We start from the raw sequence: 72089 nt of genomic DNA, 5'->3' as shown, positions 1-72089 counted from the left end.
TCTCAAGCCACAAGTCTGGAGAGTTCCAGTGTGAGCTGTGCCTATGTCAAAATCACTTCGCACCCGCAGGAAGAATTTTTAATATGAATTGGGCTTTAAAAAACTTTACCTTGATTTAGTGAGAATATAAAGTGGGGCCATAGTCAATGTGTGGTTTGTATGCATCGCAATGAATACTGTAACCTGAAGGATATCTGCTACCAAGGCAACATTAAGTACTAACTCACATTTAAAAAGCTTCCAAAGAAGCTCTTTATTCAAGGCAGAGTTTTGAAAATGAGCAAAGCAACGTTATCTAGAAGCAGACATTCAAAATATATATATATATATATATACAAGCCCCTTAGATAAATGCCCTTCCAGGGAGTTTTTAGCTGCAAGTGATAAGTTACATCACTACAGCAGGGTCTACTGTATTTTATTGCTTTTCAGGACACACAAGTCAACAGCTAGCGCGAAACAGTTTAGGCTCAGAGTCAGCGCCAAGAGAAAGGCAGTAGGGACACCACTATTTGCAGTCATGCAGTTCAACATAAAATTGCAACACTGTTTGTTTATATTTGCTAAAGAAGTGGTTGAGCTGCTCCTGTAGTTTCAAATACATTAGCTTCCCTCGCACCATCACTTTAAGAAGGATGAAACAAGGGAAAAGGGAAACGAAAAAAAAAAAGGAAGAGAAAGGTAACCACAGATTTTACAGGCTGACAACTGATGGCTAAGCTACCTGTCTATTGGCTTTGAGTGCAGGATCCATTACAGATACCTAAGCTACATTTTACCCATAAACTGCATTTCAACAGCATTGTAGCTAGCAGACTCTGCAGAAGACAAAGGGAGTTGGTTCACCTCCAGGGAAGCTGGGGAAAGGTCTCCTGGAAAGCTGACTGTGGCATAACCTCTAGTGCATATTACCTTCTGGCATAACCAGGCTTTAAGCTCAGGGAAAGTTTGTCTCCTGATGCAATTGGGAAATCACATCAGAAAAGAGATTAAAGTGCAGGTTCTCAGCGTCTTTTCTCTCCTGCCATTTTGGCTGGAGCAATCTCTTTGGATGACTTGATGTCATATAATACACTCACCAACTGCCTGAAAAAAAAAAGTGGCTTTTGTGTACAATGGAACGTGTGTGTACAGACCTGCAAAACCACACAGATGGAAAAACAGCCAGCTATTCTTCAAACCTAAGTGAGTCCTTTCCTCACAAAATCTTCTTAAAGCCCTTTCCAAGTACTATTTAATTTTACTAAACTTTGCAACATAACCCTTTGCAATATCTCTATTTAGCAGCTGGAAAGACTGAGGAATGTGGAAATGAAATGTACCACCTAAAGGGGATAAGTATGGAAGAGGTCTGAGCTGCTGTCTTGACCCATGTGTCCTAGCTGAGATCTACAGGTAATCCTCCTCCCAGGCATTTTCAAAGTATGAAAACACAGTAAATAGGAACTACAAAGTGCTTGCAGTTTTCAAGGAAATGGTTGTAACTGTGACTCTCTCAGTGTGCCCAGTGGGAGATACACGAATATTTTTACCCATTTTAGCAGTTCACGAATTTTCCCACAGATCTTCTAGGGAATTTAGATGTCTTTCCAAAGCAATAAAACCTGAGATTTTTTAATACTGACATGTTTCTGTTTCTCTTAGAAAAATCTCCTTGGCCCTTTAACTCCCCTTGAAGGTTACCTTCAAGCAATGGACATTCATTCTACTGGCAAAAAGGCAGTCTCCCTTCAAAAGCAGCATTTTTGGAAAGACCATGTGCCCACCGCATTATCTCCCTTTGCTTGCGTCTGAGCTTTGATCTCATAGCTTTTCATCCTGGTGCTGGGACTGACCGCTCTTCGGTGCACCCTGACAACTGCGTCTGCCGGGAGCACATTGTTCCCTATCGAGCTGCTGCTGGGCCATCTCTCAGCAAGCATCCTTGATCCGTCGAAGGCAGGGGCTCACAGGAGCCAGTCTGCGAACAGAACCTGTTAACGATGTACTCCTGCCATACGACAGGACAGAGATGTTTCACATTCCAGCCTTTGATGCCTTTAGGACCTTAGCTGAAAGACATGGTATCTTAAGAAACAGTGTAGAAGGGACTTCACAGGCAAGGAAAAAGACTGAAAAAGCAATGTGGTGGTTTAACAAATTGAAGGAGGGGAAGTCTTATCCCAGACCATTTGGAAAGAGCTGGAAATGACAGTAATTCTTTTTAAATTTGTTCCCGTCTCTTTTGTTTCCCCTTTGCAAAAGCATTGTTAGCAAAGAGATGATTGTGATTGAAGGGACGAGCCAGACATTCACCAATACATTTCCTGCATATCACAAAGGATATTAAAGCCATTATCTACATTCAGGTACCTGCTTCATTAATAAACCTCTGCAATACACTGTTTTGAGATGTGATGGAATCTCTGTCATTAAAGATGAAAAACAATTAAGAAACCTATTGACTGGGTAATGTCTAACAGTTCTTTCAGCACTATTTTGTATTATCTTGCCATTTGCAAACACAACGCCTGTTTTAAAACCTTACAGACAGGAGACATCTGGTACTTTCAGGAAGCATTTGGGATTGCTACCTGTATATCTATTCACCCACATGAACGAGAAAACAAGACTTGTTTACTGTAACAAAAGAAACACCTTGAGAAATCTTCTGTCACTTGTTAAAACAAAAGAGCAAAATGAACAACTAATTAGTCTCCTAACAAATTATTTTCTACCCCCTCCCTACCTTATTTTAAATAAAAACTGATGATGCAAAGTATTCCTTGGCTTCTTGCTCTATAACCAACCGGCTCTCTGTGGAAAGAGCTTCTTTTTTTATGGTTACGTATTAAAAGTAAACCAGCCCATGCCAGGTTTGGATAAAAGGCTATTTATTTTCAACCAATTTGATAGCTGCAGTTTTCGGTAATTGAATTTTCTGTGGTCAGAGAAGCAGTAATCTTAGAAACCAAATAAATATTTTTTAATAAAATGGAACACTGAGAAACCCTATAATAATGTCAAATATGTAGCCACTTATGGATGGATAAATATTTTAAGAAATTTACATCTCACCCAATGCTTTAGGCATTAAGCTTCCCTACAAATTTCAAACAACGCTATTTTATTTTGGGGAGGGGACATGGGGGGAATGGAGTGTATTTAGAAAAAGAGCTAAATACTAATCCTTCAGGTTGCAGCAGGTTTTATTTTGAATATTTATGCTGCATTAGCTGGTTTAATCAAGAAAAGAAAAATCAAAAAAACACTTTTTTAAACCTTTTCAACAGCATGTTCCAACTCCTATGATGCAGGTTGTACTGCAGTCACTCATGCTTGCACAAAAATGACCAACTCAGCCAGAACCACCCTTCAAACCCTCTGCAGAGTTACAGACGTGTATTACTGCCCTGTCTCCACAACCGAAAATCATGATGAACCTTTAGGAGAGACACAGTTTTTGTTGAAGCTGCTTGTCTTCCAACAATCAGAAAATGGCATTTGAATGGGTACTCCCTCACACTGGTTTGTGCAAACTGGGGGGTTAGGGAGAGGTTTGACTCAGAAATCCTTCAGCAAGCTAAGGGTGAGAAAGGAAGAGAAATACAGCGAGATACTCACATCATGGATATTTAGGCAATAAATTACAGTCAGCGGTCAAGCTGCGTGTTTCCCTTAGCTTATGTGCAAATGCTGGTATCTGAAGAGGCTACTGCCTGCTAAGCACAGATGAAGGTACTTATAAACACATGCTTCAGTGCAGGAGACAGGCTGTGGAGGAAAGCTGCCTGTGCTCCCGGTTTGCTGGACCCTCAAGAAGCCTACATCCAGACCCAGGGCCCTGTGCCATTGCAAATCCTAACCCAGTTCCCTGCTGCCACCAGCCAGCAAGCAGTTCGTAAAGTCCCTGATAACTTCGCCACGCTCCTTTTCCAAACTTGGTGTGCTCTCCTTTGGTTGGAGGTCTCTTGCTTTCAGGACATATTTGTCTTCTAAAACAGTGAGAAGTCATTACGGAAGAGATGAGTTGCAATGGTATGCAAAGCAGAGAGCAGTGCAGAGGCGGAGATTGCATTTGGTGCAGGAGGCAGCTGAGCCTGCCAGGGCTCGGTGCTACTGTTCTCTGCTGCTGACACCTGCTGGCAAGCGCAGCCGCCTGTAACAACCTCTGGAAAAGGATCTATTCCGAAATTAATTGGGATTAGTGAGTACAGGTCAGGTTTTCTGTGAAATGATACATAGGAAAAGGGGAAAGAACTGGAGTTATTCAGCTAAAGTAAGACAAGACAGAAGGGATATACCTCAGGTCTTCAAACACATGAAATGCTACTACGAAAGGCAATAAATTTCTCTCCATGTCTATGGGATAAGACATAATCAAGGATCGATGCAGACACTATTGAAGGTAATGCTGTGAAATCTCCTTCAGAACTGGGCACATGGACCTCACAGGTTCCAGTTACACTTTATCTCCTTCCAGCTGATATGCTTGTTCAAACCTGATTGATCCATTACTTAATTAGATCAGTCCTACTTCAAATGTAACGACCACTTTTCAGTCTGTATCTTCTTTTTTTTTTTTTATTTTAAATGTCGATGAAAACTGAAACCAGGTGGTTTTCAGCATGACACTCTGTGGAAATCAGGTATGAAATTACCTGTTTATTAATGATGTGTCAGGAGAACGACACGCTAACAGCCAACCCCAGCACTGGCAGTGCTAATGTAGAAATAACAACCATGCATTATACACAATATGTATTCTACAGAACTGTAACTTTGCATCCCTAGAGACATAGCTGAAACCCATATGTTTTATCTCAACATTTCAATCCTAGAGAGCAATGGTTCCAAAATCGAAGTTAAACATATGCTTGGTCACTATTTTGCTGTATCACCTCCCTGGGATTCATGTGCGGGTGAACAACTGGCTTCAGACGTGCAAAGATTTAGAATGTCATCAGTCAGTGCTCCAGGCATGGAAGATCACTGATGGTGGGATGAGGTTTTGCAAGGACATATCACATTGCTTAACATTTCAGCAAGAATCACCATTAGCATCTGACCTGGCACAGACATGTAGAATTCCTGGTGTCACACATAAAGATCTTATTTCATGATTAAAAACTCTGACTTGTTTCCACAATACTGTCCACCACACTGAACAGAGTGGAAATAAACCGTAATTCACAGTAGATGTCAAAGTAAACACTGTTTGACTGCAAGATCCTTGAAAAGTCTTCAGTACATTTTCCAGTGAGTTTATCTCCCTTACAATAAGGTTCATATTGCTTCTTTTTTTCTGGAAAATTCTTGGGATAATACATTGGCCTGTCAGCATGGAACCAGAAGGACTAAGTTTGATGAAAACTTTTACTAATGATGTATAATGTAAATAGCCACTGTGGATTGCTCTGTTATTGCCAAAGAGGAGGTTCTTTTTCATGTTTGGAGAGTTTATCCTCCAAGTTTTAGTCTTCACAAGTGCCTTGTAACACACAATATCAAGCAGTTAGCAAGAGTTTTTCCAGGAGATGAGGTCTTTGTTATGGAGACTTCATTTTACAATATTCGCCTTGTTCAATAAGTAAAGATGTGTCTTTGAGCAGATCTGCTCGTGCAGCTCTAGGGCATCATGCAATATTTATATTCTGTTAATCTATAGCTTTAAATGAAAGATGGAGAAGACCAAATCCAACCTTCGTATAAATGCCATTGATTTTGGGTTCTAACAGCATTGGATTCAGGCCAGTATTTTCCCTTGCCTCACTCTTCGCCTTTCAGAATATTTGTGGAAATGAGTAACAGGGTCATTTTGTATTCAGCCCTGGATATGAATTATAATCTTGGTATAAGCTACATTGAAATTTAAAAGGCAAATTTTTCACCTCAGAAACACACTTTTCTTCAACCAGCCAGAAAAATCAGTGCCAGATTCAGTCCATGGCTTGCAGGAAAGCAAGGGAGTGCATACACATTTACACACACACTGAAGGTTTAGCAGGCCCGACTTCAAAACCAGAACAAAACGACAAAGCATTCCACGCTGAGTAAGGGGGACAGCTTGGAAACTGTTCAGAAACCTGAGGGGGTTCACAAGATTGGCATAATCAGGCACATAAATTTACATAATATGTGCATCAAAAATAGAAGCAGATCACCTTTATGTACTCCTGCACCGTGATTTAATAACGCAATTAAACAACTACATCCATTTAACATTTTTCCTCTGAGCCGTTTCCTGGAGTGAATGATTTCTGCCCCCTTCAGAGTTGTGAGTAGAATAAGGCAGCAGCGGAGTTAGGCAGGACCTACTTCACCCGTCCTCAGCAGGCAGTGTCCCTGGGAGGTTGCCCTATCCTGAAGGATATGTACTTACTGGGGAGATTGTGTAAGACCTCGAGCATTAAGGAACACGTTTCTGTTTCTTGGATTTGATGAATCAGACAAGACCTACAGAAATATTATACTCCTGATAGATTTAGTTCCCTTAAAATTGCTGGACATATTAAATCTCAGTCTGAATTGGTGCTTGACCCTGACCTCACCAGCTCCTATCCAGATGATAAAAGCCTGAACTAGAGTGACTTAGCCTGGGTTTTAGGGTCCCGAGATCAATGCTCAGAAGGGCAGGGACTGCCCATATTACACAGCTGGAGCAAGAGACTGAGGTTCATTGCTGAGTGAAAGTGTCCAAGCCATTGGAAATGGACCCCTATACCCCTGAATCCTTCGTCATGCTGTAGCTTTTCCTGTCTGAAACCCATTCCCTCCTCCAGCTACATACAGAGCATCTCAACACATCCAGTCTTATCTGTTAGGTTCCCTCTCCTCTCCTCAGCTCATTGCTCTACTTTCCCTTTATCTTAACTTCAGCTTACATCATTGCCAATCTAAAATATCAAAAAACGCCATGTATTGCCTTTACAGCTTTTTAATAATGAAAATTCAAATTTCCCTTCCTGAGCTAGAAGGAAAAGAGAGAATGTCAGATCTCTCTCTCAGCTCTGCTCTGAGGTCCTTCTCTATTCTTTAACTCCATGTGTCCATCAGCACAGGCACTTCCACGAACGGTCTATGAAATGCAGTCTTTCCTCCAAAGCATTCCTTCACCCTCTCATCTTGCATAACAAATAATTGCTTGAGTGTAGCAGAAACACAGCCTGAACATAGACTGGAGTTAATGCAGTGCTGGTATGCTCAGACACTAGTGTATTCTATCACCCTGTATTAAATTTGCAATTGATCCTACAAGCATGAGCTTCTTTCAGCCTGCACATGAGCTCAATGCCCAGACATGCATGATATAGGATTAGTAAGAGTTTTTCATTATGTTCTCTGAACAGAAACGGTCACGGTTTGTGGAGGTCCCCTTGAGGAAAACTTTTCTACCCAACTCCCCTCAAGTGTGCTCTCAATTCAATTCTATATAAACCAAACCATAATGCTCCTCGGAAGCACACAAAGCATGGATTTTGTGCCAATGTTCAGCTGGATGTATTGTAACCAGATAGAGATTCGTCCCCTCATAAGGACACACTACATGATCAAACCATTAGGCACAGGGATGCTGTATACCAATTTAATTTGCCTAATACTGTCCTGTGTGCAACTTCTCCTGTAAGGCCATAATTAGAGCAGAAGCATCTCCTGGCTGTATACAGAATTGTGCATAAATGACTATGTTTTTTGATAACAATTATTCTTGTTTTCCTCCATGGAAAAGAGGATGAATTGAAAGCTACTTAAATTTTTTTTTTTAAATTATGTGTGTATTATTTTGAAGTATCTGACTACAGAAGCTGCTGGGCCATGGATTAAACAGACCTCCAGTGAACTTCTACTACTTTCATTTGCTGAGCTATCTGGCCTCCTCTAAAATAACAATAGCATCTATTCCTCAGAGAGAGGAGGTGGATAAAAAGGGAAAAGCCATCACCCAACTAATTTTAGCAAGTACAAAAGGAGACTCCATGCCAGAGGAACATATGGCATTTTTAGTTCACCTTAAACTTTCCCCTTGGCATTTCAAGCCCTATTAATAAACAAAACAAACTTGTTTCAGAAAACAGATGAGTAAACATCTTTGATGGCTGTACTCTATTAATGATTCACCTTCCTTCCTTTCACCCACCACCCCAGGCCTCCACTCTTTGACTCTGAATATTTTTATCATTAAGGCAACAGTGCTGGGACATGTTGTGGTAAATATCCAAAAACAAAACATGTGGCAAGGTCAAACAGCATTTCCTCAGCAGCATGGGACCTCACCATTCACTCTCTCCTCGGAACAAACCCCCCTGTATCGTAATGCTGAGGAAAAGAGAGCAGGGGAGAGAGAGGGAGAGCCAGGCTGGCACCAGAAATATAATTTAGTGTGCAGGTATTTGATTTGATAAAAACCTACCTTAATTGAAAAAAAATACATATATGTATGTATATATGTATATATATAATACGTTCCTGACAAGGTTGTAATTCATTGAGAGGGGCCAGGCCTACAGTTTGGGTTTGACATGTCACTCCAACCTAAACCATGACTGGTTTTACGTGATCCCCTAAGAGGGTAGCATGTTGCAGCTGGCAAAAAAATAAACAAACCTGAGCTCTGTGCTAACAGACATTTTTTTTCTTTTTGATTTATGCCACGAGCAAAGGAAAAACAGCGACATACTTGTGAAGCTAGGTTTCATTTGGCCCCTCCATGCTTCCAGCAACAGTGTTGTGCTAAGGCGATGGGCAGTGTGAAACACAGAGCAGACAGGCCTAGAACGGGCAGGATGGGGAAGCAGACGAACGGTAGCTCTGAGGGGTTTTTATGCGACAGCTTCTCACATGTACACGCATAACCCCCTCTTTTTTTTTCCCCCTCTTTAATTCCCAGGGAAATCTGTGCCTCTGCTGATGTGCTGCTGAGGAGAACCTGGCATGATTCATGTGCAGCAGTCAAGCAGCACTTTTTGGTATTGCTCATTAAACTCAGGTCTTTATTTTAAAAATTCTCCGTTGTTCTGAAGAGTCAGAAAACCAAAGATATTCCTCTGTAAAACAGTATTTTCTGCTCTTGGGTGCTCTTCACTACCTGAGTGGTTTTTTTCCAAATACTGTCTTAAGAAACAAACATATTCTGACCTTCCTGTATCTTCACTTTCCACTGCCAGGATTGCATTAAGTGTACTGCTTCAGGTAAAAGCGGAGCCTAGGAAGCCTGGAAACTACTGAGTGAACTCAGGCAAGAGTTTAACCACCTGTATTTTCCTGTCCGACATATTTTGTGCCAGCATGACTGAACACACTGCAGAGAGGACAATAGCAATAGGGAGAAGACACTAAACCAAGTCCACTCCTTTGCTCCCAAGCAAAGCAAGCAGACTGCCCTTAGCTCACACATAACCCCAGTCCCAGTACTGGGGCTGTCCCTTTTACAACTGGTGCAAGGGAAATTACTTAATTCCCCACAGCAGACCCAGCCCTGTCTCTGCACAAATCCTAGAACTCCAGGCAAGGCTCTGTGGTTTCTCCTATTGTTTTCAGTTTGTTTTTCTTTCCAGCAGAAACATAAACCTACAGTGTTGGATCTGCAAGTATAGATGACAAACACAGAGCATCAGACCGGCATGTTGCTTTTCAGCTTGAACACGTTAAATGTTTTAGCTGGATGCCTAAAGAAACAAGGCTTATGTACTACTAGTGTGGTATGGATTTCTTCCTTCCTTTCTATCCCAAAAGTTTTAATCATTGACAAATTTCAAGTAAACCTATCAAAGGAGTAAAGACCTTAAAGATAAGTTTCTAACAGATTTCAGGGAGCAGGGAATTGGATAGGGGAGACAGCTCCAAATGCCAAGAGGAGCACCCACCCCTCCAGCATCAGAAAACACAGTGGAGGGAGGAAAAGAGAGGGAGAGATATTGAAAAGTGGCTTTCTTTAAACCCTCTGCACATTAAACTACTTGTTTATTACTATGAGAATTTTTACATCCATCTCTCGGCTTCCAAGATCCAGGAGCTGAGTCCTAGAAACACACGGGGATTTAGCTTTATATGCTCTGGTCCATAAAGTCAAACGCACACTTTGAAGACCTGAGTCTGAAACCTGGTATCACGCCGTATCCTTTCAGAAACAGAACCCAAAGTAACATTTCAGCCCAGTTAGTTTCCACGACAACATCTAAATACAAATATCTGTGGCACAGCAAAGAAAAAGTATGTCAGCGTTACTGTTTTCATGATGAAAGATAGAAATTAGGCAATATCCTTCAGAGCCTTAAATAGGAGGATTTTCTTTTTACAGTTTGTTGCCATACCAACGTGGTGCAATCCTCCACCTTTTTAAAAACAGCGTGCGCGTGCACACATAGCCAAACAGAGAAACAGATTTTTTTTTCCAGCACTTTTGTCCTTATTGCAGACATGAGCACTGAGTCGCAGAACAGCAGCAGCAGCGTGGGTTCATATGCCTAAGCTTTATATTCTATAAGTCTAATATAACAGTGTGTCAAATGTTTGCTTTGGCGATACTGATTCCTCAAATCCCCTTTTTATACTAATATTTAAAATGGGAAAAGGCTTTAAAAGAATGGGTGCAAATTACCGGTTCAAAGGTTTTATTAGGCTTCCAGCTGAGCATTGCTCATGCTAAGAATGGGGATTTGAAAAAAATAGTGTTTAGGTTGGTTTATTGGAGTTTATTTTCTGTAAGAAGCTGCTACTGCAACCCTGGAGGAGTGGAAGGAGCAGTAGCAGAGACAGGGAGCAACAATTATCTTTTTCTCTTGTAAATCTCAGTAACTGTGATTACTTACAGATCATAAAGACTGACCTCTAAACTATACCAATTACAAAAGCTAAGGAAAATTCAGCTCAGCAGAAATGAGATGGATTTCCCAACAGTAACAGCCACCACTAAAAATACTCCTTTTTTATTTTTGTAAAATATTTAGGAAATTCTGGGCAAACGTTTTGTTGAAAACTCACAGTTTATAAAATTTCACCCAGCTCAGTTGTTAAGCTCAGGGAGATGGGAGCAAGACATCTGTGCAGATGGCTGGCTGAAGAGGCAGAATTAGCCTGTCTGGGTCTTAAGGTATTTACACAAGGTGTTTATGGTGTTATTGTGAGATTTCCCTGAATTAAGCTACCTTATCACTTCAAAGGGTTTATCAGTTCAGGAACAGTCCCACGCTTGTGCAGCAACACTGGCTCGCCTTGAGCTGCCGTGGAGCACAGGCAGAGCATGATGCGCTTGTACCTGCCCCTGTAGGGTACGAGAAAGAACCCTTGGGCGGCTCCAGGCAGCAGCTTATTGGGAATGGCCGGTACAGTTCACCTCCCCAGCAGTGAGGCTGCTCTGCTCTTGGCAGGAGTTTGGCGTTGAGCTGTTTAATGTGCTGATGAGTCCAAGTGTCATACAGGTGTGCAGTATGGGATACTAACAGGGATCCTGGGAAAAACAGTGTGGGGGGGGCAGCACCCAGAACCCAGCCTACTTCTCGTCTATGTTTGCCAAAGAAAAAAAAGCCTGATGGAGAAGAGGCTGGATGATCAGACTTGCGGGTAGCATGAGCCCCGTAAACTGTGGGGTTTTGCCTATGATATTAAATACCCATGATACAGAAAGTGGCATCTATGGACTAATAGACTTGTGGCTTTATCTGGCTCTTGTTTTTCTTGCCATTTCTCTTCTAAGCCTATGGGTTTGAGTGTGCTTAGCAGAAGTCTATCTTGCTGCTTCTCTACTCAGCGCTAAGCTTCTGTCCAGTTTTCCCCTGACTGCTACATTAGAGCAAAGAGCAAAATACACAGACAAGCACTCCTGCAGAAGTACACACAGAAGAGCTACTGATTTGTGGGACGGGGGAATAAAAAGCCCCATTATCTCCCCTAGCATGGAGCTTTGCTGTGCTTTGGACACAGGCACTCCTAAGTGTATCAAACAGCTTTTCATCTGGACGCTAAGTCTAGAAGCACCAAAAGGAATTGCACTGCTGTAATCATCCATTCTTATGTGCCAAGGTACTTTCATTCCCCAACCCATGCCAAGGAAGCCCTGTTTGGTGTATAATAATAACCTGGAGATCACAGACTTTAAAACTTGTTTTAGGAAAGTGAGTTAATCAAGAGGAAAAGAAAAAGGTTAATACAGTCATGTTTCACTACAGGATTGTAGTGTCAAACCACAGGAAGTTGTCTCTGGTGGTTTGCTGATCTCTGTGGTTTGACTGAACTGAAATTATTAGGAACAGTAACTTCATTGATGGCGGTACTATCACGTGTCTTTCTCCTCACCTGTAACCTTAAGGACTAGTCTTAGGACCCGATCCTGTAGTGTCTGAAACAGATCTGACCCCGCTACCAATGAAGCCAATAGTGAAATTTCCATTTACTCAGTAATGGAGAATCAGGGCTTGAGACAAGGGGATTACCAACACTGGATTCCTTGGCGTTACCTACTGAACTGCAGTGAGAGTGCTGCATGCTTGCAATGACAGGATCTCAGCTTTACGTATCAGGATGTAGGATCTAGGATGTAGGTTGACACGGATGTGAAAATGGTTACCGGGTGCTAATGAGCAAAAAAAGACACAACTTAGGCTCTCAGGTTTTATAGAACCAAAATCTAGCACACTGTTTAAATATTACAAAGCAGACTACATTAATACAGACTACTTTAAAGCAGTGCCTTGCTTTACAATGGCATTTTTTTAATGCCGATTTGTACTTTACAAAGGAACTCGTTTCCATTAATCCATTTTGCAGATAGTAAAACCAAGCCACATGAAAGAGGTACAAAGATCAGAGTCAGCAGAGACAGGGCACACTGAGATAGTCAATGAAGGAAGAAGAGAACTTGAAAAGTAAATTATACATGTTTTTGAAATTCAACTAGCAGCTTTAAATTATTTAAGGCACTGTTTTCTTAACAGGGATTAGAAATGATATTTCAAACACATCATTTTAGCATGATGATACCTTTTTAAATGAAGGATTTCTGTTGCTACTCCTGTTATTCTGTCTGTACTAAAAGATGACTTTCAAGTATTTTGTCTATCATTTTTAAAGAGGAAAAAAATAACAAGCCTAAAAGAACAAAGATGACACTTCAAAGCCTTCAGCAGAGAAGGAAGTGCTTTCTAGCAAAAATCATACGCTTTTGTCAATGAAACCTTTGTCAGACAGTTCCTCTCCTGCCTTGGCTGCTGTATGGTTAAAGATATAAAAGCAACTGAAGACAGAAGAGAAAGAGAATCCCTGAGAGAATGAAAAAAGTCATGTCCCAGCAAAGTCCTCTCTTTGCCCTCAGTGTTTATCTGACATGCCGTTATTGATAGCTCTTTTTCCAACTCCCCTGACTAAGGGAGCACATATACCTTTTTATTGCACTGAAGTTGATTTAAACCACCCTGGCAATTTGTGAGGCTGTTTTTCACTTACACAAGGAAGTTCTTGAGAGGATTTTGAAGCAATACAGTATGATACTTAAAACCAAGGCCATTTTAAAAAGAACTGCATTTCCTCAGGCTGTCCATAATTTTTCATTTTCCTAAAAATACCAGGGAACTTTGCAAATTTGGTAGGAAGAAGCCAGCTAAATGCAATGGGCTTTGGATCACTCCAAAGCACCAGTGCAAGTCCTTTCCCTTTTGACCCTCAGGTTCTCAAGTCTTACCTGAGCCAGCTGAGATTTCTCTTCCCAGCCACCTGGAGTGCCATGTGGATTTTTCTGAGAAACAGCTTTCAATTTGTTCAGATACTAAAATGATTTTGGGACCTCCATTCTATTTTGAACTTTTTTGGGGTAAAGTCCTTCTGTGCAGTTGTCGTGTACCACTTGCTACACAACAAGAGTGTTCACAGTTCTCTTTAGTGCCCCTTTCCACCCCCCCCCCCCCACCACATAACATGAAGAATTAACCAATTACTCATATTGGCAATGGTCCCTCCCTCCTTGAGTATTGCACCAACATGTTACTTAAGATTTGGTTGGATATAACATTATTCAGTTGAGTTTCGTCTGATAGCTATTACACCTAACAAGCTTCCCCTCAATAACAAGTTGCTTTTGACCTCAACACACCTGGAGACTTCACCCTTATATTTCACCTCTGACCTATCCCAGTATAGTTGACTTTTTGCAATTATGAGCAATTTGTTAGCTTTATTTTTGTTAGCACCCAATTATGCAAATAATAGACCTATAACAGAACTGCTCCTATTGGGCTGCAAATTTGCAGAAAAGTGTTTCATGCATGAATGACTTTGATAGCCTCGGTCCATTTTGTAGGAGCAGGAAATGAGAATTCAGAGAATACTTGCCTGCAATCTCTGTTGGGGTGGTAGAAGGATACTCAGTACTCTTTTCATTAACTCTTATGAGAACCTACAACTTAGATATAGCCTGCTTTCATGAAGCAGGACTTCTTAACATTTAACATTGCTGTACTCGTAAGCTTACTACCCTGGCTATACACACTCAGCATTTCTTCAGTAAGAAAAGAGGGCCAAGATCTGAGATACTGCCCAATGCCAACAAAGAAAACCCATTTTGCAAAACCAAAGAGAATGAACTTGATCTGGAGCAGGTTGACCATGTAGAAAGAGAAATCCCAAATTTCTTAATGCAGACAGTGAGCTGTCACATGGAACAGAGCAGAACTGTACCCTGGACGTGTCTACTTTGGCTTTTGTGCTTGAATATACGGTTTTGTCCTTTTCTTTGTAGGATTTTTGCAGCTTCCTATACTGAAAATAGAACAGCTGATCCCATATCATCCTGCCCTCTACACATCAAAAGGGTTTTTAACCCGCAGATTTTCACATGCACCAAAGATGTATACAAAAAACACTGGAAAAAAAGCCCACACTGGGTCCCATTTCCCTAGCTTTCTTCACCCACAGCAGCAGTCAGCTCTATCTGATGTGTCAAGTTCACCAGTCTCCCGACAGCAAACAAGTCCTTTCCTAGTCTTGTGACCTCATCCACTTCCCTGTCAAAAGATTAACGCACATTTTCAAATGCTTAGGGCTATTTTTAGACTGCTCTAGACACATGTGGGGAGGAAAGTAGCTAGTGTACTTTCTTCATAATGTAATAATCTCTGTGTCTACAAAAAAGACTCAGATTTGAATGTCACTTCACATAATTACCCTGGGTAAAGCTGGGTTAGCGGCATCAGTCTGAGATGTCATTGTCCAAATCACCTCTTCCGGAAAGGGGCTGCGGTGACTCTTCTGGCTGAGAATGCCCAGCCACAGGATGCAGGACGTGGGCTCTTATCTTTGCCATTGGGAGACGCTCTCTTTCAAGAGTCCTGCAAACAGGAACAAAAGCACTGGAATCAGAAAACAGATGCAAATTCTGTGTTGAAATCTGATGAGGCCAAGAGCACTATGCTGCAGGCTGAGACCCTGGACTAAGCTCTGAACAGGGTGGGAGGTCCCATGTGGTGCCTGGATGCACTTTTACATGGCGAGGTGTCTGCTGAAGGGCAAGCTGAGGCACTACTCCACCGGAGGCATAGCTCTGTACACCCTCCAGCTCACACGGCTATACCCCTTGCCGCTATACATCTAATTGACCCAGTGTCCACTAGCACGGACAATTCTTCACCATGTCCCACCACAGTGGTTTTTGGAACAAAATAGTCCCTGAAGCCACACAGGGTATACGCACAAAAGACAAAATTCACTACAGACATAAAAGGAACACAACACCAATGATTATAAGCAGTCATTTTAGAGCATTTTCATACTACTTTTTTTCATATTTGGATAGTGGAAAGGAAAGATAAAGGCATACCAAAGATTCAGGACCTGACTTCTGGAAGTTGTGGGTGTAAAAAGCATACACAAATGCACACACACACAATTGCTCCATGCCTTGTCTGCGTCCTGTACACAAGTAGTTCTTACAGATGCTCATTCAGAGCAGGTATTTTTGCCCACAAGACGGCCCACCCACTGCGCAAACAGCTAATCCACAAGTGCACTGAGCTGTTGTGATAACAGTATAAGTGATGGGGAATATACATGCCCGTCTCCCTCCCTGAATGTCACTGTATGAATAACTTTTTGAAAAACAGGGTCCTAAATAGGGTCTTTAAATATGGTGTCTTACTGACATGGTGGACACAGGCAGAGGAACAGCATGAATGAGTTTTGCAGCCCTCATCTAACTGCTGCTCCTCATCTGGACACCGGTAACTTTGGTACCCTGTCTTATTCTCTCCCTCCTCGCCAGGAACTCAAGAAGAACTTATATTTTCATCAGGTTCCATGTGAAAGCTCAACACTAATCACCAGGCAATGAGGTGAAGGAAGATGATTAAAACAAAGTAAAAACCCAGACAAAACAAATCACAGAATACAAACTAACACAATAAAGACATTAGGCTTTTTTTTTCCCTCCTACAGAATGAAGCATTAGAATATTCAAACATAAATTCAGAAAAGGCAATTCAAGATATCCCCTCCCAGGATCACCCTCAAGTGATCTGCCCACTTTGCCAAATATTGAATTTGCTTCCAGCCATGCCTGGCAACTCTCCACCCATGAATATGTACATTTGAATGCATAATGGTTATTTCATGTCATGCTCATGGGCATTTGGCCCATGTAGTACTTTGTTTCCCAATGTATAAGTACATGAAATATAAGACTAAGTAAAATCTGAGACTTGTGGAAACTGATGAAGACTTGAATGAGCTCCTGGAATAAAACTTGAGCCCCTCCCCACCCAGAGCAGTATTTTTAGGAAGTCGATTGAGAAATGTTTTCCTTGCTCCATTTCCATGTTTACTGGGATACAACATTGTTACACTCGATTGCATCAGAAAACATGGAAACAGCTCTACAAATTGATCCGACCACAAGATCTCAGAGGAATTTGCTCCTTGTCTCCAAGGAGTTTACCCAGCATAAACAATGTCAAATACATACAAGGCAGTCCTGAGAGAGTGTTTCTCCAATAAGCTTCATAAATATCAGAATATAGATAAATCTCTTAGGTAACTTTGGATAGATTTTATGATGGCATAAAGATTGTAAGACATTGGATACAGCCATTTATTGAACACTAAAGCGAAGTTTGCTGTATTTTAGGAGGAGGTCATGTAAGTGAAATAATGATGGGACCAAAAGAAGGATAATATGCATGGTTCCCCTCCCAGGGGCTCTAAGTTTCAAAGCCACTCCAGGACATGTAACTGCACTCTGAATGAGTATTTCCTAATGGTTATTAAGAACCTAAATTCTTCTGAGGTTCTGAACTCAGATATTCATGCCAGAATAGAATTCAATGATGTAATTGATTACCATGATAATGGAAAACATAGCAGCTTAAAAATTTTTTGGTTTGAAATTGGGATCTCTTAAATAACAGAAAGTATAAAAATGTACAAGCATTGATTTTCAGACTTTTGAGTTGGCTTTGCACGTAATCAATTAGAAACCAACTCAGTTGCACAGGAAAATGGTTCTGTCTTAGCGATTTTTCCCAGGCCACACATATCCCCTAACTCCTACCCTACTCTCTCTTTCTTATCTTGTCTTCCCTGTTAGTTTCAATTCCTCAATACAAAAGCTGGCTGAAAATGGGATTCCCTTTCCAGAAAAAAGTCACCTTCATTATACAATAATGATGAAAATTATTCTGACAGGGACAAAAAATGAACGATAAAATGGCAACAAGAAACATAAATTGTGTGGAGAGATATCCAAGCTGTTAATTTTTTTTTTTTTTTTTAATTTTTAAAGATTTATTTGATTTCAGTTTTTGTCTTCAATAGAGAGCATAAAAAATACTGTGAGGCTTCAAGGTGGGCAGCCAGGAAGCTGTCATTTTGATTTCCCCACTGGTGAATTGAATTTTTTTGGCAAAACTGTAGTATTCTCCAGGACAAATTTTGATTTTGCAAAGAGCCATTTTCTATCAGAAAATTGTTCTGATGGAAAAGTGCCCAGTAGACCTATTCAGTGCATGTGGTAACATTAAATAATCAGTTACAGTCATTCAGGTAGACTTGTTGTAAGACTGCTTTTGCCATTAGAGTGAACAAGCAGTCTTCCCCCATCATGCCCAAGTAAACCTGAGCATCAAGAGGCTTAGTAACAGAAATTCATTGCCTAATATAAGGGGAAGTTTGGTCCTCATTGTGAAGTCCAGTACATTTAAAACTCCGCCAAAAAAAGTGGTTCATTCAAGACTGGGATGGACCACACAGTAAAAAATAGGGTAATAACATCTGTTTGTTACTGCTTTGTAACCCAGGACCTGAAATCACTCAATTCGTAAGCTCCTTGTAACTGAGTAAATATTCTTATCAGTATCCTCCTCAATTTAAGGCTGAGGAAGCTGAGCCAGAGATCAAGCATCCGGGCCAAAGCTGCAGTGGTTCAGTCACAACATCGCGAACAGAACCCACAAATCCTGTCACCCGGCCCTCCTCCCCGCCCCCGCTAACCACGAGACCACACTCTGCGGGTACCAACAGCTGCTCCATCGAGCCCGGGCTGGAAGCGGCTGGCGGATCACATGGCAGCCAAGCCCTTCCCAGAGTTTCCCCATGAGAATGATGTCTGAGCAGGCACAGACTTTGGCAGCAATTTTCAATTGTTCCTAGAGGCTGGCACACAGGGATAATTAGAGAATATAACACATATATAAAAAGAACTTGTTCCCTCCTCCGCCCTGTACGTGGCAGACTGTCTGTATAGACATTGAGATCAACTTTTTCACCTGAATTAGAACAAAGTGTTTTGCTATTCTCTTTCTCTCTTCTCTTTCCCTCCCCCTAGCTCCCCTCCACCCTTTTTGCTGTCCTTCTTTTAATCTGCAAAACAGTAATGGGTCTGCAGGCGTCCTGCCAGGGTACAGCTCGCATTCACCTGGCAAATGCCGGAATCCTTCTCCTGGCTCCAATTAAAAACCAAGACGAAAAGGAGGAGCCAGGAGGACATTTTTGAGCCAAGGCATCCGCCCAGGGTGTCCAGACTTTATAGGAACTAAATTTATGGGAACTAAAGACTTCCATCACTCTCTTGCTCTTTCTCTTCCTCCGGAAGATGTTTTTATCACCCTCAATATCAGAATAAAAAAGTTTTAAAAGGTTGAAATGGTAAATATTGATAGAATTACTTTTTTGCTTAATAAATAAAATGGAAATTGTATGGGAAAATACAGAGGCCAAGTGCATTTTAATGCATTAACAATTTTTACTTCTGGTCTAACAGCTACGTGGGAAGTGTTAAGAGGGACTTCAGAACACAAGGCTAGGGCTCTCAAATGAAGCAGCACGCCACCCATCAATACATTCCCACTAATTGTCTTTCCCACAATAAACCAATCATACCTCAACTGTCCACTTTGCAAGTTTCATTGAGGAACCTGGTAGTTGTTATGCACACACTAAGAGCTTCTTCAAACCCAATATAAATCCATCAGCAAGTACTCACAGAAGCTGGTGCGTGAGGAATACTTTTTCTCAGTGATATGTGCAGTTATAATTTTAATCCTACCCTGTGGCCAGTTGCGCTATCAACACCGCCTGTCAGCCCCTTCAAACTGGCTTCTTCCATCCAGTGGTCCAGTAATGGTCTCTATTCTGGCATTGTGCCTTATGATCTTAGTGTTGCCATTTGTCAGCCTCCCTCAGACCTCTCTTTTCTTCCCCACTCAAACCCCCAAACCGTGATTTCAGCATTCTTCTAGGATGAAAGATGGAAGAACAGAGCCTTGAACACATCTCAGTGACCTGGCATGCTCTGTTAAATGAAACTTTGCTCATGCAGGTTAGGTATAGTTCTGACAAACTTCATTTACATTTCAATAAAAGTAAGATGGGAATTCATCCCACTGACTGACATGGGAACAGCTATAAAAGCAGTATGAATAAAGCAGCACTTCTTCAAGTTGCAGACTCCTTCTGGCAGGGAAACATGCCAAATTCTGCCACTTTGAATGACTTGGATCACTTGGCAGGGATGTGAATGGGGGCAACCTAGATCTTCTATCTACCACATGCTATTCTAGTCCAGTCTGAGGTACCTGCCTTATTACCATCTCAATTCAAACCGCGGGTAATCATCTCTAGCAGCAGAAAATAAATGCATGAATTAATGATTAATGATAACAGGGTTCTTGGAAACAATTTTTTTAGCCAAGCATCCCACTTGCAATTGACTTACTGGAAGTCAGTAAACAGTGGTCATTAGCCAGTAGTTACAATGCAAAGGAAGCAGCAACTGACTTCAGTGGATTGTTCTCTCTGCTCAGGGGGAATTAAGAGATACCGATTGGAATGTAATTACAAAATCAAGGCTGGTTTTGTGTAGGTATATCAAAGCTACTCAAGGTATAGTAAAGGTATATCAAAGGTATATCAAAGCTCAAGTTATATCCAAGCTACTGTTGAGCAATATGAGGCATTACTCTGGCACCTAGGACCAAGCAGTTGCTCAGGGCAGATCACTTCGCTTTTTCATGATGTTGGATAGCAGAAAGTGAAGAGGAAGCTGAGTATGGCACCGCATCCAGCGCCTCAGGGCTGAGAAAACAACCTCCAGGAATCATATCTGAGCAGCTAAATAAGGATGAATTCACAGGATTTCTGTCCTCCCTCTTGTCACAGCTTTTTGCCTGTTGATAATTTGGAGTTATCCTCTTGTTCTGGAGACAGTGACATGCATTCTAGAGTGCACACTTTTGCTACAAACCTGTCCTTCCAACACTCTGCCAGCAATTTGAAAACATCTCCTGCATATTTCCTATGTCAAAAGCTATAACACTAGACTTCATTCCCTCCGGAAAAATTACTGACAGAATACCTTTTATCAATGAGAGTTTTACCTTAACCACTCATCTATACGTAGCTGCACCCTTCATTTTAATGGACTAACATAAACTGATGAAAGTTTTCAATAGCCTTATGAATTCACTGTCATTATGCCAGTTCATCTCAAGCCAGAATCTAACTGCTGGGATTGGTTAGAGATATCAATAAAGAATCTGGGGCAAAAATCATACATAAGTTATCACTTCATTTTTTCGCTATTGGTTGGATTTAATACTACAGATTTTAGTTACAAGTGACAGCTATACTCTTGTACATCTTTATGGCTCTGAGTGCTTATGAACTGTTCTTTAGAATTCAGTTCAAAATCGAGGGACACTTCTATTAGACTATCCTCTCAGTGGGGTTTGCTGCCTGTAGTATTAACAGTGAAGAACTAACGTCACGCACCTCCTGAAATTCTCTCCATTGCTATTGCATATCTCACACTGCAGTCACACCCTCACTGTGGGGATGAGGGGAAGTAGGAAGATGTGGGGGGAGAGTAAGTGACTCACTGTGTGTTCAGACTGCCAGATTTGAGCAAAGAAGGTGTCAGACATCACCTAATAGTGGAAATTAGGAAACCTAGATAAGATAAATGCAAAGGGACTTGGTAACTAGTAAGGTTGCAACAGCCTAGAAGTAAAGAATTAAGATGATACAAGGACCCAAAATTAAACAAAACAAAACTTGACAATGTTAAGCAAACTAGCAAAACAAGACAGAGGTACCAGATGATGCCCTGGAAATGCTGCACTGCTCAGTTAATTCTGCTCATGGAACCTTTCCCAGTTGCTTTCCATACTGGCTTGGCGCGACTGCTCCTTATCTGGTCGGCAGTTTAGTTTACCCATTTTATAAAAGAATTACAGAATAAGTGAAAAAAACGTTGGCTATTTAGAGCCTCCCCAAGTCACAGCTGTCAGTCTGCAGAGCTGCTATTGCCACTGAGGGCGGAAGATAGGACCACAGGGGAGAAGACAGTTGACATCATGAAGAAAATATGTCAATGTAGGATGCCAAAACCAAGCTTCTGACCACTTGTGGTCATTCAAGATCCCAGGGCACATTTTGCAAGAGTATGGGTGTTAGCCCTGGTATACTGTCCAAATCCAGTCTTGGCTATTTATATTCAGCCTCCCTAAAATACTGCTTGGAGTTTCAACTGGAAAAGTTAATTTTGCTTTTTTGTCTGGAACTGCGCAATGATGCAGGTCCAGTGGTGGCATGTGGAATGCCAGCGCAATGGTGTCCCAGTGGCTGGCAAATCCTGGGAAGATAGTTCTCTTTATCATCTTGCATCAGCACTTTAACACCCACAGACTGAAAAAGACACTTAAAAAAATTTAAAACGTGACTGATTTCAATTCCAGACTGTTTTCTAAATCCATTACCTATGCTTTACCAGCCATAGCTCACTAACTTCAGTACTGTTTTTTTCTCCATAATGCTCAAAGTTAGACATTGCCCACAGAGGCCTAGGGTTCTAGATTCAAACTCTGTATTCCTGTGTTCCTCTATTGCAGGTGTTGACCACCTGGTTTGCGTGATCAGGAATACAAGCACAAGCAATGTACTGGACATCTGCTAATTAACTTGCTCTCTCCTTATCACCTGTCATTAACTTTGGACAGAAAAAATAAACTGGTTGGTGGCAGCAACTTTGAAGAGTTTTGACAGAGGATATGAATGTTCGTCAGAATGAAAGGTTAACTCCAGTGTCCACCGATTTTTCTTATTCCAAGGAACCCTACTGACAAAATAAGCCAGTGAGAATGTGGGGGCTAAAAGTGCAGGTAGATCCTGGGAAGTAGAGATTGCCAGCTTCTAGGATTTTAGCACAGCAAAGTAAACCCTCAGCATTGCCCTTTTTCTAAGTCTAAGTTTTTCAGTGGTGCAGAATTTAATACTGCATCACAGGATGCAGAATCATGGGAAAAATTACATTTTCTTTATCTTTCCTAAACAATAAATAGATAAAACAGATAAAAATGGAAGCTATTCAAATAATCAAAGGCTATAGCTGAATATAGCCAAGTCAACTTAGTCTGAGACATGGTATGCTTCCGCTCAGATCTGGAAAAGAGATACAAGGAGAAATGCGCATCAGCCAACATTAATATTCGCACAAAAATGGTGAGTCATATAAACTGGGATTTCCTGTTCTAGCCACTTATGGTATATCGACCAAGTCTCAATCAAATTTGATGCAATAACTTTTATCTGATAGTGAAAAATGTTCAGCTCAGCTAAGAAAGACTTGATTTTGGGCCTGAATTCTTCCTCTGTATCTAGCTTCTGAAATGTGTAAGAAATACTCTTGTCATCCAGGATTCCATCACATGCTACTGCTCAACTGTTTTCACGATGTACCCACTTCCTTCCTGGTCCTCAGTTTTCCTTCAGAAATGTAGTACAGAACGAATGCACTAATTACTGGCCAATATAATAAAAAAGAAGCTTCAAAATCATCCCAACTAAAACTGGTTGTTATTCTTCTCCTCCACCTTCCCGCCCAAAATTATATGACAAAAAAGCCTTACTTTTCCTTTTCTTGACTTTTTTTTTCACTGACTGTTTGTGTGTTTGATAAGGGAATTCTAAAAAGATACAGAAGTTTTATAGGAATTCATCACCAGAAAATATTGTTTTTCACATTATTTTGCCACAAAACCCTGAGAAATCTGGATGAAACAGAAAATTTGAACAATTGTTTCTTACAAAAAGTTGACTTGTTTGGAGAGCCACACTGAATAACATGACATTTCTTTAGCAATTTTACTAAACATTGAGAAAATCTTCACTGTCGTGTTTCAACGCAAAGTCAGTGTCAGTAGTTGCTAAAAAACCTCCACCAAATATAAAAGCAGGTGTAACAATAGATACAGAGTCATTCTGGAAACAGACAGGTGTAAAGCATTTGGCATCAGACAACAGTTTAATCTCCTTTATGGTAAACATCTAGCAGTTTTTGTTAGAAAACTATTTATCATAGACTTCCAATACATCAACTATTATTATGCAAAGACAAGAGATTTTCTCAGGCAGGTGTGAAAATATGTGAAGAACATTCTAAAAATCTTACTGATAAACAATTGTTATCTTGCCTGGGACAAAAATATTCCAAGTGCATTTGTGCACATGTATGCATGCAAAAATATGCACAGACTGTTTCAATGAGTAGGTATAAAACCAATACTTGATAACCGCCCACCAGGCATAATCTTGTGACACAGATTAACGGGAAATATTTGAATATCAGAAGTTTCTAAATCAAGCTCAATGAGGGCTTCACCAAGTTCCTGTAGAACAGCAGATCCCAACATCTTCTTCCTATGTATTCAACAACCTTGAGTGGCTTCCCTGAAATAAGTGACCTAATGTCTGCAATAGCCCTAAAATCCGTCTAGTGTATTTCCCTGCTTTGCTTTCTCAGAAATTCCCATTGTTTCCAAGTACCCCATCTTTCTGTTTTGTGTAATATTTCTCCTGCATTTATTTGAAAGAGCCATCAGCTTGTTGGGTTGCCCTTTGCATCTTGTACCACTACCTGCAGGCATGGTATGAAAAGGTGTGGGCAGTGGCTGTTCCTTTTCTGATCCAGTGGAGTGATACAAAGCCAACCTCATAAAAGAGCAAGTATACTAAAAATTGCATTTTTGCAGGCCATAAGGAATAAATGAGTCCATTTCCAATAAAGCAGAATAAGGAAAGGAAAATTACAGAAACCTATTACCTTACGGGGTTCTCTTTTTTCATGTTCCACCATTAAAGTTCTCAGTTTGAAGTTCCCAAATGAAATCAGAAAACATCTCAGAAAAATCAACACCCCAAATTTCTTCCTGTTTCTTACAATGCACTTCAAATTCTAAGCTACTTAAATTTAAGGAAGGCACTTAAGAGCAATTTAAGTTTCCTCCATGCTTAATTTTGCCACATTAGTTAACAGCCTCTAGCTGTCATAGAGGTGAAACATTAAGAGGATCCATCTAACAACGTTGTGGAAGCTACCTGGAGATGTTAAAAACATTTAAGAACAGGCCAGGCAAACCTCCAAGTCCAGGTGTAGTTCATCCTGCGGGAAGTCCAACTACACGATCTATTTAGTTTCCTTCTGGCTCCAAACTTCTATGATTTTATTATCATTGAATGTGTTTTATTCAGACTCTAGCAGTCCACCAGAAGTTACTGAGCTTCCCCTGTTCCTCACGCAGCTAACAGGATGCTCCAAAAGAAAAGGGCTTTTTATTCAGCCACATAGGTAGAAGGGAATTATAAATAAACAATTAACATTAAAAGAAAATCACTGCTCTAAGTGAAGAACGTTTCAAATAAAAACACAACAGTTCTCCTTTACTAGGGATGTTAGTTGTAAGACAGCTGGATGAAACAAAAATAAGCTGAATCACTTTTTATTTTCTTCCCGATAGACTGGAAGACATGCTTCACTAAGGTTAGCTGATTTTCCTCTGTGAGGAAGCCAGGCCTTCATGGGAAAGTGCTGGGCACGGTTCACTTTTGCCTGCCACCACCTCCGAGTCACTCACCAGAACCCACGCCAAGCAGTAGTACCACGCTCTCCAGAAACAACACGCAGCAGTAACGCAGGAGGAAGAACCACACGACAACACCCTGCGCGGGTCTGGAAAAAGTGATGGGGAACAAGGTGACTGATGAGTGTCAGCAATGAGCAAGAACAGAAACAGGTAACGGCAGTGGGGAGATTTATTCTCTGCATTGCTCTCCTCTGGGAGAAGCCAAAAATGTAGAACAGGGTTTTTACAGATGATCCCTCGGTCATCTTCTCATACCTTGGGTGGCAAGGGTGAAAGTAATAACAGCAATGCCTGTCATTTTTGTCAGGACACTTGGCAAGAAATTACCTTCACTGAACATAAGGAATGCAAATCTGGCCTTGGCAGTTCAGAGGCGACTTCTGAAATTTAGGGTCTAAACATAAGCATCAACATAAAATAAGAGACTAAAAGCCTGCTGTGAGACACTGAGGAAGAATCTTCATTTCTGTGTCTCAGAGTCTGACTGCACACTACCTTGCTCACTAATATTTTAGATTCTCCAGAACAGGCACTGTTCTCCAGAAGCATGGAGTATTTTAGTGCTCAGATTGCTGCTCTTGGCACTGTATAAACACTGGGTCAGATTTTAAAAAAGCATATTATGCATTTAATCATGTCAATATGGAAACAGTAGGATTTATTAAAAGCACCTAGATAAGTTCCAGGCCTTACTCCCATTAGCTTCCAGTCGTGACTCACAACCTGGTTTTATGAACTGCTTGGAAAAATCCCTTTGGGATCTTATCTGCATCTTTAAGCACATTTTATAAATCTGACCTGCTGTTCCTGTATAGCCCTTAGAACAATGGGGAGACTCCCTTGGAGATTTTTAGGAATGACAGTAATGCACCCAATAATGAAGGCATACCCTTGCCTATGGCACACTCGGTACCCCGACATCAACCTTTCAATCCTTATTCAAATACATATCTATTTCTGATGTTCATTTTGTTTACATTCTTGTAAAAATCCACTGGGCTCTTACTATTTCATTAGCTGTCTAGACTGTCCTGCGGGTAAATACAGGGTACTTTAAAATAGGAATACTCAGGAGAAAATAAAAAAAAAAAAAAAAAACCAGCCAGAGGAAAATACCCGAGATGCTGCTTCTGCTGACCTGACCCTCTAAAGCATTTGGTCAGATATCTGAAGGGTTGACATGGTTTTGTTCCCTGTGACAACGAGCTGGTGGCTCTGAAGGACTGGCTAAGGATGAAGTTACTGAGGCAGCTCCATAAAAACAGCCACCGAGCCAGGGAGCTCGCAGCTACGAACAGAGGCGGCAGCCGCTGCGATCCCCTCACAAAGGCACAGCGCCGGTTCTCCTCCCAGCGCCCCGCCGCTCCGCCGGCCTCTCCCTCACCAGAGCTTCCCTCCCTCGCTCCCACTTTGCAGCTCGAGCCCCAGGGCCGGCATTATCCGCGGCCGCGGCCCCTCTCCTGAGGGAAGCGGAACCCCGGCAGATGATTGGCTGATGCATTACGTCTCCCCCCCTCCCCCCTCCCCGCATGGACCAATGGGAGGACGGCACCCTGTTGCTGCGGCAACGGCGGGGCCTGCCGCGGCCTGGGAGTGCGAGGGCCCAGCGCTGCGGGGCCTTTGTTCGATTGGAGCCCGTTCCCTTCCACAGCGTTTTAATTTCTCTCTCTTTAACAAATTCAGCAGATCACACACCAAAAAAATGTAGGGGGACCTTCTGGCTGAATGCTGTATAGAAACACAGTCATAAAGAAGTATATATAGGTGTGTGTATGCATACATGCATGTATTTATATATGCATATGCATATGATTATAACATAATTTTATTCCAGTGGGGCACCTTTTGCTTTAATAAATAAAATGTTATGAAGGGAGGGTGGTCAGCTTGTTTGGAAGAACAACACTGAACGGGTGCGACTCAGCTTTCCCTGGCTTTTTAACAGCTATGAACTGCTTGATATTTTTGGCTCAGCTCTATTATTATAATTTTTTTTCCTTTAAAAAATATGAGGCAGTAGGCTTCCTCCCAAGACACACTCAGGTGGGGCCGCTTCTAACTGCTGACTTTCCCCTGGGGCACCTCATTTTGTTAAAAAAAGGCGAGGGGGGAGAAAAAAAGGGACAACTCCCCCATGACAGACCCAATAAAGCTCCCTGCACCGTCCCTCCAAGCCACGGCGGCTGCGTTACACCCGCTGGCGTCGTCCCTCAAAACGGTTTAAAAAGGTTGCAGATGGAAGAGCTCTGACATTTATCACTTGCAAATGAGGGCTCTGCCGTCATCTCCGAAGGAAGAGTTACGCTCTGTAATCCTTGTTCCAGGGCGCTTTTCTCCTTACTTTATGCTAGGAGTCTCAGCGAAAATGAACGAAGTGTGCTCGGTTTTATTGCCGCAGGATTTCAGTGGCTCCCCGAGGGTGGCTGTTAAGCCCCAGAAAGCTCGATGGGATTGCTTTAATTCGCACGTGCCCTCTGAAGCGAGTGGGATCTGACCACTGCTCTCCCACATCACCACAAGGAATGGTTTCCCTGCTGTTGGGCCTTTCTCATCGAGGACTTTTGTTGTATGATATGTTCCAGTCTGCACTGGGGCAGCTCGTCAGTTTTTAGATTGCTTTGAGTCAGGCAAAACTTTGACTCCACAGCCAGTTTTGCCTGAATAAAAATGATAAAACCATTTGAGATCATTCCATCGTTAGGGAATGGGCTTGGTTTCTGCTGCAGCTGGTACTTTTTCATTGAGAACTAGTGCTGATTGCTTAACAAAACATAATGCATCAAGAACATTTGATCTATGTTATAGAAAACATATTATTAGCCCTTTTCAAAGCATTCATTTCTATTTTATTTGCTCTTTTTTCATGGCATGAAGTTTCTGAATAGATGGGAGTGAGAAATAAGATAACAGGCAGCTCTCTAAGAGACTACATAACACAGACCACTGTTGGAGTGTGTATCTGAACATGACCAGAATTGGGCAGTTGAGGAAGAATCACCAGATATAAAAGAATCAGTTATTCCTAATCAGAAACTAAACTGGAAGCTGAAAATGCTAATTAGTAAGAAGGAGAAAGAAAGATTTTTCATCAGTTCTCAATAGTCTAACAGAAAGTATTCCTGAGAGATTTCTTATCCAACAGAAATCAAGAATTAAGACTTTGACCCCTGACTCGCTTGGAGTATTTTGCCATCTGGTTTGACCTAAGTTAACCACATGATATTCAGAGTGGCTTAAAGAAGCAGCAAAGGTGGAGATGCCCTAAGTCAGAATGGCTGAAACGTTCTATTTTTTCCTGTTGCAACCAAATAAGAGGAAAGAGAATATGTGGGATGGTGCATTACAGTCACAGCTTTTGTCGTGTGGGTTTATCTTTTAAACTGGGAATCAGGAGAGTGCACTGCAGACATGTCTGTCTAGCAGAGAGCATAACATAATAAAAATACTATCCAGGTTTCTGTCTCTACAGGCACTATGGGGTACAGTGTTACCCATCGACCGTTAGATCCACCCAAACTTAGCTTCTTCTGAAGCATTAATGGCTAAATTGAAAAGAAGCCAACCTGGCCTGCACTTCACCCAGATTGACCACTGGCTGCTTTAAGACAGAATATCAAAAACATAATGGTCATATCAACATGTTTCTCCTTCACAGGAAGTATTTTGGCAGTTCTGTTTGTCCAGGGCACATCCCTTAAATTCTGCAGCCAAACACAACGTTCCTGATTTCTGATCTCATGAGCACCTTTCCCATTCAGTCCTCTCTGCGGTTATGTGAAGTAGTTTTCCTCTAGCAGAGATCTGCTTATGAGAACAGGCTTTCTCTGCAGGATCTGAGCAGAAAGTCTAAGGGATCACCAGAGCTAACAGATGAGATTACATCTCGAGGGAGGGGATTCTGCCCCTCTGCACCACCCTGGTGAGACACCCCCGGGAGTCCTGCATCCAGCTCTGGAGCCCTCAGCACAGGACAGACCTGGAGCTGTTAGAGCAGGGCCAGAGGAGGCCCCAGCAATGATCCGAGGGCTGGAACCCTTCTGCTATGAGGACAGGCTGAGGGAGCTGGGGCTGTTCAGCCTGGAGAAGAGAAGGCTCCGGGGAGACCGTAGAGCAGCTGCCAGTGCCTGAAGGGGCCTGCGAGAGAGGTGGAGAGGGACTTTTTACAAGGGCATGGAGGGACAGGACAAGAAGTAATGGCTTTAAACTGCAAGAGGAGAGATTTAGATTAGATATAAGGAAGAAATTCTTCACTCTGAGGGTGGTGAGGCCCTGGCCCAGGTTGCCCAGAGAAGCTGTGGCTGCCCCCCCTCCTCGTGCTCAAGGCCAGGTTGGACGGATCTTTGAGCAGCCTGGGCTGGTGGAAGGGGTCCCTGCCCCTGGCAGGGGGGCGTGGAATGAGATGATCTTTGAGGTTCCTTCCAACCCAAGCCATTCTATGATTCTATTTGATGATATTCTAGGTGCCATCTTGGTGCACCTTCCTTATAAGAGCAATAACAGACAGGCTTGAGGGCACGAAAAAATTTTCTTCACCAGGTTAATTTGAGAAGCTGCATTCAGGGCTAGACATTGTTTTGCTGAGGGCTTTTTGGTCTTCCTCTGAGGTGTGGGAAGTGATTCATTTCTGAAGATGACATAAACCTTTTGCTATTACAAACTCCCTGTTTTTGCAGAAGCTCAAGGCATTAGTGATGGTTTTCATCTTTCCTGAACCGTTTCATTTAACACATTATTACTTTGGAGGCCTTTGGCCTTTTGTACCAAAAGTCTTATGTTTGTCACCAGGCATCAGGGGATATATATGGCATGTAAGTGATAGAATAGAAGGCAAAATATGTGTGATTTGCTGTATCCTTCTGGACTGAGCATTAATAGATTATTTGTTTGGAGCTGCAGGGGCCTTAATGCATCTGTAATTTTCATTAAAATGTCTCAGATGTGTTTACAGAGGAAGACATTGTTTTGATCCACTGTCCAGATCTGGAAACCAAGGAGAGAGGTTCACATAGACTAAATTTTTTAGGGACTTCAGGGAGCCTTATGAATACACAGAAACTACGTAGGCTGAAAAGTGTCTTTCCCAATGTGGGCAGTGCGAGTCCCCCCACCCCCTCGAAGGGTTGCCCATGGCTGCCCAGCAGGCCAGTGCTGCAAACAAGCTTAGGTCTCGTGGTTCCCGGTTACTTCAAAATGAAAAGAACTCATCCTGCCATTGGGCTGAGGGGAGAGAGAGAATAGGAGAGAGGAGGAGAGAAAGCACCAGCAACTTCATTCTTGGGGGGGATACAGGCACTGCCAAGTATCATTATGAAAATTCTTCCTTTTCATACGATATTAAACTCTCCTCTTGGCAGGTCCCCTGACACAGTCAGTGTTTTTAGTGAAAATACACGAGGTACTGAATTCTTTAACCTCAGTTCCTTTCTCATTATATTACTGTGTTAATAGTCTGGGGAAATACACAAAAAAACCAAAGCTGTGTCTGTGCACTGGCAGGGATCTCTGGCTTGATATTTAGGGTGACTCTTGGCAGTGAATCTACTGGAGAAGAGGAAAAAACATTTTTTCAAAGGGAAAAGGGATCAGGAAGCGTTGATTTTTCTGAATTTAATTAGGCATTGAAATCAAGGACAGGATTTGGATGTCATCTTCCTAAATATACCTACCATGCAACTGCCTCTTTAAATTTGAGAGGTTTGAGGTTTGAATATTTACAGAAGGAGTGCTAGCTATCAGCTCTGGATTTGATTCAGTTCCTCTCCAAATTCAAGATTTCATTCACTTCTTGTAGTCAGCAAAGGTTGACGTGGCTTAAGTGTGGAGTTTGCTGCCAAGAAGTTACTGCCCATTAGGTGGGACCACAATAAGTGAGAAAGTAGGTGTTTCTGGTCTGTCACAAATATAAATTAAAGTGATGTGAAAGAAGGCATGGAAATGTAACAGACTTCCAATACCCTCCAAATAGGGGTGAATAAAAATAATGTGAAGGTGTTTCAAATACACCTGCTTTACCTTGTTATTGCATGGGGTTAGGAGCAGGCTTACAGTCAGCTATTGTGTCTGAAGTCACCGATGAAAACTCTGCAACTGCAAGAGATTTATTGCTTATGGTCATGAACATAGCTGCAAGAGAATGGATGGTGATTTATTGTGTTGTGGCTATAAATTTTATTCCTATCTCCTGGCCTGGGTGTATTTCATCTAGAAAGCAATATTTGATTAATAAAGAATGATTTTTTTTCGAAAAGCCAGTTGATCATAACTGTTTTACTACCTCAGCCAAAGAAGTAGAAAAATCATATAAATCTCATGTTGAAAATCATATTGATTGCCGGTGAACAGTCTGTAAGACAGACCTTTTGACTAGAAATTCTTAGTCCATAATTTCAGTTGACAAATAAGAATAAAAATATAACCATGGGCAGTTCCCAGAAAGATAGAGAATGAAATTTCTTTCAGTCTGTAATGTGCTAGATGTTATGTGCCCTGTTTCCAAACAGCCATGTCCTTGGAGAATGGATGCCTCTGGTCATGTAGAACATGATGTATTATGATCAGAGTACCTGATTTATAGTCCAATGGCACACACATACCCAAGTGAGAATGGAGCCTCTGTTGGTCTGGAACACTGCTGGTGGACTGAAAAGATCATATTGTAAATGCATCAGACAGGTAAAGGTTGAAAGAGTTGCCTGTTGCATAGAAGTGTAAAAAATGAAGACAAGAGGTAAAATGGTTTGCTTGGTGTTAGGCAGGAAGTATGCGGCACAGATGGAAAATGACCCCTGATGTGAAATGTCCAGTCCCCGTGTCTTCATCACTACTCTGTCTTCTCAAACCACTGCTGAATTTGCAGGTTGTTTTCAGATTCTGTCATCCAGCTGTGTCCTGATACTGCAAGGCTTCAGTCATTCCCATGGCTCAGAACTGTGCTGTAGAATTGCTGAGGGTCGTGTTAGCTAGGTCCTGTCTCCAGCAGAATCTGTCCTGATTTCTGCTACCACTGGCTCTCACAAGTCGATGATTTGAGCCAGTACAAACTAAACATATTTCAAGGCTCTCTCACTCTTTTTCTTCCTTTTTTTTTAGTTCCCATTTTCTTTATAGTTTAGAGCATGGTGGCTTTAGGTTGGAGTTTAAGACCATTCATGGCTGTACTCACAGCACCTCAAGGCAACCTCTATTTGTGCATATCTACAGAAGTAGAAAAAAAAGTTCCATTTTCCAAAAATTCCTCCCACTTCCTCTTCCCTGCCTGTGCCTCTAACCACTGCTGTATATGCAGTTAATTGAAATGGTGTTTGTTTTATCTTGAATAACCTTGTAATTGATTGAGGTGGTGGACAGCAAGACTCCAGAGTCATTTACATACCTGTGCATGGAGCAGTAATTTCTAGGAGGCTTTCCACTGCTTTCCCCTCCTCCCCCAAGAACTATACTCCCCTGTATGTGCATGTTTGCATATATCTGTAGCTCTGTCTATAGATATTCACATTCGTATAGATCTCCCCACAGTCCATTCACTCTGGCTGCAACTGTCCGTTTGCTGCTCGTTGAGATCTTATGTTACCTGGGGTGGTAAGACTCCTGGCACTCTTCCCTCCAAAAGAAAAACAGCCTGATTGGGGAGTGCTTGCTTCGTACAAGGCCTCAATTGTGTGCGAGTGCCGAAAAAGTAACAAATGCAGTTTAATTACGTTGGATGCTTGGTGGCTGGTTTGCAAATCTTTTATTTGTTTTGAGAAGTGCCCCAGCAGCAGCACTAAATTTTGTGTGCATTTGGGGAGCCTAATATACCACTTATGCTGGGGGAGGGAAGACGGTCTAATTAACTGGGCTGCTGTCAAGCTAATAAACTAATGGAGAGCTTAAACAAATAAAAAAATAAAGGAAGTAGACATGATGGGGGAAAAATAAAGTGACTAGACATGAAGTCTTACGACATGCATTTCCACCTTCCATGAAAGGTGTCCTTGGGCACCCAGAATTTTGCGGATGAAGTTTTATGTATCGTAATTCAAGTCTCCCTTTTAGGAGGCAAAGGTTTAGCAGATCTATCCAGGAATGAATAATGAGAGAGGAGCTTTTCCCATCCTGCTCAGAAACCAATTCCAGCTCATCAGAGTTGTTCATTTTGGAAAAGAGTCAGATTCACGTTCATGGGACAGAGGGGAGTGGAAAGCAATCAACGTTTAAATCTTCTCGCTGCCAGGCCGAGATGTTACATAAGGTTGAGGAAAATGTTTTATTATCCCAACTAAGCCCGAAGTGTCAGATACTGACAGCATTTCAGAGACAGGATACTGGGCTTGATGGTCCAATAGTCTGACTCAGGCTGACAGATTTTCTATTCCACCCTCTCAGATTATTAGTTGTTCTTTTTTGGTCCATTAGGTATGAGGTGATTTTAAACTAAAAAGGTTAAAGAAGCATACGCATTGCTTTGGGACTGGGCTGAAAGAAACCTCCCAGTTCTGGTCATTATGGAGCAGCAGACAAATATAAATCGTTTCTCATGTGATATCTCAAATTGTCTAGCTGTCGTGGTCTCGTCAGCCAAGACGGTACATTGCTAATTGTCTGCAGAGTACCTGTGGTCAGGCTGATACGGTTCGAGTTGTCTCTTCCAAGCCCTTTGCACATTTCACATGCTGTAGTGTTCTTACATGAGACTTTAGGGTAGCATATGCCCACGTTGTACTGAAGTTTTCAACTCTTACATGCACAGAAATGATTAGTGGCTGTTGTACCTGCCTTTTTCAAGGCTTATCTCAGCTCTAGAGTTTTCATAAGAACTTAAGGGGCTTTCAAACATTTCTGAACAGTCCATTGCCTGACCCAGTGGTTAACAAACGGTGCTCCATGTTCTTCTTCAGGAAAATATTTACAAATCAGTATCTGTGCTATATGGCCACCTTCGCTTATCAAACACAGGGAGGTTCACACTAAATAAGTCAAGGGAGCTATTGCCAGATCATAACTTGAAAAACATTCTTTCAAACCCTAAAGAGAAGAAGCTTTGCATTTGGAGATCTACAGAAAATGATGGGTGGTCCCAGCCAGCGTGGGACGTGTGACAGGGATCACACGAGGACATGTGATGCCTCAGCTCTGGAGCTGGGCCAAGCTCGGCTTGGAGCTGGCAGACAGCGTTCTAGATCGACTTTCAGAAGCATTTGAACTGTCCACTGTTTCTCCTTTCATTTTCAGGATGAAATATCAGCCCAGAGACCAGTGAGATTTCTTCACTGGATTTGACAGCACCTCAGGAGTGTGACAGCAGGTCAAAGACGCAGACAGATTTCATGATCTCAGAACAAAAAATATAAAACCACATATTAAGTACTTGTTTTCTTTTTGGAGATCTCTGCATTGACTAGTAATTTCCTTTAAACTTGGAAAGTTTGGAAAGAAAGTGAGGCTGTTGGTTACATTCTTACAGCCCTCCTCATACATTCTCCACTATGTTGCAGACAGATTTTGTAGCACGTTACAGCCATGGCTGCAGTCTGCCCTAAATTACATCCTCTGCAGCCTTCCTGGATCCAAGGATTTCCTTCAGCAGAGTGTGGTTCCCTGTGTTCTCGTGAAGTCTCAAGTGGGAGGCAGCCGCCACGCAGAGCGCTGCTCAAAAGATTTCGAAGGAAATATTTTCTGAAGAGAAATCAAAATCAACATTTTCCAGGAAGAAGATTGATTTTGTGTGCTTATTGTCATTCTTAAGGTATTTCAGGGTATTTTTTTGATTAATAAATCTGAATTAATTATTTTGGCTCTGGAAGCAGATTTTGATTGCCTTCAGTTAATACTGTGCTATAAGATGTTAAAATACTACACAGATGACTGAGGCAAAGATGTCACTAGAACAGAGGAGAAGCAAAACTTTCCATTTCACTCAGAACAACAGCTTTCATCTTTCTCAAACAAAACCTCTGAATATTTTCTTCCCTCAAAAGCTGAGCTGTTTCAACCTCACATCCCACTGTAAGAGATAGGGCAGAGCTGAATATGTGTCCGTTACTCATTGCGGTGTCGTTTACCATAATTACTCTGCTTATTATTGCTCACGAGGAGCAATTTCAGTTGTAGGCTTAGGTCACTGCTCTCATCCTCCGCTGGTTCATCCCTGCTGAATTCCTCAGCAGACGGGGCATCTGACAATTTTTCATCCCTCTGTGTGCTCAGCTGACATACAGTAGCCTGTAGCAAAGAAAATGGGCTCTGGTCAGTATTTTTGAACTCATTAGGGAAGTTTTAGCCATGAGGATTGCCTGGGACCAAGGATTTACTCACACGGCAGCGGTGTGCAGACTGCATGATTTCCTCAAAAGGGATGATGAACATTCAAGCTGAAGTGATTTGGGACATCTCTGTTGTAATCCACAAGCAATAACAAAAAAGAAAACATAACAAAAAAATCAAAACCATCTTCAGTGACAATAATTTATATTTTTCTGATTTAAAAATTGTGAAGGGAATTTTAAAACTCATTTTAATCAGGACATTTGAGATTTGTTACTAGGCATTATTGCTGGACCGTGCTGATGGAAAGACTTGGGTTGTTAAGAATGCCCACAGGAAGAATTGTTTGTTATGAATATTGTATTTCATTAACAAATCATTCTGAAGCCAGTCTCAGTCTCCACATTGCTTGAAAACTCTCGATTCCAAATATTCATCACTTGTGTAATGTGGTTAACCAGATGGATCTGGACCGAAGATCAGATGAGAAGATACAGTTAAGCAGTAAAATAACAGACAATGAATAACAAATACACTTCCATAATCTATTGATCTGACACACAACCACCATGTTGAAGTCTAATTGCTTTCTTCTGTCCCTAGTCAGTAACTTAGTGCTTTTATTGGCATTTTTAGAACATCTGTGACATTTGACTAACTCTGCTTTTTAGTACAACATATCCCTATGACATAAATTGACTTTAGTCTTGGCAACAAGATGTGCCATACTGTGCTTCTCACCTTTTATTTGATGCAGTATACTTCAGATTTATTTATCATAAGCCTATTATACATCATCTTTCTGTTTTTCCAAGCTTTTTTTCTGGTAAGTGAAGGAAAATGGAGAGACTGGGAAAGGCCTGGTTTGAAGGGCAGCTTTGAACCTGAAGTGAACAGTGCAGTGAATTTGAGGAGGGGGTTTGTGTATGTTGGTGTGTGCCTGAAGAAACACAGCAGCCAGCTACAAGAGATTTTAGCATGTTAGAATAAGATACATAAATGTCAATACATCTAGCAAACATAAGTTCCAGGCTTGTTTCCTCTCAGTATTCTTTCTTCAGAAGAAAAATAATATTTTGAAGAGTGTATCTCTCTCTCTTGAAATCAGTGGCTGTGCTCTACTTTGAGGCACTCTCAAATTACCTACATGATAGATTCAGGGCAGTTGGTAAAAAATTGTTAAAAAGTACCTTCCGAGTTTTTCTTCTTCCTTTTTAAAAAAAATTATTTAAACATGTAAAAAATGAATTGCACACACATCCAGGATGGCTTCCAGTCTGAAAACAAAGATCAGCATTTGGTATTGCAGTTAGCCACAGATAAAATTCAAATTTATAACACTTCATTTAGCAGAGTATTAACCCCTGGGGAAATGAATGGGACACCTTCAGTGAACAAAACTCCTCAGTGTAGAGCAGGTAAAAATATATCTACACTAGTTTTGCCGCTACATGTTACAATGGCGTGAAGGTGACCAGCCCAGCTCCAATACGTTTGTTTAACTTGCTCGGAATTAATCAGAGCGCTCTGGGATTAATAATTACTTAATCAAATAATCGCTTCGTGACTCCAACACTATCTTTTTTTTTCTTCCAGCAGTCTGGAAATAAGACCCGTGAATATGTAAATTGGAACTGATTAGAGGATTAGGTTTCACTCTTTTTTTTATTATTTGGAATAAAAACAGCCTGCAGATCCCTGTAAGCCAAGCCATGTCTCTGAATTACAACACTAGCGCCTGTCGGCTGTGATAATTTCACTTCATTAACTTCCAGATATAAATAGAGAAAGTTTCTTTTTTTTTTTTTTCCATGCACCACCTTTAATAAGCATGGACTGAAAACACAGGGGTTATTGATCCACACAGCTATTGGGTCTTTGCGAGTCTGGTGTAACAGTGAAAGAAGACCAAACACCTTCTACCTGTTCCCTTGTGCAGCCAGGGACAATTCAACTCTGTTGGATCCATCTTAAAGCTTTTGCAGACTGCCAGAAATGCATTGCAAGAATGGAAGTGTCAGCTACACGATTCACAGCAATGCAAACCAAACATATCTGATAGGCCCATGCTGGTGAAGAATGCCAGCAGGACTCGGTCAGGACTTCAAGGTCAGGTGTCTCATGTTAAGCACCTCTGTAAGGTGGCCCCTGAATAACTCGGCTGACAGTGCTAAGCAACTTTAGTGTCCGCCGGTGTACCGGGAAGGCACGTGCCAAGCATCCCCGAAAATCCTCCTGGTAAAATGACATTGTGTATACACTCTCTTTGCTGGTAATACACATCACCGTGATTTTAAGAACTCTTGTCCACAGGCCAGAATGTGTCCCACAGCTGGGTTTTGAACTGTGACATCCTATTGTGTATACTAAGAGGTTTTGCATTTTAGATTATTATACATGCTTGTCTGTAAATCCATTTGTGGGATCCCTGCTACAGAGTAGGGAGCTCACAGCCTCGTCAGGAAAGTGGACCATTCCTTTACTTCATGAGTTATAGCTTGATACTAGGACATCTAAGGCTAAGAGTACTTTACTGAAGCTCAGAGAAGAATTCTGTGGCAGAACGGAACCATTATTTTCACAGAATTTAAGGATTATGTTCTTTCTTTTCATAAATTTGGGAAGGGCTAATAGGCGAGGGCACAGAATGAAAGGAAATTCCTAATTTTGCACCAAAAATAAAGTTCCCTTTGCCATAAATCAAAAAGAAGCTTGGAGATGGGAGATCGCTGGTGCTGCAAGCAACTCTTAAGGACAAAGATTCACAGATCTGTATAAATGTTAAGTGAAAATTAATGCAGAGGTCTCATATTTATTGTGATTAAATATCACTAAAAATCCATGTGGTATTTAGACACGGCCACATGTGGGTAACAGCCTTTCTCTGCTTAGGAAAGGATGCTGAGTAACAAAGGCTTCTGCAGGTCAGCAATGAAAATTGCATTGGTAAATCTGTTATTTGCAATGGGGTGAATGCCAAATTCAAATACAGAGAGCACAGCAACTGAAAACCTAGGCATGCAGGCAAAGCCACTGAAGAAAAAATTCTGTACAGAGTCTACCTCCACCAGTCCTGGCTCCAGCAGGTAGTTCTAGTTCTCTGTTCACAAATATTACTTTTACAAAGAAACATTAAAATAAACAGACTCAGAACAAAAGGTGCTGGGGAGTGGAAAAGGGATACAAAACCTTCCAACTTGTGGTCAGCAAAAGGGACTGTAGGCTTCTTTGTGAAACGTCTTTCCTCTGTCCATAAGTTCATTCTCTTTGAGGGGAGTGCAGAGAGAGAAGGGGACACAGGAGACAAAACCTTCTGCCCTCCTGACCAAAGGCAAGAAAGAGGAAAGATCATTCACTTGAGTGGCTTAATATGCCCTAGATGTGAGGGCTCTGGTGACTCACAGGGTGAGGACCAGCCAGAACCAGGCAACGTGAGAGCAGAGAGACAGCTCGGGGCAAGGGCTGCACATCTGCGGGAGGCGATGAGAAAGCTGGACATGGCTCAGTCTGCCAGGCTTCAGTGGGAATTTCCCTGCTTATCAGTGGATTTGCAGGTACCAATTCACCACTGTAAGGAAATAATAAAGAGCTACCTCCCCTCAAAGGTTCTGAAACTCAGTTTTTCTTTTCCTCTTATAAATGAGCCTTGGGAAGTTGACAGCTTTGGGAAAGAAAGGTGCTAACTGAGAAGTGGGGAATGTGGACGAGTTGTGCAAAGGGAACTCCTACGTGGGAAACTGAAAGCATTAAAATGACATCTCTTAGTTTATGCTAAAGGAACCAAACAACACAATAAAGCAGCATACATGTCTTTAAAGCCATGAGCAATTAAAATTAATACATATTGCTAATAATGATAATTTTCAGGCTGAACCCAGTAAGAATTGATCCTGGGTCCGAGATGACACACTGAAATACCTAACCTCCACCACAGATATTCTGAGATTTGCTTATATTTATTTCCACGGCCCGCTGACAGTCAGGAATAATTCTGCCAGATGAAACCTGCAAGTTCACTCTGCTCCCGGCCTGGAGTTCAGCTAGCAATATCCACTGGGAATGCCACGGAGCCTCAGAATGCCTACAACCATGCCTGTGCGGGCAAGGGTACAGGATAGAGGGCATCCTGCCTCCCTCTTTTGTTGGAACATTACATGGTCTGAAAACAGTCGCAAGCCTCCGACAGTCCAGGGCAGATGCGGAGTTTGTTTCAGCTTTATCTGCAGAAATCAAACAGTGCGGCGTCTTCCTGCACCGCGACTGCTGAGGAGAGACAGTAAAGTCTCATGGAGGAGAAATTGAGTGAAATACTTGGCTGGAGGCTCATATTATGTAAACTCAAGCTTGAAAACTTGAATTATTTTTTTAGTAATGTCACACATGTGGGGCTTGTGAGGTATTACTGACTACTATAGCGATTCTTAAGGAATTAGGAGGGCTTGCAACTCTGGAGTAGAAACTCAGCCACTACAGCTAATTCTTATAAGCACCTTGTGGATTGTGTGCATTTTGCAGACATTTTCTGAAGAACTTGCAAGGTGATTTCCTGCAAAAAAAAGTAAAAAAAGTAAAAAAACAAAGAAAAAGAATTGCTGTGAAGCTGCAATGCTTAGAGAAAACTTGATGTTTTTAACAGTATTCCCAGGTACTTTCAGGCTAGATGTGTTTGAAATTGAAGTCTAGGAATTAGAGAACACAAACTTCATTTATTCAGGAGCAACTGGAAAACGTGAATGCGTTTCCATGGAGATGGGGTTATTTCATTTCCCACAATTCAAATCTTTTCCACAGGTCCTGTTTCCTTCTGGTCACCCTAATATTTAGTTGAGGAGAATTTTTTTGGACTTTTTGGATTTTGATCTGAAGAGTTGGCCAAGCTCCAGGCTGAACAATGAAAAAGTCATAATTCACTTTAATAGACATAACAAGAAGAAAAAAAAGAAGGAAGAGAAATGGAGGGACTGAAATATGGGAGTCCCAACACATCCGTCAAACACAGAATACTATTCTGGAGGTACAGGAGAACAAATCAATTAAAAAAAGTTTAGACCTGCTACGATGTTATACGGGATTCTGATGCCTGAGATGCCATTCAGATTTATGTATTAAAAACATGTTTTGATGTTTTCTCCAGATTATGGTGCTAGGGAATGTTCTGTTTGCCTTAACTACCATCACATAACATTAAGCTTACAAAGCTTAGAGTTACCTCACCTAACTCAGGGCTGTGTGGATGTGGGATTCATCCCAACTATCTTCAACCGTCAAAACTATGGCCACCTAGACCACCTCAGTGGTGCCTAGGGAAAGACAGATATTTCTAGGGAGTGACTCAGCCCCATCTGAGATACTATCTTCAGAAGATGGTGACAAAGATGGTAGAATCATAGAAGCATAGAATGCCTTGGGTTGGAAGGGACCTATAAAGATCATCTAATCCAAGCATGTTCTCCAAGATGGAGAACTGATGTAGGAATCAAATGAAGCCTGAGGATAAAATAGCTTCCTGAACTGTGTACAAGTAGACAATGCATGTGTATTTGATCTCATAAAATCAAGTAGATAACAAAGCAATGGTGATACTCCTTATGCAATGCCCATCACCTTAGTGAGCAGTTGTGTCACATTGCTGATAGGCTGTGCAATGTGGCTTGTTGAGGCATGTCTTATTAAGCATTGTGCTTTATTTACACACAGTCTACAAAACTTGAGTGGGTCTGGCTGCTTTGACCACTTCAGCTTCTAGTGATATCAGTAGAGATCTGTAGCAGGTGCCTAGAAAGACAGTTTGGTTATTGTACTGTGATCATACCATACCACTTTCAGCAAATCGAAAATGGCTTTGTAATAATTTTTAGCAATGTACAGGTGACCAAAAATTACAGAGTTTATGTGGAGAATACTTTTATTAAAGACTATTTTTTTTCATCTCTGCTCTGAAAGTACAGTGTACACAACCTTTCTCCTCAAAAGCTGATAAATGGTTTAGCCATTATTTAAAGTCTGGGAAAAGGCAGCTACAGAAATAACATTTTAATGTATTCCAGATTAGACTTCATGCTATATTTGTAATAAAGACTTGTTTCCAACATTGGTTGGCAGATCACTCACACGGACAATTATCCAAATAGCTATTAGGATACGATTGCGCTCATTTCCAGGCAATGCAAGATTGCCAGAACTCAGCTTGGCTGGCAGTTGGATTTTGGTTTGACTTTTGGAGAAAACCACAAGAATTTTTCAGTCGTCTTGGTCGTAAGGGAGTCTTCTTGTCTTGAGGCTATTCTTTTTCCTCTTCAAATACAGAAGGCAAAACATGCTCTGGTTGGGTTTGGGTTCCTTTTTATTTATTTCATTATCTATCTCTCACCTTAGTGGCATCAGGAGGAGAAGACTCAGATGTGACCAGGTTAGGAGGTGAGAGACCTCTCCCATTATTCATAGAGAAGAGGAGGGTCAGTATGAGAAGAGCACATGTGTTCTGGAGGGTGAAAACTGAAAAGAAAATCAAAGGTCATGAATTTCTTTTACTGCGGGAAGGGAGCTTAAGGGAGGGAATACTTAATGCCAAGCTAAATCAGTGTTAGTTGGGAATGGAGACTCCCTCTCTTTATGTATTATGCTAATGTGTTGTTTGGCAGATCTGAATCATGCTGGCTAGTTTAGTCAAGAGCTTGAGTCGAAGAACACCAACCCCTTCAGAAGGAAAAAGATCTCTTAGTGCCAGGGAACATGTTCTGTGGTGAGATGATGTAATTGTTTAAGTCACAGAAGCGGTGGTCAGGAAGCTTTTTCGTATTGAAAGATAGGTAGGTCCACAATGGTCCATGAAACTTCAAGTAACTCCAACCATTCCCTTTGCTGGAGTTTAGAATGGAAAAAGGTTCCTGATCTATTACTGGTCTAGCGTGGGTGCTGCTTAGACCAGCAGACAGAGGTTGAGGGGTGGTGTGTCTCTCTGTCCCAAGACTTGTAATAGTTCACTTCAAGACCTTAAATAAAGCACTTCAGTGATGATGCTTAGCATTCTTCCCTTTGTAAAATGGAGACATAAATCTGGAACCAAATCATAAGCATTGCACTGTTGAAATGAAATTTATGAAAGATAATGGGCTCCTTGTGACAACAAGGGACTTGATAAAGGATCCAAAGCTCCTTTGCTCTTGTGCATTTCATAGAATCATAGAATATTTTGGGTTGGAAGGGACCTTTAAAGGCCATCTAGTCTAACCCCTCTGCCATGGGCAGGGACACCTTCCACTAGACCAGTTTACTCAGACCCCCATCCAGTCTGGCCTTGAATGTTTCCAGGGATGGGGCATCTCCCACCTCTCTGGGGAACCTGTCCCAGGGTTTCACCACGCTCATTATAAAAAACTTCTTCCTTATATCAAGTCTAAATCTACCCGCTTTTGATTTAAAACCATTACCTCCTTGTCCTATCACAACAGGCCCTGCTAGAAAGTTTGTCCCTATCTTTCTTGTAAGCCCCCTTTAAGTACTGAAAGGCCTTGATAAGGTCTCCTCTTATTTCTACAATCAGATGAAAGGCTTTGGATAAACACATCACATTAGCTGCTAGGAGGTGCCAGCATTTCTGAAAAATATAATTCCAAACTCTCTTTCTCAAGAAGAGTAAAAGGTCAAGGACGAAAGCATCTTTTTTATCATTTGCTTGTCATGAGTAACAACATACACTGTGTTGTAGCTGAACAATGAAACACTGCTTCAAACACAGAAGCTGATAAATACAGGGGCAAGAAGGCTAGTGAAAATGAAAACATCCAAAGGATGACAATATCACAGGCCTTTTGTTAAAAAGTAATCTCAGGGTCTTCTCTGAGCTCCAGTTGGGTCTCCCTGTAAAGACTTTTCCACGGGGTGAATACTACAACATTTAATGTATAGAAATCTTTTCTTGCTGGCTATGCTCCAAAACAATGACTGCACCAAAAGGGCTGAGGCATATCCTACCAATGGAGCAGAAAATTGCTTCAAGGCTAATTGCAGTAACACCTCGGCGAAGCAAACGCTGTAATTAGCAATAAAGCAGCACCCATGCCCAATAGGTCTATTGTGTCCCATATACGATTTTGCTCTTTGGTGCAAAGGGGAAACGTGTGTGTGAGTGAGAATGAGCGTACAGAGGTAATCCCCATCCAGTACGTTAATGATGAATATGCTGCAGTTGGCATAAAGTGGAACATATGCCAAGATGAGGCCCTCTTGTTCCTTCCAATCCCCCACCTACATTCTCCCAAACACCACATTATATTTTTAGCATTTTTATTTTCTTGGAAAAATATATAAACTGCAGTTATAAAATGTGTTTAAACAAATGAAATGGAGCTAGCAGGTGTACAAAATGTCCTAAAATGCTTCCCATGGCTGCAGTTAACAAAAAAAAAAAAAAAACCTTAAATAGTTCCATAGTGGAAAAAAAAAATCTCTGGGTAGAGTATATAAATGTCATTTTTTCACACTGCACAGTCATTTTCATTTTTGACTCCTAAAATCCATCTAGAATCATTCCTGGTTTGGATCTTCATTTCTCACCCAGATTAAAGGGGTTCATTCTCCCTTTGCGTTCTGTGAGGAAGTATTATACCAGAGTTATCACTGCTTTAAATTCTGAGATCCCCAGCACATCACCTGGAAAGCTGAGTTGCAAAGCTGTGAATGTATTCTGTTATTTACTAGTTTTGTCATCTCCCTGTTGAATCCGGAGAAGATTTAGGTTCAGTTTGGAGATTATGTATATTCAGGATTTAATTTTAAGTAGAATAGTATTGCATTTAGAAGCTTAATTGAAACTGAAGGACTGCTGGCAGTGCACATGAAAATATAAGCACATATATGTAGTTTTGTATATATGTAAGTATACACATGGAGAAGATGTCAGTCCAAAATAATTTATAATCAAAATACACCATTATCCAAGAGACAGGAGGCTATGCAAAGAAAGAATATAATTCATTCTAAGTAGAGCTGGAAATAGAGTTTTGTATTTTACTTGTGCTGCCTGGTTTGGTGGAAATCCTGTAGGAAAGGGACTATTTGTGAGGTTAAAATTGAATGGATTCTAACTTCTCTTTGCCCTGTGAATGCTCAGAGGAGTTGATACCTTGCATTTTGGTTAAGGCCCATCACTAGCTCCTTGTAACAATTGCTGAGCAATTTTACCATAGGGAGGGAAGAGCTAGGCTTTCACTCGGGAAAGAAAAGTGACATTTTTATGCCTGGCTCTGAACATTTCTCTCTCTACCTAAACTTTGGTAAAATGTTTTTTGTTTCCTGAAATTGCTCCCATCTCAGATTGTTTTTTATCTCATTTTTGTCTCATTTTTTGTTTCTCTCTTTTTCAAAATATGGGCAATTGTTTTTATTTCTGCGTATGCAGTTTGAATTCTGTCCATTTGAAACCAAGATCAGGATTAAAGCAAGATACTTTGCTGTCCTGGACGTGGCTTTCAGTTTCACGCTGTCCTTTAAAAAGTTACCTCTGAGAAGGACTTTACTACAGAAAGAAATACAGAGGGAACCCGTGGCCCTTGAGGGAAGAGGTATTCAAAGCAGATTTCTTGATTCCAGCAACATATTTGATCCTATTTGGCATTTCTCTTGCTTTGGTTTTGCTACAGCCTGCTAAAATTCACAAGATTATTCCAGGAAGCCACATTCTAGAAATAAAGCCCCCATCCATTTTTAAAATTGCTCTTTCTAGTCTTCAGCTAGGCAACGTGGTTCTGTACCAGTCCAATAGCCAACTTTCTTTCCAGCAATCAAAAATAACAAAATACATTATTTTTAAATTAAACAAACCTTCATTTTTTTCCATGGGAAATTACTCAGAGTGCAGTAGAATGTGTCATATTCATATTTCCAATCTTTCTTAAACAGTTTGGTTCTCTAAAATTTTTTTAATGCATAAATTTCATGCAAGATCAAAATTTATTGAAACACATTTTCCCATCTCTGCTCATTTGTTTAAGCCTTGGATATCCTGTTTAACTCTGATAGAAATGTTACATCGATTAGTTTTACAGGAATAAAGTTCACAATTATTATATGAACTATTCAATAAATATAATCATTATTGCTATTTTTCTGACTAATTAAAGCTTTACAAATTAATACCACATTTCAGCTGTGCATCTCAAAGTATATTCTTGATTAATCTAACCTTGGACAGTTTTCTGAAATGTTTGGTTCAAATCCTCAATCCTGTTTACTTTAGTGAACACCCACTGTTACTCTGGTATGTTAATTTAAGTATGATCCTCCAACCCCACTCAGCGTGCTGATATGAATATTAACGTGCAATGCTGACAAATGCGTATGGATGGATTATTCCCAGTTGTGGGTCCAATTTTCTTTTAATGGGTCATTTTCTTCTGAATGGGTAATTCATTCCACTACTGCTCTGCAAAACTGGAGATGTGGTTTAAATCTCATATCTACTAGATGGCTGCAGGTGTGATAGAAGTTCTGCGAAATGGTGTGGATTCCTTTAGAAACTGGGAAGAGGAGAGATGGGTCACTTGTCTAAGATACAAGGTTTCTGGCTGTGTAAGGGCAACTGCAGAATGAGGCAAAGACAAATGACGGTAAATAAAAACATTTTGGAATGCAGAGGACTGTGGAAAACATTTGGAGATGTCTTCTCATCTGGTATAGCATTATCGTTGTTCCAGCTTCTACAAGCTTTTTTTGATATCCCCATCTCTGAACAGAATTACAAACCTAATTACCAGAAATGATTTCTTAAAGCCAGAAAGAAATACAGCTCACTGTACTAACAGTGATTGACTCAGAGAAAAAGTATTTTAAACTCATGATCCATGTGTGCTATGAAGTTTAACATGTTTTGCAGTGAGACTGCTAGGAGGATTGGAGCTGTCTATATTCAAGCCTGTCCGTATGCACAGACAAGTGAAATCTTTTCAAACAAACAGGGTGGAAATTCTTGGCTTCTTCAGGAACCGACCTTATTTCCAGTGGATCGTGGTTTGGATTCCCAGCCTGCCCTTGGCATTCCAGTTTTCCCCCTGCTTGCCACAGCTAGATTGTGTTTGCTGTTTCTGGACCGAAATGCTGAACAAGATCCTGGTGCCTCAGGTAGGCAATGTTTTACCGTGGAGGAAGAAATCCCTGTCTGAAGTCAGGGAATGGAACCTCCTAGTTAACAACTGGCAAACCTACAGGAAAGGAATTGAGCTGCCGTCAGTAGGTAACATATTAATGGCTGGTGTTTAATTTCTTATAGGTAAAACATAAGAATATGGTGGTCCTCACATTAGTGGTCTAACTACAGAAAAGTCTGTGTAGAAAGGTAGCACCGTTTCCTTCCATCTGCCATTAAGGGCCTTGCAGATCTGCCAGAAAAGGGAAAATTAACCTTCTGTGGAAATCCAGCAAAAGGCCTTTTCCCCTTTAAATCATTAAACGAGAACTTAATGATGCATCAGTCTGCAGAGTGCATTCAGCCAGATGCACATAGGCATTCTGTGTATCTGACTGGCTGCTTTGGAGACGCTGAAGCTCCCTCTTTCCTCCTTAGACTTACCAGACTTATTGTAGATAGTAATAACTACATTTCCCTCTACTGTTTCTGAGCTGGTAAAGATGAGAGGCAGTTGTGATCGGTAATAATATCTGTTGCTGAACATAGCTCTGCTGTACCCAACGCGTGCTAGTTTCTCTGTGCATGACAAGCAAAACCAACAGCATCAAGGAGAAAGACTCAGTCCTGTGCAGGGGCAGATGAAAACAACTGAAGTTTGGCTGACAAAAAGCTCAGTGAGGCATCAGTGAGCGTGTTGTGATTATCCTCAAAATGATAGTGACAAAAAAAAAGAGAGAAATCCCATCTTTTCTAAGACCCTCTTAAATGCAAAGACTCATCTATAGCCAACAGATGCATGGTACAGAATTTTCATTGGCTGGAGACCAAATTAGGGACAATGCTATACAAGAAATTTGCTCATTTGACCAACGTTATGCTTCATTTTCATCAGTGCTGTCCATGGAATACTAGATACTCTGGCAGTTATTTAATAAGGCAAATGCACACAAGGAGCCCTTTAAGGTAAAAAGTAAAATAATCTCTATTTTCTCTTCAGGAGGTTTTGGCAAATGGGAAAAGATGGAGAAGAGGGAATAAAAGTGTATGTGAAACAAAAGTTTTAACAGTCTGTCTAACCAATTGGTATAATTAAGTTTTACTTCAGCCCTCAGGAAACCCCAGGGAAGTTTGTGGCATCCCAGTTCATGTGCATATTAAGTAGGGGATCATGTAACCTTCATGCAATGTTGGAAAAGGTTGTTTTTTAAAGAGTTATGGCATTCATTTATAGCAGTGTCAGTCTGAGGTAGCTCTGGCCTGCAGCAGTGTTAATGCAGAGCTATATTTGGTTGCATAAAGTGGAGTTTGGATTCACCAAAGTTTTCCAAATTAGAAGTGGAGGCAATGGAAAGGAAGGGAGGAACATGAGCTAAACCAAATGTGTTGAAGCCCTGACTGGACACCCCTCAGGACAAGATAACAGTGGGATGTCACTAAATACCCATAAGGGAGATGTGCAAGGACAGCAATGTTCTTCTGTTATCCCACACAAAAGCAGTTCCCATTCCCTTCCCTTCTAACTGGTACTGAGATTTAGAGGATCTTTCAGCACTGTTGTTGAAAAACCTTGAGGTGGTATCAGAAATGATGAAATTTGGTCCCACTTTATCCCCCTGAGTCACTCTTCCCATTTACATCCCTAGAAGGAGGTGGATGCAGAAGGAGGGCCCAGCACCTCCAGGAGTTCCTCGGAGAGGGCTGAGTGGGATCTGCCACAGACTTGTCCTGAGCACACACTGCCTTGTGACTGTGTAACAGCTGTGCTATAAGAAATCAATATAGTAGGGAATAATTCCTTAAGATTGTCATTAATGGTGTCTTCTAGTGAAAAAGTAGTAATGGGAATAACCTCTTCACCAAGGGCAACATTGTCCAGTAAGCAGACTGCTTGGCAAATCAGCAATCTTAGTTTCTTCCAAACATACTTATCTGCCCAATATACCCAATTCTGCTCACCCTCAATAGGTCCAATTTTTTAAGTTCCTTACGACACAGGGGCTAGTCTCATATCTTCACCAAGTCCTTCTTTAATACTTAAAACGATCAGTTTACACTGACATTACTTCTTCCATTCAATGCTAGGGTAAATCCTTAGTTGCTGAAATCAGTCCTGTTCCACTGCAGTGAAACTGGATAAAATTTGCTTCCTGAGAAGATCTCAATCACGCTATCACATTGTGTAGGCAGGGAAATAAAGAGCGAGGAGGAGAGAGATTGCAACTCATTTTAACATGCAAACGACTAATGAGATTCAAAGTTAAAAATTCTAACTGCTGCCTCTTTTTCCCTGCTTTAGCCCTCGATCTTCTAAGCAGTCCCAAATATGATACAGCACTTTCTGAGACAAACATTCCTATGGTATTTCAAGAGTGCTGAGGTGGGAGATATAGATTTACGCAGGCCTTACAGGGAGGATTTTTTTTTAGCCCCCCAAACAATGCTGTTATAGAACATGTCCTTACAAAATATTCAACCCTTGCACATTTTCATTTTGGGCTTGCAACCAGGTGTGTCTGAACTCTGTGCAGCAGGGTTTTACCCAGCGTGATTCCTGGAACATAAATGCAGCTTGTCCCCATGTGTTTTCCCCAGCAGCTCTAGCTCCTTGAACAAGCAGTTCTTTCCTTGCACGTAAGTCACCTAAATGCTGGAAGAAACCCAGGAGGAACCTGCAAATAGCTGCCTCACATAATGTCCTCCAACATACACAGGCATCTTCTCTTAGATGCCTCTCTTGGATTTCTTGGCTTCGCTGTCTCAAAGGCTGGGACTGTGCATACTGTGTTACGTGGTACTCTGACTTTTTTTGACGAAGCAATGGGAATGGAAGAAGTAAAGCCTACGACATGCTCTAAACACAACTTGTTGTAAGTGGGAGCAAACAGTTTTGCTTCAAAACCCCACACATTAGTGTTCTGGTCCAGAGCAGTAAATGCAGCCCAAGCCCACAACGGTTATTTCTTTTGCTCAGGTGGGAGCAGTGCATTCCTCTGATGCAGAACATCCCAGGCTTGCTCCCACAGGTGACTTTCTGCTACAGCAGCACTTTCCCAGCTGCTTCCTGAGAATGGCAAAAATGTAACATTTTGTGAATTAGCTCTTCTGCAGCAAAGCTGTTCAGAGATGCTCTGCTAGGGCTCCCGTGGAATGAGTTAGACACCTGACAGGGAAGGCTTCATTTTATGTGATCTTGCCTCTTGGAAAGGTTTTGGACAGGATGATTTCTTGGGATCCCTTCAAGCCCTGCCTTGTAGGATTCTAAACACTTTTATATTCATCCTCATTGCATCGAATGTTTGTCTTTATTTCTTTCCCAGGCTATCAGTCTAATTACTTCTTCGAAGAAACAGCGTGCCTCTCTAACGCAAAGCATTAAAGCCACCCCACTAATCACGTAAGGGTTAAAAACATGATTGGTGGGCAAAGACCCCCCCTTTTTTCTGTAAGGTTGGTTGAAATTTTGAATAGAGACTGACAGCTTGCCTGAGTGTTTGTGGTTCAATTTGAAACCACAAGACCCAGAAGCACATGGTTTAGATTCAGTGTCTTTCTCTAGCTAACACGAACCATTTGTTCAAGCAGCTTGGCTATCTGTTGGAGAACAGTTTTGCACCAGGATCAGCCTTGATTCACCCCAGACGGCTGAATACATTCAGATGGAAACCCAGAGAAAAAAAGGAAAAATTTCCCAAACAAAGGCTTGCATTTACTTTTTCTTGTTTATTTTTGCAGCTTGTAAAGGAGCTACTAATACCCTGGTTAAAAAAAAAAAAAAAAAAAAATGAAAAAAAGAAAATCTGAAATGCCAATCAAAAGCAGCGCCAAATTAGGTAGTATTTACTTCAAAAATACATTTTTCATTGCCTTTTTTAAGGAAAATTCCTGCAAAATAGTAATGTCAAAGAGGGCATGGAAAGAAGAGGCGTAAGTGACTTGGAAATATATTTAGACCAATCTTTTCAAATTTGGCTATGTAAAGTTATGCACGTAATAAGGCTAATGTTTAGTCACTGAGCTGTTCACACATAAAGCACTTAAATATACCCCTAACAGTAGCCATTTATTTTACTGTCCATAGAAAACCATAAGATTAAATGCTGATTATTGGTTCTAGTGAGCAGCAGAAAGGCTGAACACCTGTGTGTCAAGTTGGAAAATTAAAATACCCAAGAAGGAATGTCCAAGTCTGGCCATTTTGGACAGGTATGGGACAGTCTCCACGTGGTATCCATGGGTCCCAGTCACCTTTGCACAGTGCTGAATTTAATTCAACTGCATTACAAACCAGGTGAAAGCATCATTCCTCGAATCATGTAGAGCCATTGAAAAGACTTGCTAAGGAGACTGGGAATCAAGTGGGATTGTTCTTTGGAATATCCAGGTTTCTTGTGTACTCATTGATTATCTGCTCTGTACTTCTGATAGCTTGTCATCGAGCACCATTTTATCACATTGCTTCTGTATTCCTCATCCCCTGGCTCAAATGACCTGATGCTACTACAGAAAGCAGGACTTGCCACAATAAGGCATTATATGTGCAAAAACTCTGTGCAGAAGAACAGCCTTTACAGCTTGATAGGAAGTAGATGATACATTTAAGTCACTACCTTTCACACATCAGCACAGAGAAAGACAGAATAAAGACAGCCGTAATTCAAGTCTGAAATAGGCTTCCAAATACCACCAAGTACTAAAAACGGAGGGTGACCTAAGATAATGTTCACTTCCTCAAATTTAAGCTATCTATGATATGGCTAATCGAGCTAGACTTGCAAACACCTATTTCCACTCCGGACCCTCATGGACAGCCAGCTGTTGTGCCGCATTCCTCGCTGGTGGGCTCTGTCCCAGGGCAGAAGAGTTTGCCCAGCACAGTGTAGCAGATGGAAGCACCAAGGGGTGGGAGCGCTCCCCTTTCCAGCTCTCAGAACATGCAGGGTAACTTGTTTTAATAAACCAGCTTGTCGATTATACAGTCACACACAGGCTAAAATGAGGTAACATCATGGCATTCAGTCTCACTTAAAACATCACCACAAGAGAAGTGAGAGAGAGGTAGTTTGATGAATTATTGTGGTGAGGCAATAAACCAAGTGTGTTCAGTTACCCCAAATCACATGTATTAAGGTTGAAATGAATTCTTCTAAAACAATTTCCCATCATCTAGCCCCCAGGATTATTTGTTTTATCTTTCTCCTCGATATAAAACTGGTTCCAAGATATTATATTACAATATAGGAACCACCTACTCTACTCAGAGGTGAAGCACCTTGGAAGAAAGAAAGAATACTTCTCTGCTATGTCTCTCTATCTCCTAGTCAGGAATAAGTGACCATAAAAGCTGTGTATGTGTGAAACCACAATATATTCCCCTGTTCTGCCATTAAAAGCCACTCACAACATGAATATGAATCAGAGGTGGGAGTGCATTCACCGGCAAGGAGGATCATGCGATTATATACCACGAGTTTACTTCCAAGAAAAGGTTATATTTCTGGGAATTCAAAATAACATACATTTTATGTTAGTATTATGGAAATATTGAAAAGACTTCTAATGTTACTGCTTTTTAAGCTACTATATAATCACAGTATAATTTTTATTAACAAAAAGATTTTGTAACTTTAGAGACGTGCAGCAGCCATTGCAAAGCCAGTGAAGGGAGCATGAGGCTTTAAGGGCTGACATATACTGCAGGTGTATCAGGAAAACTGCCCTAGAAATTTTAAAGCTGACCAGAAATGCAGGTTTAAGGTTAACGTCTGTTGTTTAAGCCATTTGGCTGGGAACAGGAGTGGGGCCGCAATGAGCTATTCCCCAGAGACACATGCTTAGCGAGCCCCCTACTTTTCTACTTCCCTCCTCTTTCTTCAGACCTCCACAAGGTTTTCAACCCTTAACTTGTACGATCGCCTTTTGTGAAAGAGAGGCCTAAAATAATGGTGCTTTGCTCCTGAGGTTTGTGTAGTGAAAGCAAGTGTGCAAAATAATCTTCTTGAAATGGAACAATGAGTAGTTGGAAAGTGCAAATACTCCAAGTACTTGAGCCGTACAAAATGATCAAAACTAAAACGTGGCGCTTGGAGTAGGATGAATACCATTCCTACATCGCCATGCGCTAGACTGTGTGTGTGAGCACTTGTGCTAGTGGCTGGGGAATCTGTGCCTAGTGAAAGGGTCTGCATACTGTACAAAACAGTGCCAACAGCATGGAAAGCCGTCTAGGAAGCCTGAGCCCTTAAATTACAGAAGCGTACATCTTACTCTGAGCAACGAATTGGAGAGTAGCATTTCGAATACTGTCTTTCCTAATTTGCTTTTATATCTGCTTATTTTATTTGGTCACTAGTGGAGCTTGTTAGTCCTCACCATTGTCACTGCTAATGGCTTTCATTTCCTTTGGTTACAGCGGGTTTTATTTCATGGATCAATCAAAATCTGCTGAAAAGGGAAAGTGGGTCTGTGACATATGCCATGTGCTCAAGCAATAAATAATCCACTATACAGTCACGGGAAGAGGGAAGGAGGGCCTTGGCAAGAAGATGGGCTTGTTTAGGAGTCTTGGTTCTGTCTTAAGAAAAGCAAAACTCCTCCTCCATGTGTGGAATTTCCCTTATGTAGTATCACATAGGTGAAACTGGAATGCCAGTGTTGTGCTCCCATAGTTAATTATTTTGTTCTAGATTTACAGTACAAAGAAAGCATCATAATGTACCAAGAGCCTTAAAACATAATAGTCTATTTTTGAAAAAATATAGGAAGGGTAAGAAATGCAAGCTGGTTAATTCTTAGACCGTTCTGTTTCTATTTAGTGTGCTTTGCTTGCAAACGTGGCTTCAAATGTCTGGGATTATCAGGCTCCTTTTGATGAATGATATTATGACAAGTTACTTCTACTGTTTTTTCTATTGGGAGAAATCGTGTTATGGAAACATAAAAGGGAGGAAAAGATAGCTTCAGGTTTAGATTTTACTTTCCTATAAATAAAGCCTTCTGAATTGCGTCTCATTTGGAAATGGAATCATTTTCTGTCAACAAAAATAATAAAAAAATCAGGATGCTATTTTACGAAAATAAGATTAAAACAAAAAATATTAAATTAATAAAATGAAATAATATCACTTTTACCAGTATGGGAAACTTTTACTCTTAAAAAGCAAAGACTTCAGTGTTACAGCTCTCAAGAGAGCACAGAAAAGTTTCCCTAATTTTAATGAAAGTGTGACTACCTCCTGTGGATAAGAATAAAGAGCTCGGTCTGCAACTTACAGCATTTGTGCATATGAATACAATTAGTTCACTTCTTTGTACGATCAAGTGGTCCTCAGCAGAAACAAGCCCAGTAATTATTTACAAACCATTTGATTCTAGTTGTAGCCTTGCTCATGGTGCATGCGGCACTGTTATTTACACCAGCGCGTGGGATTTGCACCCATGGTTCCAGAGACACTGAAATAAAGAGCTGTGTCGGGCGGGAGCTGCTGCCGTTGTGTGTGGGATGTGCAAGCAGAGACGGGAGGCCAGGCTGTGCTGCCCAGCCCTGTGCTATTTTCCCCACTGAACCAGGTCAGATGTCGAAGAAGCTGATGGGTGCAACGCACCGGAAAGCAAATAAGAAGCAAACAAAGCATGAACCCAAACCCATTAATAATTTTGAACCTAGGATGACTGCAGACCTGATTCTCATTCAAGTTAAGGCTCCTTTTTGGACGTTACTGGAGCATTGCGCTGGGAGTTGGACTGGATGGCCTTTAACCGTCCCTTCCAACCCAAACCATTCTATGATTCTCTGTTTATACTCTTTATATCTCTGCAGGCATCTGCGTGTTCCTCATGACACACCGTTCCCCTTTGCGGCAAGACAGATTTTGGACTCCATCCTGAAATATGGTGGAAGCTTCATCCCCACTTGATCATTAATGCACTATTTTCTTTCAGTAGGACACAACATGACTTCTTTCCTTGAAGGGAAGGGGATCCCTGTGAGTTACAAAGGGGAAATAGTTGCAGTAGCAAAGCCATGAAGAAACAACCTGGAGGCTTTAAGGTTTTGCACAAGCTTGAACACCATGGACATTGTCTGCTTCACGGTGGTGCACAAACACGAGGGAGGGTGCAAGGGGTGCCGGTGACCTCAGCCACCCCAGACACACATTTGAGTCCAGGTTACAGCTGACTGGAATCCTGAGGTTTTACTGGCCGGGAGCCAGTTTGAAACCCACTCGAGCCACCCTAGCATTTTATAACATTGTAAAGACGGTATTGTTTAAAACATTTCAAAAATTCTGCACACAATCTGGCAGCCTTCCCAAACCGTCTTAAATGAGCCAAAACTATCAGCAGCCACCCACCTTCCTGTCCATTATCCTCTGATTAATGACATTCCGCCAACAGGGTCCGACATTCAGAATCTCCCTGCTGCAGGACCTCTGCATAAATATGATCTCTGAGACCTGTAAATTGTCTGTATAGTTTGCAGCTGTGTTTTATATGGGGGTGTCTCTTTGTCATGTGGTGACCATGCAGGAGGGGGTTCTCAGGGGATGGAGGGAGACCAGGGCTTGCAGCGTCTTGTAAAACCTTAATTAGACATAGCAAAGCAGGAGAAATCAAATCACGCTGGAGGTATGATACTCTGTTTCTGTGATGGTTTTCGTGCTCCTTATCCAGTCTCGTGGTACCTTCTGAGTCAAAACAGCCATAATGAGATCAACCGTAAGAAATAAACAACGGCCAACATCTTCAGTTGGAATTAATTATGGACAGGTTTAGGAAAAAAACCTTTTTCCATTAGGAAAAAGAACATCAATGTTTATTTCCTGTTACAGATGCAACATATAGATGTAATTAGTTACAGGAACAATGTTATTTAGGCGTCTTGATCAGTGGCCATGCTCCTCCCTTATGCAATGTGGATGAAGGATATTTTCCCGGTAGGATGCCTGGAGACAGACATTGCAGTACCGAAGCAGTCTGGGATGGATGATAAGCTCTCCTGTGCCTGCGACAAATGCCCAGTACAGGAAAAGACAATTCAGAGAGCACCTGGAGAAGTGAGGTGTTTTCTTATATGTATTGGACTTCTGTGAACACAGAAAGGGTTGGCTGAAATGTCTCAGTTTCAAGGATGGATATGCCCCAGAAATCATGAGATGATGAATCAGGTGTTGGGAAAGTGAAAAAAGACAAATGACCTTACCCTTTTCATCAGTGTTCCCTCCAATCTGTAGGCTTAACTATTGGCAATTTTGATAGTGTCAAAATGGTGAAAGATGCACCAGTGTGTAAATGCAACCTCATCAGTTGACAGGAGCTGACACATTGGCATTTTGCGGAATAAAGAAATACTCCTACTTGTCAAAATCTTGAATTAGTATTTTTCATCTGTATGACATTTCCTTTTCTCCCCCTGTAATATTGTATTACCTGACTGCCTAGAAAGGGGAGATTCAAAGTAAAATCCTGAAGAAAAGGCACATTAGTTTGAAGTCAGTAGTTCACACTTACGAAATGTCTCAGAGTTTCTGCATTGCCCTGGGCATGTGACAGAAGATGAGCAGAACATCTGGTTTGTGATTTCATCAGGAACTGGGCATTGAAATACCTTTAAAATCTGGACCTGATGTGCCTCGGCTCTTACACAGAGGATCATTTCTTCATGAACATTTAATTTCCTAAAGCATTAATTTTATTGCAAAGTAGGCACAAAGAGGCATGTGGTGGTACACTGTACAGTTCCTTCAGTAGATTTAGTTTTTATGTCCCAGGCATATACATTGACCCCAGTTCAGAATAAGGCAGTATATGTTTATAGATGTACATTTCTGGGTGCATGCGTGCTTTACAATCTTTCTTTGTCTGTGTGTTTATATGTACGTATATATTCTCATGTCTCTATTCATGTATAGAAAAAGAATATATAGGGGCACATCATATGATTTTTAAGCAAGCTTTATTTCCATGAGAAGCTACCGAGTACATTTTCACTCGGCAGTGACTCATCTTTCTAGCTTTTTTTTTTTCTTACTGCTTAATCCAAGAAACTCTGACTAAGTCAGCTCTGCCACGTCCCAAGTGTAGCAGGGATTCCTCACAGTCCTTGATGCAAACAGAACTAGCAATTCTCCTCAGAAATAGCAAGAAATTGCTATTTGCGGGCTCATGCTTTACGCAATGATGACCTTGGCTGAGGCAACCCAAATGGAAAGGGCCGCAGCGCATGAAGTCAATGCCACTGTGGTAAATAAAGGCAGTGCCAGGAAGGCCCAATTTCAACATCGCCTGGCAGATGAAGCATAGCTGGGCAGGGGCACTACGCGTATGAGCTATATTTTCTTAATAGCAGTCTGGGAACCTCATGGCACTATGTCATAGTGAGACAGTCCAGTTTTGTATCTCAGCTTGTTGTTTTTATTACTATTTTTTTAATATGCAGACCATTTTAATGTTCTAGACAGACATTGAGAAGAACTAGAATAAAAACTGATGGGCCACAGAGACAGACTGGAAGCAGAATGACAGGTATTTGTCAATGGCCCTGGCTAATGTAGCTTCAGGGGATTTCAGGTATTGACTGAAAAAATTTAGAAAAAAAAATGGAGAGCCCATTTCATCACTTCAGTTTGTCATTAAGAAATCAGTGAGTGAGACAGGTTGTAGACCATGATTTAGACTCACATATACCATTTTAGATAGCAAGAGTCAAATTAGGTGCATGCCTACAGCCCATAAAACCCAATTACATATGCCAGGATTTCTACCAGCAATCTTAATGCAATCAAAGTAAAACAAAGCATAGCTCGGATTCATGAAAAAGGCTAACGACCCTCATGACAGCTTGCTCAAACTGCTGATTTGTAAGGTTGATCTGTCTTTTTTTCCCTATAAATCCTTAGGCAGCATCATGAGTAGCCAGTACCCATCAGGGTGCCTCAGTGGATCAAAAGACATTACAAGATCAGTCTTGGAGAGCCCCAGGACCCAGATCTGCCTTTTTCCTGTGAACAGACAGTCCTTTTCCTCAGAGGGATCGAAACCCTCGGGCTAGCCCCAAGCTCTCACTGTGTCTTTGGACAGGGGCACTGCTCTCCTTAACATCCACCGCAGCTGCATTTTAGCACCCATGAAATAGCTGCGATCATTTCCTTTTTGGATATGCACCCACTTCCAAGACAGTTACATTTCCATCCCACACCCATACGCGAGGTAAGAGTGGATCTCCCAATGAATTTACCATGGCTTGCTTAGCTTAATTCTGGTGTCTGCCAATGGAGTTTTTTCTCTCGGACTTTTTCCACATCTGTTTACTATGTGGCTTCTTCACTGAACAGGCTGTATACTCGTTATCATATGAAATAACGCTTTCTTGGAAGAAATATTATCTCAGAAACACAGTCTAGGTATATAAGCTTACTGTTTCTCCCTGGGTTCTCAGCTTTCTTTCATCAGGACGGTTTTGTTAAAATGATATTACCTCTCTTGGGCGTACTTTACAGGAGCTTTACAGTTATGATGAATAAAACAACTGTGGTGAGACTGCAATAAATTAATTGCACCATTTTACATGAGTAAGGGAATGGGCAGGAGACCTGAGACTGAAACACAAATCTGACTATGACTTGGGATTCGTGGTTGAAAGACTGGTATGAAAAAGAGAAAAGATATCATAGCAGGAGTGGGAAGGGGCTTTGGGGGAAAAAATCAAAACCAGCCCAGCACATTGTGGTTATTAATAAGCAATTTAGAGTCTCCATTTCCATTCAGCCAAGTACATGGAAGATCTGAATTTCTGATTTAGCAATTGCATTTTATGTTTTATGAGATGCAAGTGAATCTGTGTCTCTGCCTTTTATTGGCTGGAAACTGCCTAACTGTATTACAGAAGCCTGCCAAAAATCAAAGGCTTCTTTGAGAGCAAAGAGGAAGATGGCCATCTCTCTAGCTTTGTCTCAAGGAGGATGTGAGTTCTAGCACTGCTGCTAGAGGTCACTACCTACACTGACAAATTTAGCCATTCAGGTGTGCTACAGCTCCCTGTGTTGCTCTATTAGAGTAGACACCAGCTTACTCTTAGACTGTAGTGGAGAGGCTGGATTTTGTCCGGTTTAACAGAATATATAACCTATTGCCCGATCAACATGTGCAGGGTGGAATCAGAAATGCTCGCAAAAACTGACTCCATGGAGATGAGACACAACACGCGTTGAAATGCAGTGTCAGATGGTGGTACAGGATCACCTTCCTGCCTTGACATGTCATTCAAGAAAAGCAGCCAAACACAGTACGGAAGCAATCATGAGAATCAAAGGTGAGCATTGCTTAAAATATCAATATCCAGTCGTAATCTACCAGGTTTATTGGCACAATAAAATACCCTGCTGTAGGTGCAGCCCCATGTTTTCATGATGGTGCTTGCTCAGCGTGGAGGGAAATGCTCTTTGTACCCAGCTGTCCCCCAGGCTGGCCTTGTTTCTCCTCGCTACTCCTCGTGGACAGTAATCTGGATTGCCCTTGGCCTCTCCCCATCCCAGAACGACTGGGAGGGAATGCTGGGAGGAAATCCAGAGCAAAATATTTGTCTGATAATCCCAAATTTATTTACAGAGGGACAGAAGCCGACTTCTCAGATGCCATTACATTGCTGAAAGGAAAACTGCAGACTTAAAAAGACAGGTTGTCAGTGAATACTTGGGCAAGGGAGCATTTTGCAGTGGGAAGTCCCTGGACATGCCGTGACGTGAAGTCCTGACTATATTTGGGCTGCAGTTGTTTTGCAATTGGGTTGCTGTTGTTTTCCTGTGCTACGAGAAGACTTTCGAAAGGTCCCAGTAAGACAATTTACTCTTATGTCCCCCTTTTCTGGAATTATTTTTTAGATTAACATGCCCGTCCTTTGCTGTTGCTGTCTGTCAGCTACTTCAGACGAGGTAAGAAAGCAGCTTCCCGTATTGCCGTCAACAACGCAGAAGGGACGCAGGGTAGAAGGGGAGGGGAAGGAGTTACTGACTGTATCATGGTGCGTAACAAGATCTGTTATGGAGTCGTGCTGCTGGGAGAAGGACTGGCCCTGCTGCGCATGTGGCTAGGCTGATGGAGACAGAGAGAGGGGCTTACACATCTCCCATGTCACGGCAGCGACGGGGTGAGATTGCCCTGATGCAAAGATGCATCCAACCTAAATGATTCTATGATTGTATGCCTGGATAAGCAAGTACCCCTCAGATGGAGGAGTCAAGGCAGAAAATCTGTGCCCCGCGTGCAGACCCAGCCCCGGTTCATCCCACCGGTGGGTTCCTTTCATGTCCCACCTACAACCACCCTCCAGTTCCATCATCCTCAACTTCCTGCAGATCTTCTACAAAGATTTTGCAATGTGTCTTGCAAAGCGAGCTGGCCACTGCTCTGACACAGAGAGGTCTGATCCTGCTCTGTGGATGTGCACGGGGATGAAGGAGGCTGTAAATTGTTGCTTGCTCTCCTGCCATCTCAGCTCAGGGTCAACATGGGTGAAGGTGACGTGGGCTGTGGTGACCACTGTTCCCACCCATGCAGGTGAGACAGGGAACCTGCTGCTGTGTGTGCAGGGCAGATGCTGTGTGCCAGCCTGGCCCTCCAAATTGCTATACATATTCAGGGATTACAGTAATTTCATTTATAATTTTGGGCAGTAGTTAGTTTCCCAGACACATTTCAGAGAGCAGCTAAATGGCCTGATAAATCCTGTGGGGCAAGAACAATGTTACAGCTGTATCACAGCATCAAATTAATTTATTAATTACTATTGCTATGAGATGATTAAGAAGAGTTCCCTGGTCTCCTTTCTTCATACTTAGAAAAGCAACTTTTACATTATTTTTCCAAGACAGAGCATGTTCCAAACTATATAATTTTTAATAGTGACATACTCATCTGATATATTAACACATAAAACATTCTGAAGACAAATATAACAGCTGATTATTCACCAATATAGTTGCTGATTATTCACTGATTTTCCAATCAAGGGTTAAAGCCAATACTGCTATTTTTAAGTTGCTATCATGCTTGCCTATTAGTGCACTGTCACAATCCAGCTCTTTAATCTGATTATAGCCGCTATTTTAGATATTTTTAATTTTGTGAATAAACCTCTGAAATTTCACAATTGTCAAGTGAACATATGATTTTTTTTCTGCAGGATTTGATACGCAGTTCTCAGAGTCAGATACTGTTCAGTATCTGAGTTGAACAGGCCTCTCTGCCAGATAGCTAAGAGTTAGTGTCCTCAACTTCCAATGCAAAAAAAAAACATAATCCTGAAATGTAGGCACTAAAAGGGTAGAAAAAGTCCCAATTTCTTTAGCATTTCTTTTTTGATTTTTAAAGACTTCCTGAACTGACTGGCAAATGCTTTTTCCAGCATTTCGTCCTGGGACGGGCTGGGAAGCGGGAGGTAGGATTTGGTATGGGGAGTTATGAAGTGTGGGGTGTAGTGACGATAGGCAGGTAACAACTTCTGGTGGTAATACCAGGGCATGTAATGGAGGCTAAAACCAGAATAGGCCTTCTCCGTTTAACCAAAGAGCAGTCAGAAAGTTCGGTGCCAGCACACCATCAAGCATCACCTGATAGATTACCTCTGATTGCTTCACAGGGCTCGGGCATTGCATTTTAGCTAAGGTAGCCAAGCGTTAGAAAAGCATTTGGACGTTGGCTCAGAAACAGACAGATGGGGAGATGACAAGGTTTCTGCTGCTGGAGCTGCAAAAGACGTAGGGAAAGTTGTACAGACTCTGGTGGGAGAGGTGAGAGAAACCGGCATCGTGCCCTATTCAGAACTTTTCCAAATCTGAGTTTGAGCTGGCATTTTGATGTAAAGTTTTCCTTTCTTTCTGTCGCATGGCTCATATGCTTTCTGAACATGTGGTCCAGTGAGTTACGACTTAATGCAAGGCATGAGGGGGTTGGGTCCAGCAGCAAGAGGCACCTCTGTTCACCTGGGGACGCGTCCGATCCATCCAAACCCTCCTGCTCCCTTGGTCTGCTCAAGAGTCCCTTTCCCCCACAGTAGAGTGTTTCCCTCTGGAGAATAAATAATCTTCTGTGGAGATGTCAAGAAAACTGTTGTGTAAAGAAAGCTGATTCCTCCTCTGTTTGAAAAAGACATCATAACTTTCTTTCTCTTTCACAGCGGGAACCCCTTCCTGTAAATACAAGGCAGCCCTGTCGAAACATTGGTAATAAGATTTTAACTATTTTCTTTGGACGTTTCACCCCTCGCCCCCTTCTTTGTGGATAGTGGTTAAAGTGATAATTAGTAAATTCTGGTACTTATCCAAAAATGCTCCAGTGCTGAAATTGTACACAGATACACAAGAAACGCATGTACACAGTTTGTCAGCACCCCACTTTCTGACATTGGTAGAAACAAAAAATAATGGTGTAGACCCCCTGCCAGAGACCATAAACATGCAGTTATAAAAGCGTACGTTAAATGGCAATGACCTCACATTTATACAACGCTTTTCATCCAGAAGAAACCTAACTGCTTTGCAAATTGCCAAGCGTTTCTAAAAGTCACTGCAGGGCTGCTAATGGGTAGCCACTTTGCGATAATTTAGGACACGAAGTGAAAAATGCTAAATTCAGTAGAAATGAAGGAAATTTCAAGGGTCCCCTGAAATAGCTTGTTTACAAAAAATGCAGACTGAAAAAGTGTCGAAGCTGCAGAATTTGCAATGGATTATTTACAGAACGTGCACTGGATTATTTATGTGACATAGAAACTCCAGTGAAGATCAAAATAACATTGTATGAGCAAAAAGTATGTAACAAATTAGGATATTTTTTCCAGCCCAAAGAGTTGGATGTGCTGACTTTACTATACTGCATGTCAATGCAAAGGTTCATTTAAAGGAGTGTGTAAGGACAGTTTCCATTTGTAATGCTAATTTAGTTAAAAATTCTCCAACACAAGACACAACACAAGTCCAGCTCTGTGCCATTCGCTCATGTAAAGTGTTCTGAAGGCTCTGAATAACTGAAGTTTTGGTAGGGGTCACAGAAGCGGAAATAAAAGGAACCTGATTTAATTGGCTGAAATAAAACTGAAGAAATTTGAATGTCTTGAAAAAAATTAAAAACTGGTATTTTCCAGTTTGTGGGAGCTCCAGTTTGGATGAATTAAAGCACAATTTTCCCATGTGGACCAACTCACCTGATCTCACGACATCCCTCCCGATGAACTCCCGTCTCACTAGAGGGAAATGGGACATCACGGGAGTGGACAAGTGCCCAGGGCCTCCACTCACAGGCTGAAATGGAGACAGCCGAAATACCCTTCCAAGAAACATCGAGATGGTCTTTCTCAACAGGACTCTCTTAGGCTTTCGATGAAATGTTTTAACCTTCAGTAAAGACAAAAACCTTTAATATTTTTCAGGATATATTTTTTTTAAATAAAAGTCTGTTTTTCTCCAGCAAACAGGGCATTTTATTTGAATATTGCCATTTTCCTAAAAGCCCCCATGTTTCTGTCAAATACCAGTGCTAGTCATTTAGTGGAAAGGGAGCCAAGAAGGAGTGCTTCTGAGGGTAAGCTATGAGATCAATAATTAGCTCAGATTTTGTTCTGAGTTTTTCTTGAGTTAATTCTATGTAACACACTTCAGGGTAGTCTAACAAAGTATTTATTTATTCATTGACTCTAAATAAGTTTTATGGAACTCGATGGAATTTGATAGAAAGTAATTTTTCCTTCTCTTATACTGTGGTAAATCTGAAGGAACATCTTGATCTTCTGTGGCACCCCAGAGAACAGATTCTTCATTTCTATTTATCGTCAGGATCCATCACTTTATTGGAAAAACCCCATGTTCCCTCCTTGCTCCTCCCCTCCCCTTTTATTTTTTAGGAAACTTAGACACATAAAAGCAAAACAGAGAAGAAAAGCAAAGCACACTCAGCATTAATTTGGCAACAGGGAAACTTACTAAAACGGATTTTATTGTTTAAAACTGAGACTGAAGTTTTCCTTCTATAAAAAAACAAACCTCTCTGACATTTGTTGGAAATATTGCTAGCAAATGGATCATGTATTCCATTGCGCAGGAGATGCAATTATATTTCTGCAGGTTTGTTAAACAAACTATGGTCTAGAAGCGCTGTCATGGAACCAGTCGTCTGATTTCCAGTTGGATAACTGAGCTTTTAATTAGAGCTCCAGTGGTGCAACTGCTTTGCAATTTCTCAAGCTGCCTAAGGGATTTGAATGTCAAATTCTGATTAAAATTATTGTCACCTGAGCGTGCTCTAAGAGGATTTGAAACTTTTGGCCTATATATTCTCTTTGTGTGAGAAGGAAGGATTTGCTTAGTGGAGAAAAACTTTAATCTACTGAAGGTATGAAAAATTACTGAACGAGATTCTCTGCTACTGTAAATCAGCATATTTTATCCTATGTTGGTGGAACCAAGATGATTTTTAGCCACAAAGTGTAAGAGCCACAGTCATATTTTCTTCCTGGCAAAGGAATAGCCTTGTGGAGGCCACATAATCCACACCTCCACACCGAGGGCTTCTTCAGCTTCCATCTGAAGCATCTTTATGTGTTGGAGAAGTTTTCACCGTGATATGGTCTCGTACCTGATAGCAGGTTATGTGTTTCTGCTAACTATGGAGAGTTCTTTGTCTATATGGCATTTCCAGAATCTCGCAGGGAGTGTGAGGAATGATTCAATAGTCAATGTACATTTCAAATTAAAAAGTCATTGCAAGTTTTCTTATACTTTGGAAATTATTAATATGGACTATTTAAACTATTTCAGTGCTCACCCCCATGCCCTGCTCCAAATGACTTTGTTCGAGATCGCTCAGAATCTCCCCTTTGTTTTGTGAAGCTTTGATTTCAGGCAACAGGAGAACTCCTGAAGCCAAATGAAGGCTCTGTAGCTGATCACGGCATCTAGGTCAGGGTCCCGTGCTCGTGTCAAACAGGTTTTTACTCTCCTTCACCCCTTCCCCAAGTCCCTGGCTGATTTATTCTGTTGCTAACTCTGAAATTCCTTTGGGTTTTTAATTTCTCCAGGGGTCTTCAGTAAGGAGGGGACCCTCACGCTGAAGCTGGTAAACGTACATGCCATTGACACCCTGTTCTCCGACGTTGCCAACACTTTCAATGACCAGCACGATGATCACTCTGCCATGATGAAGGCTGCCCAAAAGCTGAAAGAGGTTTCTGGCTGTGCTCCCACTGCTCATCTTGCAGCCTGCATAGAGACTGTGCAGCGGGAGCACGGTAAGCAGATGAAAGCTAACAAATTGAGGCCAACATTAAGACAATGGAGACTGTGTGAATTAACAGCATTCTCATAGGTGTTGCCATGTCACAGTCCCTGCATCTGGAGCCTGCTCAGAGCCCCCATCATTGCTACTTCGCATGCTGTATGACACAGTATAGAGGGATTTCAGATTTCATGGAGATTCTGGTCATTTTTATAGCTTGTTTCTACTTTATGATACAATATAATGTTTCTGACTGGGCTGACTGATCTTGAAAACACATGTTGTGAGATTTGGCTTTTCTAGTGCTACTTCACATGGCTTTAACTCCAGCCCTGCCCTGTGACGTCTGCCTTTGTGATACCACAGAACCAGCCCCAAAACCTGGGGGACAGAAAAGCCACAAGTCAGTAGACCTGGTCGGGAGAACAATGAGGCGTCACATGAAAGATTAGGATGATTTGCAATACGCTTTTCAGAAAAGACTCACCCAATACCCTATGCTTTTCATTAAATGAACAAACAGAAAAGTTCAAATTTAGCCAGGTGGAAAGACTATTGATTTCACTGGAGGGAAGGCTTAGCAGCTGTATCAGGGAATGGTTTTGGCCCCATGTCCTGAAGGAAGTCCTTAAGGAAGTTATATATGAATCTATTGGGTTGCTACTGGCAAGTGCTTCTATTATACAGCACACGCACACACAGCAGCGACAGTGATCAGGAAACTGGAAACAAGCTTATTTTATGGATGCTTTTCAGAGTCGGACACCAGAGAGCTATTGCATCATGTGTTTAGTTTTGCAGAAACAAAGGTGTTTAGACGTCCCTTTGTTGGACTCTGACCAGATGCAAGTCACAAGATCGATGTTGTTTTGCCTTTTCAGGTGCCTACAAGGTGCAGGTGCATGTGGAGGGCTATAGCTTTTCGCTCATTGTAAAGGAGAAGGAAGTACCTGAAAAACTGAAGCAGGTCCAGCAGCAGGTGGGGGAGCTGAGTTGTTCCACAAAGCGTGTCCTTGATAGAAAAACAATACTCCAGGAAATGATCTGCTCAATGCTTCAGAGCCAGACTCAGCTGGAAGAGAGGATCAAAACCGCAAACCCAGAGTATCTGGACCAGATACGGCTAGAAGGTAACCTGAGAGAGAACATCCAAAAAATCAGCCTGGCCAAGGAGCTCTCAGAGCAGTATGATGAAGCTGCCAGGAGTGTGTTAAGGGAAATGGCCCAGCTAGCTGGCTTGATGCTGGAAGGGGCTCCTGAAATAGGGACCGAATAGATGCTTATAACCTGCCCACACATACAGAGCAAAGACCTGTGGTGGTGTAGCAACTTGGTAGTGTCAGGAAATAGCACTCTACAAATGGCTTATGTGTAGCTCTGAGTCTCTGATCTGTTTTACTAAATTATGGGCAGAAAGATGCATCTGTAAAAAGCTTTGATTTTCACCTGAGCCATTAACATGGGTGGACAGAAAATTACTATTTCTATGTAGTGTGTTAAGTCATCCTTTGTGTATTAACATACAGAAAAACATGGAGTACCTGACCAAAATAAAGGCAGTTTGCACTAGAATTTGGTAACATTTCCATCTCTACTTAGTATGTGATGTTGCTGTGGTGGAAGGGTGACCCATGATGAATCCAAAACCATGGCGTCAAAACCCCCATCCCTGAGCAGGTGTCAGGGGTACCTGGTCTCCTCTGTGTTGCTGTGTCTGTGTCATTGCGGGCAGGATGAGACATCTAGGCTAGGACTGATAGCCAGCTTCTAAAGGAAATTAAGCTGCTTTCCAAGCCTGAAACAGGGTAAAGCAAGTGTTCAGACTGAAGGCCAGAAACTTTCCCTAAAGCTTGAGAAATACATTCCTTGCTGCATAATACAGCTACAGATAATCATTTGACATACGGCTTATAGCACATTCACACCCTTCCCCTGCCTGGAAACCCGTGAAGCCTGTGCTTGCTGCAGAGACACAGTGAGGTGACCCGGCAGCCCGGCCAGCGTTGGCATGTCTGAGTGCACCCGTGTAACACAAAGGGCAGCATTAAGACTTCTTATGGGGACTGGGTGGGGGCTAAGCTGGCAGGAGTACTGTGCTTCGGGGCAAAGGCATTGACACAGGAGGGGCAGCTGGAGAAGATAACACCTGGACAAAGATTTCAGGGAAGAATGAAAATACATCAGGAAATCAGGTCTGTTAGCTTTCCACCCCATCCCAGCTGACTCCCACTACTGACTGTATGACTATATCCCGCTATATGAATGGCAGAAAGAAACCTTTTCTTCAGACGCCCTACAAAACTTGAGATGATTGCTGTGAAATAATGACAAGTCTGGAAAACTGCGGGCTGTGACAGAGCCTTTGAAGACTGGCTGGATAACCCTGACATGCTCTGGATGCCCAGCGTGAAAGCCCGGTTTAGAGCAGGGACTGTGCGAATGCGGAGGGTCGGCAAGTTTTGCAATGCTGGACCTGGGTGGCAGTCAGAAAGCTTACTGAATTCACTGCATTTTTTAAGGATGAGGGAAAGAATAGAAACCACGAGACAAATCCTACCCAGCACTACAAATACCTACAAAGGGAGCTCAACCTCTGGGTTTTTCGGCTGTCTCCACACTGCCCACTATTAAAGTCCTTTCTCTGTTTGCCTCGACTTATACCCAAAATACGTCAGAAATTTCCAGGAGGCTTTTCTTCCCTTAAATGGCCTTGTGCTTCCTTCAAGCCTCCATCTACTCACGTACCCCCAGGGCCAGTGGGCAGCACATTTCTTTGCGCTCTGCCAGACTCTCCCTGTAACTACCCATTAGCCTCTGGCTTGCCAGAAATACAAACTATTCAGACGTGTCCTTTAGGAGCTTCAGTTTGCCCATTTGTGGGGCACGTGTTTTTCATGAAGTTGTCAAATCAACAGAGAAATTTGTAACCATTCACATTTTACTATTCTAAATGAAAGCAAGCTCCACTGTATTCACATCACGTAGAGCATTTGGTCTCCCCTTCATTGCCCAACCTGAGGGTTTCTCCCCAGACATATATTTATTTCTATTAATTTAGTTTGCTGAGAACTACAGCAATGCTTCCAGTAGGTCCTTGGTAAATCATTTCTCAAACGCACTGACAATTTTAGCAGCCTGGGTCTTCACTCTACCTCCAACTTTTTAGAGCAACAACTTTTCTAAAGCCTATTATCTCTCTCATTTTTGATGGAAGAAACAACTCAGATCTCTTATCACAAGAAACATCGGGTTCCCTGTCTTCTGCGTGAGACAGCTGTAGTCACTATATGGTCGTTACCAGGACTGAGACCCAACATCCCAGAACAGGGTGAGTGGATGATAAAAAGTGAAGTAAACTTTCCTATGTACTGCGTTTCTGATAATAGTGAAAAATTTATAACACCACATAGTTGTGAATCCTGGCAACACTGGTATTATTTCTTACACATCTGAGGAGCTAACTGCACTACAGCTCCTGTTCAGCTTTCCTGGAGTTCACAGTGTATTTAATGCAACATATGTAATCTATATTAGCCTTACACGTCCGGGAAATCTCGTATAGCCTCGGGTTGCTATTGTTACACTCAGACACACCGCAAACCTCATAATGTCTGTGGTTGATCCAGTCCAGTGCACTCAGACGTGTACGTTTCCAAGTAGCCCTTAGACATTTTGGAACGCACAGCATTCCTCTGCTGCCATTCCCCAGGCGAGGGGGCTCGCTCACCTGAGGAGCTGGTGACCCTGACACATCTCAGCCAGGCCCTCAGCTACCCTGAAACCAAGCTGGCCATCAGGTGGAATTACTCTAGCTGCTGGAAATGTTAAAATGGAACGTTTATTCATCCCTTTGGATTATTAAAAACAGAAATTTGCTTTGTAAAATTTAAATGTTTTGTGAATAGAAGGATTAAAAAATTTGGTTGTTTTATTTATCAAAAAAACAAAGTTTACATTTCATGCTTGCAGACCCATTCACGACTCAGAAAAATTTTGCATCCCAAAAGTCACTGGTAAGCAGAGCAGACTGTAGGTCTGGGAGCTTGACATCTGAGCATCTCTACTGAAAGCACATTAGTGTGGCTGCCTTTGTACACAAGCGTTTCTTAGAGTAAAGGTTGCAGACATCTGACCCATGATAGAATTGGAGACTGCTTTCTTCCTTAATGTCCATGAAGTGCAGTAGCAAGAAGATTGATTTGGCAGGTAAATACTAGCCCAGCGTGTGGAAACTGAGGTTCTTTTCTCTGTTTCATTTTCTGCATTCTGTGCACTACAAATAGTCCTTCTTCTCCCATGTTCCCCATCTGTAAAATGCAACTGTTTGCATGGGAGTCTTGTGAAGAGAAACAGGCTAAAAACTCAAGAGGTCCTCAGGTAGTATTGTAATGTAGGAATGGATGTCCTGTAAATCTCAGGTGGCCGTACAGAAAGAGCTCTTGTGATGACAGAGCCTCAGGAAGCTCCTGCAGTTCAAATAAACACTCCGAGGGCAGTTGCTTAGACACCCCACTGAAAACCTGCAAAACAAGGGTGGAAACCTTGCGAGCTACTCACTGCGTCTGTTCAGGTTAGAAATTGGAAATTCTGTTTCACAGTGTTACGGCTCTTCTCCTCATGACCATGACTCAGGGGTGCAGAGTTTGCAGCAGAAAAAAAATAAGAAAATAGAGAAATTGAAGCTGGGCAACCCTCACAAGACAAGGTTTTTAGTTTTGAGAAGGTATTCAGGGGTGGGCTTTGGCATAAATCTGGGAGACTGAGGCATGACACAAAGCCTCTCTGCTGGAAACCTACACTGTTTTTTTGCTTATCACATTTGCTTTTTATTTTTTAAGTACTGTAGGACCATGTTCCTGGACTGTGTCTGGAGCAGAAGGTGGGACCTCCATTGCTACTCAGTCTTTCTAGGAAAAAGGGCACTGTATGAAAACATTTGGATCCTTAATTGGCCTCATTAAAGAAGCTGGCCATCTGGACCTCACTCATTCTAATTAGTCATCAATCGAGCGGTGATTTGGTCATAAAAAAAAAAAAAGCCACCTCCAGTCTCTTAGCCCTGCCTTTACACAGAATTATTACACACAAAGCTGTCTCCTTTACTCTCAGACTGGAACGGGTGGATGTGTTCTCACTCAGCAGCCGTCCACCCTGGTGTCTGCAGGCCAACAGCTTGTTTCTTGGCAGGGCCACTCAACTTAAGCCCGAAAACTGCGGCAGTCTGGAAAGGATGGAGCTAAATATGGCAAAGAAACCGGGAGCATGTGATTACCCCACCCTCCACTTGCAACTCAGTCTGGTATCCACGCTTCCAAATGTCATTACTGTGTGGAAAACCTTGGATAACACACGAAGAAGGGTTCCAGTCATTGCTGAAGTGCCTTTAAAATTTTGGGGATATTAACTGACACCCCCTTGTTTCCAAGCAATTTCTCTTTGGTCACTATTACTTGCTCCTCACGCAAGGACAGGTCAGGAGAAGTGGAGGCAGATGAACTGGATGACTTCTGCTGCTTCATTTCAGATTTCCAGATTCATGTGTTCCATATACTGCTTTTGACTCACCCCATTTATATCCAGGTAGAATCACCAGGACAATTCTCTGAGATGGAGCCTCCCCATATTTGCCCATCCTGAAACAGGACAAGCCAAAACAATTACAGAAACCACAGAAAGGTGGCTCAAGAAGCATAAATAAGAGGGCTTTAAGCACAACATGGTTTGCGATAGTGGATGAGCAAGACTGGAGCAAAATTGCAAAAATTGATTTCTTCAGCACTGACAATGCGTCAGTGGATAAATCAATTGTGGGTGGTCTTAAAAGCTGAGGAACTTCCAAGGTTCCTTCCCAAAACTATGACACCATTCCCAAACCTATCACAACTTCTGTGCCTCTCTAAAAATCTCACCTTCCTTTTCCCATCTCAAACGATGTTCCTTGTTCTTGTTCTTGGGTAGTCTGTATTCTGAAAATCATGTATTTCGGGAATGCGTCTGAAAATATTGATGTACAGTATGCACAGTCCCCCAGTACGTACGTGAAGAGAAATGTATTGGCTGGTAACAGGAGCACTAAATGTCACTGTTTCGTGCAGCTCGTCGTGGGACTTGATGAGCCCAAGCTGCAGTGACCCGGCTGGGTCCAGAACAGTCCTCTGATATCAGTGACAGCCGGATCCGAACCTGTAGTTTGGTTACATGAAAAATTGGAGAGAGGCTGCTGAATCAAGAGGAAGCTGGCATAGCCACCCCATATATTTTACAGTTAATCTTGTATCTGTGTTGAGGAAAAATACCCCTCAAAACTAGTTTTTAGTGGGCCAACAAAGGCCCTGGGTTGCTAGACACCTTATTAATAATATTCTTCTGCAGGAGGGGGATGCAGTTCTTTATAAAGATTTATTAATAGTCATTATTATTTTCGCAGAAGCTTTAATGTGCAGTAAAAGACCTATAAAGACAAGCAACCAAAGGAACTCATCGATTTCACGCTGATCTGCACTAAAAAAATACCTTTTTTTTTTTTTTTTTCAAATAATAATAAAACAAAGAGCTTTCAGGAGCAGCAACAGCAGAAGGCTAATGTAAAATGATATATTTGAGACCCAGGAGTATGGTGCAACTTACTCTTGCCTCTGCAGCCTGTTTATTGTGTTTGTCTGGTTGCCCTGGGAACCAGCTCATGCCGTTTCACTTATTTTATAATGTTCCTGTAAATGTTAGGTAGGGCTGGGATTTATTATACACTGTCAACACCTAAAATGGAACGCGCCGCTTAGTGTCGTTTATTTGGCAAGACGCCTTTCCATGCTCCCTTAAAAAAAAAAAAAAAGTCTTTCTTACACAGATATATGTGTGAATGTGCATGTGTGCCTCTGTGTGTCTGCGTCTCTCTCCAAATAAATAAACCCCGGATGCTCGCCGGCAGCCTCTGCCCGGGAGGGTTGATGGCTGGTATAAGTGCTGTGCTGAAGGAAGGTCTGAGCAGCCAGTGACCTGCTGTTGGGTGGGATCTGTGACTCATTGTATTTGTGTGGGGTGAATATTTAGGGGACAGGGAAGGCATGTTTACCAGGAGTGTTTATGAGCCC

This window comes from Opisthocomus hoazin, chromosome 21, assembly GCF_030867145.1.
Source record: "Opisthocomus hoazin isolate bOpiHoa1 chromosome 21, bOpiHoa1.hap1, whole genome shotgun sequence".
Lineage (NCBI taxonomy): Eukaryota > Metazoa > Chordata > Aves > Opisthocomiformes > Opisthocomidae > Opisthocomus > Opisthocomus hoazin.
The sequence above is the reverse complement of the archived record's forward strand: the minus strand, read 5'-3'. Positions refer to the sequence as shown.